The 72,089-nt window shown below is 35.3% G+C and overlaps 1 protein-coding gene and 1 non-coding gene across 2 annotated transcripts; both read right to left on the bottom strand.

Moving 5' to 3' along the window:
• Positions 1-9,498: 9,498 nt before the first annotated feature.
• Positions 9,499-9,605, bottom strand: LOC125499169 (small nucleolar RNA R71). Its single transcript, XR_007275887.2, has one exon. It is a non-coding gene; the product is annotated as a small nucleolar RNA R71 (small nucleolar RNA).
• Positions 9,606-36,385: 26,780 nt separating this feature from the next.
• On the bottom strand, positions 36,386-63,403 carry LOC104896709 (ATP phosphoribosyltransferase 2, chloroplastic). The gene is made up of 11 exons (XM_010683478.4): positions 63,010-63,403; positions 62,861-62,920; positions 48,482-48,595; positions 43,018-43,083; positions 42,827-42,934; positions 42,528-42,611; positions 41,231-41,332; positions 41,022-41,135; positions 40,871-40,951; positions 40,393-40,512; positions 36,386-36,849 (listed from the first exon to the last, which is right to left on the bottom strand). Exons 1-11 carry the CDS (start codon positions 63,286-63,288, stop codon positions 36,754-36,756), a joined length of 1,224 nt encoding a protein of 407 aa, XP_010681780.2. The 5' UTR covers positions 63,289-63,403; the 3' UTR covers positions 36,386-36,753.
• Positions 63,404-72,089: the final 8,686 nt, after the last annotated feature.

Here is a 72,089-nt window from a genome sequence, read left to right as displayed (position 1 = left end):
TTTGATTATTGAAAAAGAAAACCTATTATCTTTATATGTATTAAGTTTAGTTTAACTATCTAGTGTTAGAATTTTCTCACTAAAAGCTACCTACATCATATAATATATAATTTTGTGGGTTTAGTAGTTAAGAAGTTGCACTAAGTGTTGGTCAGACGTTGGTCAACCCTTGTTAAATCCGTTTGTCAGCCGTTAAGAGGAGAAAAGGTGGTCCCGGTAAGGGTGGTCCCGTTGGTCACATTTATATGCATTTACTTATCTGCTACATGTACTAAATTTTATTACTATATAATCAGGGATACTTTTTGCAGAAAATTATTTTCACATGATAGTGATAAGTCAAACATGGTACATAGTAATAAAATATTTTTCCCGATTAATTTTCAACACTGGACTATACCTAAAAAATATGTTGACATTATCCCCACTCCTTCCATCAATGTTATTACAAAAGATAATAATGAAAACGAATTTTTATTTGAACTTATAGACAAAATTAACGATACAGATATAAAAAAGGAATACCTTTTAAAGTTAAAAGATATTGTTTGTTAAGAAGAAAATCCTACTAGAACTAAACCAGTTACTTTATCAAAAATATTTGATCATTATCCAACTCCTAATATTTTTAACAAATTACAACTAAAGACTTACAAACTGAAGTTAGCACTCTTAAAACTCAAGTAAAAGAGATTAAAGAACAATTGTTAGAATTCAAAACTAAAGACTTAGAACTTCAAACTAGAATAGATTATTAGAATAAAATAATAGTCTAAAGGATCAACCTTCTACTTCAAACTCACCTCCTATTCAAATTTCATCTCTAGACTCTAAAGAAGATCAAATAAATATTATAGATAGAATAAATTTTCAAAAATGATATATTCTCATTTCACTTAAATATAGGTAATGACTTTCACTTAAATACTATAGCATTACTAGACAGTGGAGCTGATCAAAATTGTATAAGGGAAGGACTAATTTCCAGTATTTTCTATGAAAAAACAACAGAAAAGTTACATAGTGCTAATGGTGAACCTTTAAAAATAAAGTACAAGCTCCCTAATGCATATATTTGTAATCACGGTTATTGCTTTAAGAATACATTCATTTTGGTAAAGGATATAAATAATGAAATAATACTTGGTACTACTTTTATTACTCAAATTTATCCTTTTTCAGTCGATCGTACGGGTGTTCATACTAATATTATTTGAAAGAAAATATCTTTTCAATTTCTTGCACTAGTTTACCAAAAAGATTTGGCTATATTACAATCTTCATCTATATTTCAACAAGTAAATACAATAACTAATAAAGAATCTCAAATTTCTCTTTTACAAAAAGTAATATCATACTTAAAAATAGAAGAAAGATTAAAAAATCCTTATATTCAAAAGAAAATATGTGATTTAGAACAAAAATTTAAAGAAGAAGTTTGTGCAGATATTACTAATGCTTTTTGGGAAAGAAAAAAACATATGGTTTCACTCCCCTATGAAAAAGAATTTTTGTAAAAAGCTATTCCTACCAAAGCAAGACCTATTCATATGAATCAAGAAATATTAGAATTTTTTAAAAAAGAAATTCAAACCTTATTAGATAAAAAATTAATTAGACCATCTAAATCTCCTTGGAGTTGTGCTGCCTTTTATGTTATGAATCAAGCATAAAAAGAAAGAGGGGTTCCTAGATTAGTAATTAATTATAAACCTCTTAATAAAGTCTTACAATGGATTAGGTACCCAATCCCTAATAAAAAAGATTTATTGAGTCGTCTTTTTTTAATGCAAAAATCTTCTCAAAATTTGATATGAAAAGTGAATTTTGGCAAATTCAAATAGAGGAAGAAGATAGATACAAAACCGCTTTTAATGTTCCTTTTGGACATTATGAATGGAATGTAATGCCTTTTGGATTAAAAAATGCTCCATCTGAGTTTCAAAATATTATGAACAATATTTTCAATCCTTATACTCAAAATATCATAGTCTATATTGATGATGTTCTAATATTTTCAGATTCCTTAGAAGAATATTTCAAACACCTTAATACTTTCTTACATGTTATTAGAAAGAATGGTTTAGTTGTCTCTTTTCCTAAGATGAAAATATTTCAAACTAAAATACGTTTTTTACGACATGATATTTTCCAAGGTACTATAAAACCGATTAATAGAGCTATAGAATTTGCCGATAAATTTCCAAATGAAATTAAAGACAAAAATCAATTACAAAGATTTTTAGGATGTCTTAATTATATTTCAGACTTTTTTCCTAATTTAAGACAATATTGTTCATGTCTTTACCAAAGATTACGAAAAAATCCTCCAGCTTGGTCACCTAAACATACACATATAATACAAACATTAAAAGAAAAGGTTAAGTCCCTTCCTTGTTTAGGTCCACCAAATCCCAATGCATTCATGATAGTAGAAACAGATGCATCCGACATAGGTTATGGAGGCATTCTTAAACAAAAATTACATGAAAATAAAAATAACAAATAATTAGATTTCATTCCGGCCAATGGTTAGGTCCTCAAAAAAATTATTCGACCATTAAAAAGGAAATTTTATCTATTGTTCTTTGTATTTCAAAATTTCAAGATGATCTCTATAATAAATCTTTCTTACTACTAATAGATTGTAAATCTGCAAAAGAAATGCTACAAAAAGATGTTCAAAATATTGTTTCAAAACAAATTTTCACCAGGTGGCAAGTTATATTATCAGTTTTTCATTTTCAAATAGAATTCATAAAAGGAGAAAATAATTCTCTTCCTGATTTTTTAACTAGAGAAACTTTTACAAGGAAAAGGCAATGGTAGTAATAATTAAAGTTCAATTATTACAGGAGGCAAAATGAATCAAGATTTTAATAAAGGCAAAGGTATTCAAAAACCAGAAGATTATGTGATGAGATTTCATAAGCTCCGCCCATCAAGTGAAGAAACATCTGCATCAGATAAACTCGACGCATTTTCCGATTTTCCACCTTTATCTTATTCCCAAGCAGTCAAATATCCTACTCAAACTTCAAATTCAAAATCAACTACTCAAAAATCCCAATCTACAAATTCCGAAACCCACAAATACATCACCAAATTTCATAAAGAACACCTACTCCTTACACGTTTCAAAGAAACTCCTCAAATTCCCGAACTTATCAAATTTACTAATTCTCTTTTCCCAGTGTATTGTCAATACCGACCCGAAACATCTTATAAAATACAAAGGTTTTATAAATTCATACTTGTTGATACCAAGTCCGTCGAAATTGAGCATAGTGAAAAAGGAAATTATATAACCTATTCAAAATGCAAAATCAAGAAGATCATTCCACATACTGAATGGGTATCTGTTTATATTCTGAAAGAATTCCGGCCCTTTTCCAACCACAAGAATATAATTACATCGATTATCAGATGGCATGGTTTCGAGCATTCTTACTCAGAGCATTTAATCATTCATGGTTCTTCACCATTTGTCCTCAATGTCCAAAAAATTTCCCCATATGGTTTTATGAATGGTGGCTCCACTTTGGATGTTCTCAACAAATATGGCCGATGGAAGTACAAAAATCTTATGATTTCTTCTCCACCCATGTACAAACCAACACTCCATATTCCATAGAGCTCTTATTTCATCGAGAATTTAATATTCTATGGATAATGTGCTGGTCTTATAACATTATTCAATGGTATCCAACACCACTCCCCATGTCTTTAGTACGTAAATCAAATGGTGGGAAAAATTTGCCATTAACAAATTTTGCTCATTAAAGACTATCCAAGATCAAATGGTTGCAGATAATCAACTTATCAAAGCAATCAAAGAAATTCCTAATCCTCCTACTCTACAAAAGGAGAAAGAAATAAGGAAGCCAGAAATTCAAGAATCTGAAATTGAATTACTCAAAAAGGAAATCAAGCTTCTCAAAAGACAAAGTGAACTCTTAATCCGAAATTCAGACGATTCATCCGGCTCATCTGTCCATTCCTCACCGGACGACCCATTCGAAGGACCTTGTGCTCAAGATCCTTATTTACAATAAAGGAAAAAATTTCTCTTAAAAAGCCCGCAGGATCATCCTGGCAAAAGTTAGGGCATTAAAAATAAAAAGATCCCGCTAAGTGAATATCACTTAGGCAAAAATAAGGGACATATTTTACTAACATTTTCAATGCAGGTATTCCTATGATGACTCATCAAAATCCGGTATACCACGTGACTATCTGATGAATTGTACATTCATCATCCAAAGGCACAAAAGGACAATATCACAAGAAGACAAATGGATCATTCTCCAAAATATACAAAAGAAGCCACGAGCATGCAAAATATATCACTCCACATGAGGTCACCTGAATCCAAGGCTCCATCTAAGCAAAACCCAAAAATCAAAGTTATCAGCAAAGGAATAGTTACAAAGTTCAAGTTATCAGAACAACTCAAATGGAAAATTGCTTCTGTTTACAAGCGGCAAAACACTACAAAAAAACCTACATATAGAGGCAAGCCAAAATTGCATCTAAATGTATATTTGTAGCCTCTAATGGTGTTTAGAAGCAATTTTCTTGCTGCCTCTAATTAGTCTGTCGCTAATTATAGGTTGCCCCTAATGCCACCTTTTAGAGACAAACAAGTTATGGTGTTGCTAAAGACACTTATGTTTAGAGGCAACCATATGCTTGTCGCTAATTGTTGGTTCCCCTAATGCCACCTTTTAGAGACAGACAAGTTATGGTGTTGCTAAAGACACTTATGTTTAGAGGAAACCATATGCTTGTCGCTAATTGTTGGTTGCCCCTAATGCCACCTTTTTCAGGTACAAAACTTGAAGTGTTGCTAAAGCCACTTACATTTAGAGGCGACCATCAGTCAGTCGCTAATTATAGGTTACCCCTAATCATTAGTACATAAATAGTCATTTGTGTCACACCTTAGTACCTTATTTACGTCGGTTCTAATAGGGGCACAACTGGCAACGACGCAATAAGTCCATCAACTATTTGCTTCGGTTCTACCTACGACGCCAATAATGATCCAATTAAATTGAAATTTTAAAATTGAAATTTGTGGCTGACAAATGTTTTGGCTATCAATTTTTCTGAATCATGTCAGACAAATATAAAGTAAAGAAAGGAGGCAATTGAAAATAAAAAAAAATAGTATTATTTCAACTTTGACCAAATGTACAATGATTATTTCTAACAGACTATTAAAAAACAAATATATAAATAAAACTCCCTAACAAAAAAAGTTACAATAACTTATCAGTTAATCGATGATAAACCATAAAAAAAAATATACAGAAGGGCCATTCTTAAAATTCTTTATTCTTCCGATGTTTCGAGTGCACTTGGAACTCTCTTATGATTGCTATAAGCCTGTAACTTCTTTGAATCATCCACCATCTGTAAAACAAAAAACAACAATTAAATCAAGATAATCAAAACCCATAAAACAACAATTAAAAAACAACAATTAAATCAACATAATCAAAACCCATAAAACAACAATTAAACAACAATGCAAAATTGGAATGAAACAATCAACATAATCAAAACCCATGAATGAGATTAAAGATTCGAATTAATCAATATGATAATGGTAATAATAAAAAAGATTGTTTTGATCATTATACTTTTACTGTGGATTGTGTTGATTGTTTTACAGAGCATATTATATCAATCAACAAGCAATTACAAACTCAATTCTCAAGCAATTATTGTTGTTGATATATAATATTAAAACATCAATTCTCAAGAACTTGTATTCTTTAGAGCGTAACGAGCTTTTAGCCATATGAGAAAATGGCTTGACAGTCAAAGCTATACCTTCCTGCAACCAGCAAGCCCACACAATTTTAAAAGATAAATCAAAGATTTACAGTCATCTATAATTTTTTTTTGAGGGGCATTCATCTATAATTTTAAGAAATAAGAAGAGAGAAAGAATTTTAAAAAGCTACACGAAAAGAACCAACAAACATATAATGAGAGCTGAAACAAGAGGTTCATAGAACTGAGTAAAGGGATCCATGAGATAACATCTTCACTCGATTCTTCATGCGAGTAGAAATATGTTCCTTGTTATGCAAAATACTCCATGGTTATGTAGTATATCTGTGCTTCTGCACATTATTTTTTCTTTTCTTCTTAATTTCTAAGTAGTCTTACTTCATTCATACTTTCTCTGTTCATACTTCATTCATACGACATTCATACGAAAAAAACGCAAATCAATTGAAATAAGAAATCGAAAAAATTGAAAAACCCAAAAAAAATCGAAAATCAATTTAAAGATCGAAAAGGCCAAAAAAAAATTTGAAAAACCAGAAAAATATAAAAAATAAATCGAAATAATTGAAAAAAAAACTCAAAAACCAATCGAAACAATTGAAAAAAAGAAAAAATCAGTGAAATAATTGAAAAACCCAGAAAAAAAATCGTAAATCAATCAAAAGATCGAAAGTGCCAAAATATTTATTGAAATAATATCAATCGAAAAACCACCCAGGCAAATATATCAAAATAACCAAGAAAAAATAATTAAAGAACTGTAAAAACTCCAAACCGAAAAGAACACGGAAATACCCTATATAATGAATCTAAAAACCCAAGAAATCATATATTTCAACCGAAAAATCAAATAATTGAACCCTAAAAACCAATGAAACCGAAACTAAAAACCTAAAAACATATATAATCGCACCTAAAAAACCAGAAACATACCAGATCTGAAGAGAGTGATGAGAAGCGCATCGGCGGTGGTTGCGCAAGTCGTCTGGTGGTCCGGGATTGTTGCTAGTGTGCAGTGGGGTTTTGCTTGTCGAGAGGAAGAAAATCGAAGAGAGAGGGAGAGTGAAGAGGGGAAGAATCGGAGAGAGAAAGACAATAAAGAGGAGAACCGAAGAGACAGAGAGAGATAGAACGAAAAATGGCGATATGAGAGAGAAAAGAGATGAGTGATGTCGGCTGTAAAGATGAGAGAGAAATGAGAGGTAGGGTTTTTGTTGGAAAATGATTAACTCTTAGGGTTGCCAACCCTCTTAGACACATAAGAATAAAATATTAATATGTATTCCCTAAAAGAAAATATTAATATGTATATAATAAATGAGGATTGTGCTGCTAAAGTGAATTTAGAAAGTATGATCTGCAAATATGTATTCCCTAAAATAAAATATTAATATGTATTCCCTAAAAGAAAATATTAATATGTATTCCCTAAAAGAAAATATTAATATGTATTCCCTAAAAGAAAATATTAATATGTATTCCCTAAAAGAAAATATTAATATGTAAAACTTATGTGAATCATAAAATTCGAATAATCAACAGCTTAAAACCACTCTAATGAGTAAAAAAAGTGGAACGATGATGAGTCATATTAATATAGGTATTTCATGATGCATTTAGGTTGCATTTTAGGATCATTTAGTTGCATTCTTAGTCCATAATTGCATATTAGTTACTTAAGTTGAGAAGATATCACTCTTGTGTGTGATTTCGGTGTTTTTGATAGTTTTCAGGTATTGAGAACACAATTGGAGTATCATTGGACAAGCTTAAGAATGAGAAGCATCTAGGAAGGAGCTAAGTCAAATGAGGTGTCCAAAGGGCATCTTCGAGTCGGATTGCAACTCAAACATAGCGGAAACATATTAAAAGAAGTATGGAAATTGAGTCATGTGCACTCTTTTGATCATAACTCATTATTCAGAGATCGGAATTTAGTGATTCCAGTGGGGTTGGAAACTAGACTTGAAGAGATTTCCAACGGTATATTACACGCCCGGATACGACTTCTAGTTTGGGAGATATAGTCTTTGCAAGTTGACGCTGTTTTGCAGCCCGAAAACCCGCGGCCGCGGGTTATTCCGGGTTTCCTAGTCGAATAAGGCTTTATCTTTTGACGAATTAGACTCTATTTTTCTAGTTGTTTTAGGAAATAGAAAGGTATAAAGACTCAAGGGAATATTATTATTTCCTATCTTATTTTCTATTTTGTTTTTCCATCATTAATTCATAAAGATTAAACTCTTTTTCTCTCAATTATTGAAGAACCCTAGTTTTGCTTTTTCCCCAATTACATTGAATTTTCAATAGAAGCTTTGATTTTTGCAAGCTTGGTTCTATAATTGGTATTATTTCTTTTCTCTTCTTATTCCTATTCAATCCTTTATTATTAATTCATGTTTGCTTATTTAATTATGAATATGTTTCTCCCAATTATGATTGAGTAGTTTATTTCTAGGGTTTAGGGGATCCATGATCAATTAGGAAGGGATGTTTATTAAAGTATTGATTTTTATTGATGCATGTTGATTCCTATTAATGTTTTTATGTCTATTCAATCCAATTTGGCCAGATTTGATTGTTATAGTGTTGCAATATTAGGTTATGCGCCGAGAGGTATAAACTTGATATTAAGGCTAGTTTCAATAGGTAGAATTGGTATTAATAAATTGCGAGAGCCTGTTAATATCTTCTATGTTGATTTAGACTTGAGAGAGCGAATCAATCTATTTAACTGCATTATTAATTGTTGATTTTTGTGTTTCATCCCGAAATATTGATCATTGGTGAACCTATCCCTAGACTTTTTTTATTGATAATTCTTGATATAGTTATAGTCTAGTTTAGTATAATTACTCACAAACACTCGTTCCTATACTCTAGATTTGACTGACAATTAGGAAAAGAACACTGTTTCTCTGTGGATTCGACCCTACTTCCCTGACTACTATTTGTTAGAGGACTTTAGGATTACTTTTGATAAGGTGATACGACTTTAGCCTGTCAAAATTTGGCGCCGTTGCCGGGGAAACGGTTTTGTTCCATTTTCTTTAATTGTTTTAGAGTCTAGATTATATACTCTCGTCTCAGAGAACACTTGTTCTTTGGGACAAAATCTCTTAATTGTTTGTTCTTTAGTTCTTCTATGCGCAGGAGTTTGAGTTCAAATTTCCTACAATTTGATCCTGAAATCGAAAGATCCTTTCATAGACAGAAGAACTTTTCCAGACAGTTGCGAGATAATCCAAGGGAAGATAATCCTTTGGATTCTGACTCTGATTCTACCAGCATTGTCTCTATTGCTCCACCAGAATCAGAGATGGCTCGGAGGCTTACTGACTTTTCCCAACCCTCTTTGGCTGAACTTCCCAAGAGCAATCAAATGCCTGAAATCGAAGCTGTAAATTTCGAGATCAAACCTGCATTGCTAAACATGATCGAAAGAAAACAATTTGGTGGTGGACCTAATGAAGACCCTAATCTTCATTATCAGAATTTCTGCCAATATTGCTCTACCATTAAGCAGCAGGGAGTGACACAAGATCAGATTCGGGAGATTCTTTTCCCATTTTCACTTCGAGATAAGGCAAAATGTGGTACAATGGGATTAATCGAGCCACTCTTGGGATCACTGATTGGAATACCTTGGCTCTAGCTTTCTACAGAAAGTACTACCCTCCAGAGAAGACTGCTAGGTTGCGTAGTCAGATTACAAACTTCACCCAAGGGACTGATGAGTCTTTACATGAGGCATGGGAAAGATTTAAAGATCTTCAGAGAGAATGTCCCCATCATGGTCTACAAAAATGGTTCCTAGTTCAGGGATTCTACAATGGTTTGGGGAACAACTCGAGACTTATCCTTGACTCTGCAGCAAATGGGAGATTCATGAAACTAGAAATTGATGCTGCACATGATTTGATCGAGGAGATGGCTATCCACAACTCTCAATATGGTAATCCTCGAGGACTAGCTAACAAGGGTGGAAAGCATGAGATAGATTCTATATCCCTATTAGCTGCACAGATGAATGCATCAGCAATAAACTTGACAATATGCAGCTCTCCTCTCCTGCAAGTGTTGCTGCTTTGGGTACTACCTCCGAGATTATGTGTGATAATTGTGGCATAGTTGGACATTGGGCACAAGAGTGTCGGAGTTCTCTCGAACAAGTTAATGCTTTTCAAGCATATCGGCCGAACAACCCATACTCCAACACATACAATCCAAGGTTGAGAAATCATCCTAACTTGTCTTACAAGAGCACTAATGTCCTAATCCTCCTGCACCACAACCACAAGCACAACAATTGAACCAGAGGTACTACCAACAACCTTCCCAACACCCTCCTGGTTTCTCTAGACCACCTTTCAATCCATCTCAACAAGCACCTCCTGCCGATCCAATGATGGTTGAGATGAGAAACATGATGCTACAAATGCAAAAGGATCGACAAGCTGACAAGCACAAATTGAGTCCATTCTTGCTCACAATAAGATGTTGGAGAATCAGTTGGCACAATTGGCTACTTCGAACTCTACTCGACAACAAGGTGCTCTTCCAGCACAACCTGTTCAGCCTACAGATTCGGCAAATGCCATCACTCTCCGAAGTGGTTCTCACTACAATGGACCACCCATGCCTATTGATGATATTTGAGTGTGAAAATGATGAGGAACAGGTCCCAGCTGAAGCTAAAAATGACAAGGAGAACTCTAAGCAGCCACTGAACATGAAGAGACCAATGAAGCCAAAAAGCCTGCTATTGAGTTCCTCCTATCAAACTTCCTTTCCCCAATCGTCACCTCAAGAGTAAGCTGGACAAGCAATTTGGTAAGTTTTTGGAAGTCGTCAAGAATCTTCAGGTAACAGTTCCTTTCACGGAATTAATTACTCAAGTGCCTGCTTATGCAAATTTATGAAAGATATCTTGACTAGGAAAAGGGCTTTTAACGAGGTGGAGACAGTTGCTTTTACTGAAGAATGTAGTGCCATTTTACAAAATAAATCTCCACCAAAATTAAAAGACCCTGGTAGTTTCTCTATACCTTGTCACATTGGTAGTTTGTTCATTGATAAAGCTTTATGTGATTTGGGGGCTAGTGTGAGTGTTATGCCATTGTCTGTTTCCTAAAATTGAATATGGGAAGTTTGAAAGTTACCAATATTACTCTACAAATGGCCGACCGTTCTGTTAAATACCCCCTAGGTATTTTAGAGGATGTACCTGTTAGAGTAGGTAAATTTTTTATTCCCGTGGACTTTGTTGTACTTGATATGGAGGAAGATAGGCAAATTCCAATCATTTTGGGTAGGCCATTCCTTCATACTGCTGGTGCGTCATTGATGTGAAAAATGGTAAGCTTACACTATCTGTTGGAGATGATGAGGTCACTTTTAATCTGAGCACTGCTTTGAAAAGTCCTATGCTAGAGGAAAAGTGCTATAGTATTGATGTGGTTGATGTAATTTGCCATGATAACATGCCCCAAGCTCTCTATGGAGATCCCTTGGAGGCGGTACTTTGTCTTGATTCTTCCACAGGTGATGGCAGTATATGGAGCATGAAGTAGATGCTATTGAGAGGATGCTAGCAAGTGAAGAATCTGACCTTGATGGATGCCAACAGGTAAAGAGGTTCGATCGATCTGTGTGTAATGTTGAGGTAAAGAAACCCGACTTAAACCTCTCCCCTCTCACTTGAAGTATGTTTTTTAGATGAGCAAGAGTTAGATCCTGTAATTGTCAGTGCTGCACTCGATGATAGCCAACTTTCCAAACTTCTAGTTGTTCTGAAAAATCACAAGAAGGCTATAGGGTAAGTATTGATGATTTGAAGGGTATTAGCCCCGATTTTTGTATGCACAGGATACACCTCGAGGATGACCATAAGCCGCTGCATTCAACCACAAAGGAGATTGAACCCAAACATGCAGGAAGTGGTCAAGAAAGAGGTGATGAAACTACTCGATGCAGGTATTATCTACCCTATTGCTGACTCTAAGTGGGTAAGTCCTGTCCAAGTAGTACCGAAAAAAGGTGGCATGACTGTTGTGAAAAATGAAAAGAATGAGTAATCCCTACTAGAACTGTGACTGGATGGCGTATGTGTATAGACTATAGGAGACTCAACATGGCCACTAAAAAGGACCACTTCCCTCTACCTTTTATTGACCAAATGCTTGAACGGTTGGCTTGTCATAAATACTTTTGCTATTTGGATGGGTATTCAGGTTTCTTCCAAATTCCCATTCATCCTGATGATCAAGAAAAGACCACATTCACATGCCCTTATGGCACTTTTGCATATCGTAGAATGCCCTTTGGTTTGTGTAATGCCCCTGCCACCTTTCAACGCTGCATGATGAGTATCTTTTCTGAGTTCATCGAGTCTATCATGGAAGTTTTTATGGATGATTTTAGTGTGTATGGTTCCACGTTCGATACATGCTTAGTCTATCTCACTAAAGTCCTAAAAGATGTGAAGAGTGTCATTTGGTCTTAAACTGGGAAAAGTGTCATTTCATGGTGACTGAAGGAGTTGTCTTAGGCCATATTGTTTCTGATAGGGGCATCCAAGTTGATCGAGCTAAGGTCCAAGTGATTGAGCAATTACCCCCACCAGCTAATGTTAAAGGGGTACGAAGCTTCCTTGGTCATGGGGATTTTATCGCCGTTTTATCAAGGATTTTTCGAAAATTGCTAAACCACTGACCCAACTCCTTCTTAAGGATGCTCCATTTGTTTTTACTGATGAGTGTCTTGAGTCTTTTGACAGGATCAAGCAAGCTTTAATAACTGCACCTATTATCCGCTCTCCCGATTGGGAACTCCCTTTCGAGATAATGTGTGACGCCAGTGATTATGCGGTTGGAGTCGTACTTGGTCAGCGTAAGGATAAGGTCTTGCATGCAATCTACTATGCTAGCAAGACATTGGACGAGGCTCAAGTCAACTATGCTACTACAGAAAAGGAGCTTTTGGCTATTGTCTATGCTTTAGAGAAGTTCAGATCTTATCTGATTGGCTCTAAAGTTATTATCACACTGATCATGCTGCTTTGAAGTACCTTCTCTCTAAGAAGGAAGCTAAGCCTAGGCTCATTCGATGGATTCTCTTACTCCAAGAGTTCGACATAGAAATTCGTGATAAGAAGGGCGCAGAGAACGTAGTTGCAGACCACCTGTCAAGGATCAGGCATGAAGATGGTATGAACTCAACTCCTATAGATGATTCTTTTCCTGACGATCATTTATATGCAGTCACAGCACAGATTCCTTGGTTTGCCGACTACGCCAATTACTTGGTAGGCGGTGTGATACCTCCTGATATGTCCTACCAACAGAAGAAAAGGTTCCTCCATGATGTAAATTCTACTTTTGGGATGATCCTCACTTTCGTGAATGTTCAGATGGTCTTTTTCGAAAATGTGTACCTGAATGGGAGGTCAATGGAGTCCTGAATCGTTGCCATAACTCACCTTATGGAGGGCATCATGGCCCTTCCAGGACTGTTGCAAAGCTCCATGAGTCGGGTTTCTTTTGGCCGACAATGTTCAAGGATGCACAGTCTTTCATCATGTCATGTGACGCTTGCCAGAGACCGACAATATTTCGAGAAGGCATGAGATGCCCCAAACCGGTATTCTAGAAGTTGAAATCTTCGATGTTTGGGGTATTGACTTTATGGGACCGTTCCCCTCCTCCAATGGAAATTGCTACATATTGGTTGTTGTGGATTATGTCTCTAAGTGGGTTGAAGCCGTGGCATCTCCTACTAATGATTCTAAGGTAGTCATAGCTTTGTTCAAGAAGATCATATTTCCGAGGTTTGGGGTCCCACGAGCTGTGATTAGTGATGGAGGCTCCCATTTTCATGAACGACATTTAGACACCCTTTTGAAGAAATATGGAGTCTACCTTCGTACTGGATTAGCATACCATCCTCAAACAAGTGGGCAAGTAGAGGTTTCAAACCGCGAAATTAAGTCCATTCTTGAGAAGGTAGTTGCAAAGTCTAGGAAGGATTGGAGCACGAAATTAGATGACACACTCAGAGGCTTACAGAACTGCATTCAAGACGCCTATTGGTACTTCACCGTATAGGCTTGTGTATGGAAAAGTGTGTCACCTCCCCGTTGAATTAGAATATAAAGCTTTTTGGGCGATCAAGGAGCTTAATATGGATCAAAAGCTTGCAGGGGAGAAACGTCTTCTCCAACTCAATGAGCTTGATGAGTTTCGGTTGCTAGCTTATAATAGTGCACGAGTATACAAGGAGAAAACCAAGAAGTGGCATGACAAAAAGATCCTCCCTCGGGAGTTCACGATTGGAGATAAGGTTTTACTCTATAACTCTAGGCTAAAAATTTTCCTGGAAAGTTAAAGTCTAGATGGTCAGGCCCTTTCACCGTTACCAGAGTGAACATGTTCGGATCTGTCGAGATTATGAACGAAAAAGGTGAAAGTTTCAAGGTGAATGGTCAACGTCTGAAGTTGTACTATGAAGACGCTCATGTTGGTCTAGTTGAGGTACTCTACCTCCAAACACCTACCTCTACTAGTCATTTAAAAGAAGTAAACGGTCGTGCGGGACCTGCATAAATCAGCGCTATTCGGGAGGCAACCCGAATCTCTAACTCTTCTTTTTCCTTATACTCTTCATTTATCTAAACAAAAAGAAAAGAACAAAAATATTTGCATATTGAATTCACTTGAATTCAATTTATTTTTATTTTTTTGTGTGTTTTTGAATTCACTTGAATTCGTTTCTTAATTTTTAGTTCAGTTAGTTTCTTTTAGTTTTTGAATTCACTTGAATTCCATCTTCATTTCTATTTTTATTAAACTAACCATGCTAACAAGTGTTGTTTAGTGGCTTTGGTGTGCTAATTTTGACCCTAGGTGAAAACACGAGCTCCAACATGCACCCGCGGGAATTCGGCTCCACTCTCATCCATTTTCCTCCAGCTCGCGGGTATAGCCCGCGCCCGCGGCCAAAAACTCCCCAACACCACAAAACTTTTGTCCGCCCGCGGGATTTCAGACTACCCATACCCCGCGCCCCCACCCGCAATCCCGCGCCCGCAGCACAAATCCCCACCCCACTCGACCTCCGACCACCCTCGTCCGCCAGGCGCCGCGACTCCGTCCGACCCGCCGGCGACGCGACCCAGCTCCCCCACCCTCCTTCCGACCCGCCGGCGACGAGACACCCTCGACATCCACACCACCATCTTCCCCTTTTTTCCATTCACATCAGCTACAAACCCTAACTTTTCTCATTGAATTGGGGTTTCTTCTTGGATGTGCTTTGCAATTTCAATTGGGACTCTTGGACACATAATTGGATTTCCTCAATCAAGTCTCCTCCATCAATCCATCGTGTACTTCACGTGGTAATTACTGGACGTTCTGATTGGGCATCAGGCTCTAGCAAGTCCTCATCTATTGGTTGTCCTGCTCTCCGCCTGCTTCACCTCTTTCTACTTCAACTTTTCCGTCCCAAATCGGAATCAGGGCAAGTCACTCTACAAGATTTAAAACTTCTGTGGTTTCTTTCTATGTCTCCGCGACTGTGCACGGCAAACTGAACTTTGCCAAGTTTCTTATGGGTGGATTTCTTTGGGAGCGGGATGTTAAAAAAGGTGATATCTCCATGGGTGGGTTTGTTTCTGTGTTTGCTCTGGATAGAGGCATCGATTTAGCCTCTAAAGTGACTTCTGCCTCCACCAACCTCCTTAACACCACCGCTATGGATCGATATGGATGGCTCGTCCACCAAGCTAAGAACAGGTATCTATGGTTCGTTAAGCCTTGTTATTCCACAGAAAAGCGCATCATCTACGATATTCTACCTAGTGCTCATCCTCAGGATTCTAGTCTTTGGTTGTGGAATCCCCGTGCTATCTCTGAAACTATAGAGGTAGGCGGCAAGGTTCAGGGGACATTCCCCTGCCCTCAGTGTGTTGCATTATCAGCCCCAGCAGCTGTCATCTCTCCCACACTCGAAGCACCCCCACCTCCAGTCTTCGAGGACCCCTCGTCCAGCACTATTGTGTCTCCTGAGAGCATGGAAGCCCGCTTCAGTCGCTTCATGAGTTCTTTGGCATCATTTCAGACGACGATGTTATCTCGTCTTGAGACTATTGAGCGTCATATGGAGGACCTTCGTGCCGAGGTCCGTGATCTACGTCGGCCGCTAGACGCTTCTGGCCCCATCGCTTCTGGCGTCGACACTACTCCTGAGCCATCCTCGATGGACGAAGCTCCCGTTGCGTGAGCTTTCCTTTTTCCCTTTCCTTACTTTCTACACAGTGAGACACTGTGCTGTATTTAGCTTGGGGGAGGGATATTCTATCCTTTATTGCTTTCTAGTGTAGATTTTATTGCTTTGTAGTTACACGCTTTTGCCTGTTCATTAGGAATAGGATTTTACATGTAACCAAAAAATGTACTGCTTTCTTAGTTGCATCATAATTGCATTTTAGCTAGCTCATTTCATTATAGTTTTCATCTATGGGACTATTGTTGGCACACCTTCGAGAACTTTGTGGATATCTCTACTACAGCTCTTCAGCTTTGTTGTACAGTGGTTTCATGATTCTTCATAGCATAATTGTGATACGATTGATTGGCGTGGTAAGACTGTTTGATCTCTCTGGCTGGCTTTAACTTTACTGTGCAGGACAAAATTGACCCATGTGAGCTTCTGTGCCTAATAAACTGACGAATTTGTGTCAGTTATGTTCTTTCATGAGTGATTAGTTCCTCAGTTGATGTATTGATCTTGATTTTGACCTGGTACTCCTTGATACTTGATTGTGTACACTATTTGATATGATTGAGGCGTTCATTTCATGATTTTAGCTCCAGAGTTCTACTTGTTTACATATTTCCCGTCTCTAGCCCCGCTGAGCTTTCTTGACCTTTGCTTGCTACTTTCACCCATATTACAACCCTTAACCTCATTTGATTATTGTCCCAAGCCTAGCTTGGGGGAGCAAGTGTTAGTTTTGGTCATACTGTATTACATGGATGTAGTTAATGTGTGGTTTTGTTGAAGGAAAGTGTTATTAATGAGCTTTATCATCGAATTCGAATGTGGTTCAAAGAGATTTTGGCAATATGAAAAAGAATGAAGAAAAAGAAATGAAAGAACAAAGAAAGTGAACATATTTTGAAAGAAAAGTGAAAAGGTTAATAATGGGTTACTATGCATGAAAGATATTGTGGTGATATTTTGGTAATGATGGTGTTATATGAAGTTGTGAATGCCTTGTTAGGCCGTTTTACATTGATATTTGCTCCCCTTCTTGGCTTTTCCACCACATTTCCCAAAATATGATCCATACCCTTAACCCTAGCCTCATTACAACCCTTGAAAGTCCTCTTGATCTTTGTGTGTTACATTTTTGTGTTGAAAGTGAGTCAAAAGGTCAAAGTTAAAGAGTACTGCTTCTTCTGAGTTGATATATATAGGTTGAGATCGTTGAGTGTCATTGATTTTCGCCCTAAACACAAGAGAGTATTAGTTCACATACCTATAGTGAGGTCTGTCAAGTTTTTTAAGTCCAGCTTGGGGGAAAGGGTTTGTGGTAAGATTGTTGAGTTGATTGGTCACATGACGTGCTATGCGGCTTTGTTTCATTGATACTCGATGCTTGGTTCATGTAGTATTGATATCTTTCGTGTTTTGGATTGTGTGCTTGACCCTGTTTTAGTCCCATATTGTAGGTTATCATTTTCTTCCCGTGTCTATTGTTTGATTGCTTGAGGACAAGCAACAGTTTAGCTTGGGGGAGTTTGATGAGTCATATTAATATAGGTATTTCATGATGCATTTAGGTTGCATTTTAGGATCATTTAGTTGCATTCTTAGTCCATAATTGCATATAGTTACTTAAGTTGAGAAGATATCACTCTTGTGTGTGTTTTCGGTGTTTTTGATAGTTTTCAGGTATTGAGAACACAATTGGAGTATTATTGGACAAGCTTAAGCATGAGAAGCATATAGGAAGGAGCTAAGTCAAATGAGAGTCCAAAGGGCATCTTCGAGTCGGATTGCAACTCAAACATAGCGGAAAAGAAGTATGGAAATTGAGTCATGTGCACTCTTTTGATCATAACTCATTATCCAGAGATCGGAATTTAGTGATTCCAGTGGGGTTGGAAACTAGACTTGAAGAGTTTCCAACGGTATATTACACGCCCCAATACGACTTCTAGTTTGGGAGATATGGTCTTTGCAAGTTGACGCTGTTTTGCAGCCCGAAAACCCGCGGCCGCGGTTATTCCGGGTTTCCTAGTCGAATAAGGCTTTATCTTTTGACGAATTAGACTCTATTTTTCTAGTTGTTTTAGGAAATAGAAAGGTATAAAGACTCAAGGGAATATTATTATTTCCTATCTTATTTTCTATTTTGTTTTTTCCATCATTAATTCATAAAAGATTAGAACTCTTTTTCTCTCAATTAGTGAAGAACCCTAGTTTTGCTTTTTCCCCAATTACATTGAATTTTCAATAGAAGCTTTGATTTTTGCAAGCTTGGTTCTATAATTGGTATTATTTCTTTTCTCTTCTTATTCCTATTCAATCCTTTATTATTAATTCATGTTTGCTTATTTAATTATGAATATGTCTTCCCTAATTATGATTGAGTAGTTTATTTCTAGGGTTTAGGGGGATCCATGATCAATTAGGAAGGGATTTTTATTAAAGTTTTGATTTTTATTGATGCATGTTGATTCCTATTGAATGTTTTTATGTCTTTTCAATCCAATTTGGCCAGATTTGATTGTTTAGTGTTGCAATATTAGGTTATGCGCCGAGAGGTATAAACTTGATATTAAGGCTAGTTTCAATAGGTAGAATTCGTATTAATAAATTGCGAGAGCCTGTTAATACCATTCTATGGTTGATTTAGACTTGAGAGAGCGAATTAATCTATTTAACTGCATTATTAATTGTTGATTTTTGTGTTCCATCCCGAATTATTGATCATTGGTGAACCTATGCCCTAGACTTTTTGTTATTGATAATTCTTGATATAGTCATAGTCTAGTTTAGTATAATTACTCACAAACACGTTCCTATACTCTAGATTTGACCGACAATTAGGAAAAGAACATTGTTTCTCTGTGGATTCGACCCTACTTCCCTGACTACTATTTGTTAGAGGACTTTAGGATTACTTTTGATAAGGTGATACGACTTTAGCCTGTCAAACGACGCTTCATATGTTTTAATATTATATATTATAACCAGCTACAATAATAACGAGTAGACGATCAATTCCAAACTTTATATAAATGATTTATTATTATAAGCATTATGATTGATATATAAGTTTGTAAATAGCTATGATGGTAATGAGAATAATAATACTAATAAACATAAAGCGACAACGATAATAGGAAAATACAAATAATAACAGTAATAGTAGCAATAGTAATACAAATAAGAACAGGAATACTAACAATAACAATAACAATATAAATACTAATATGTTGAATCATTTTAATATAAAATTGATATCAAAATAATTGTAAAACCAATCTAATATTATATTGATTATAAATTTTTTATTATTTTATCATCGTCTTCCATAAGAAATAAGTTATCTATCGGGACAGTGCCCCCTTTGTGGATGACCTTCATCGTCATGTAAAAGTAAATAAAACCACCTCATTCGGCTCTATCCATACTCCTAGTGCTGCTACAGTTACAAAACCTCCTATTCCAATTCAAGTGCTTCCCCCGCCTGATCCCAAGAGAACTATGTCCTTGGTGCTTTCTACTGACTTCTGTAATTTTAAGGACAACACTACTTCCATTAAGCCTACCCTTGGTCAAATATTTTTCTTTGTTGATGAATCATACCTACATGGATAAGATCAGATCAGACGTCCTATCATAGAACTTCATAGGTTGAACAGTACATACACTTATTTGGAATCTCCATTAGTGCAATATGATCTGCAAAGGCTGAGTCGGTATAACTACATGGAGCTACCTTCTCCAAAGCTGATGGTACCTCTAGAATTTTAGAAATCATTGTCTAGACATGTGCCAACTCCCTTCTCAGGAGGTCTACATGTCCCAACTGTCCTCAACATCGTTGCGATGTCCCTGCCAAAAAAGGCTTAGAAGCATAATTATAGTATGGATTACTTACATGGTGTTCATCTGCACATGGTTAGTCATCACACGCCATGGAATGTGTTTGCTCCTCTTATCAAGGAGTTCACGACATTGGTCGCCACAGTTGACAAGAGTCGCGAATTGACAAGGAACTCAAACGATGGGACTGGTACTGATACGAGAGAATGACTCCTTGGGAGCACAAACTTTGTCCCTAGCTGGTTGTGTGTTGGCTAAAACGACATTAAGACTGAGGTCACCGACCAGCTAGCCCTCATCCAAGGCGGCAGGCTTAACCATACAGTAGACGAAATTATCTGCATGTGTCTTAGTTGTGTGTTTGGAAAGATGGGTGTTCTCGATGACGCATGGAACGTCATCGGCGTTGACAACTGCGACAAAAAACATCTGACTTGCCCGAGTCCAGTCGTGTAAAATGGTGTCCACGATCTTGATAGTGGTTTTTGTTGAGGATGTTACCCTTTCCTTACTTCAATGAAAAGTTTAACTCCAAGCAGACTTCCTCTATTTGCGCCATCATTGGAGTCGATATTGTACGCATATCGAGTTGTGTTTTGCTAAGATGAATAATCAACTGCGTAAAACCACTCTAATGAGTAAAAAAAAGTAGAACGACTCTTCATATGTTTTAAATACTAATAAGAACAGGAATACTAACAATAACAATCACAATATAAATACTAATATGTTGAATCATTTTAATATAAAATTGATATCAAAATAATTGTAAAACCAATCTAATATTCTATTGATTATAAATTAGTATAGCGACAGTACGATATAATAATATTGGAACCATTCTAGCTAATACGTGAATGATTATTAATGAGTATCGACTCTTCATATGCTATAATAGTATAACAAACGATAATAATAACGAGTATTATATATTAACTACGAGTATACGATCAATTACTGGATTTATATAAAATTTTAATGACTCGATTATGGTAAGTATTATAATTCGAAATAATAATAATAATAATAAAATAACATGATAACAATAACAATTATAATTATAATATAAATGATGATAATAATAATAATAATAATAATAATAATAATAATAATAATAATAATAATAATATATTGTTAATTGGTTATTCAATAATATTTTTTTGTCATAATCCATAAACATTATCATTCTCAAATCTCATTGGTCAAAAGACAAATACATGAATCCTAATTTTTAGCCTTTGATTTGTAAAAGAGCAAAAATTTTATTGATCTAATGGTCCAAAATGATCCAATTTCTCCTTCTTTTTCAGAAATTCTCATCTCTCCTTTCTTTCTATCCTAACCATTAGATCTAATCCAAAATTGAAACCCTAAATTTCTCTCATTTCTCTCATACTAAACCCAAAACCATTCGTCCAGAAATTTTTTTCGGAAATTTCGACCACCACACCACCTTACTTAAGCACCCCCAAAATTCCAGATCTGGGTTCGAATTAGTGTCTAGCACCACCATCCTTCTATCTCCTTTCATTATCTTCATCAAATATTTCTTCAAAGCATTAAGAAACGTTTTTCTCTCTCCTCGAATTAGGGCTTTGCAGTTCGAATTTGAGTTTTGGTGGTTTGTTTTGTTAGGTTAAGGCGGTGTGCGGCGGTGTCTATGGTGGTCGGGTTCATGGTGGTGAGGGCGGTTTTGTGGTGGTGGTGGTGGTAGAAGTGTTGGTGGTTAGTGTTTTACGCGGTTCTGTGGTGTCGGTCGTCTGCCTCCAACATTGATGTTCAGCGCGCCGCCGCGAGGTGTGCAACTACTGGTGGCCTGCTATAGCCATGAAATATGATTTGCAGGGTTCTAATTACCATATTGCTTAGGGTAAGTGTTAACTATTAGGTAATTTTTTTTCATTTCTTTTGCATCTGTTGGGAACATGTATTCAAGTTGTGAAGTAAGTGATAGAACACATTGGCATGTCCTGCAATTATTTTGCTCTTATATTATCTGCCTCTTTTTGTGATCTTTACTCAAGGTTTTTGGTTTGATACTCGATATCTAATTGGTTATGAACTTACACTGATTTTACTCTGTTCTGAAACTATTCTATATTTATCTAGCCTTTTTAGCATTAATTATGTACATATGGAGCTCTTTGTCAAGTAAAATAAACTGTTTGTTACTCTCGGTTGCTGATTGATTGATCAATCTAAGATCACTAAGGAGACTTTCAGACGGTTCATAATGCTTACAGTGTCATTGAGCTGATGCATTTGTTTTCCACCAGGAGTCTTTAATATCTTCCTAGGGTATTGTGCCTGCTGCCACCTGAAGCGGGGTTGTTAGGGTCAGATTTACATAGTCTTGGCTTTGCTTAGGTGACTATTCTGACAGGTGATAAGAAGTGAAGTGAAATCTAAGTGTCTAAGTCATATCAGAGAAAATGAACATTTTTTTTCCTGTGGATGTTGGCATTTAAAATGTAGAAGATACATTTTGGCAAGTGGAGTAAGTTGCAGCTTTGACCTATTTGGTTAGTTAGCTTTGCTAACCAATTTTCTAGAGACAATAGCTACGAAACGGATTGGATATTCTTATAATGGCACAATTTCCTTTTGCCTCTCATTAATGTCCTAATAAGGAATCTCTATATTCTTATATGCGAAGTTGATGTTAGTCTTACGTCGAAATAAACCAAAGAGACTAGCATAGATATATGATCAGAAGCTCTTGTTTAAGTTGTTTCTTCCATCATTGACTAGCTAAGGAGCAAGTTGATCTTGTATAATTGAGGGTGTCTATGTAGATTTTGTTTGCCCCCTTATAATTAGATTTTACGTACATATGAATCATATGTCATCTTCTTCTTTTTTACCTTCATTATATTCTCTTCATACTTTCATTGGATTAGCGTGATCTTATGTGTATATTTTACTTTACAAACCTCGATATCACTCCATGACATATCTCTACCATCTCAATATATCAAAACTACCTTGCCTTCATCTGTTATTCCACCTTAGAAGTCAACATATATTAATATATCAAAACTACCTTGCCTTCATATGAATTCTAACTTGGAACAGTCTAATAGTTTTACTTCTTATTTTTTGGAAGTAACTTTTTTATTTCTGTTTTTTAAGGCAATCATCAACATCTATATACTTTTACTTCTTATTTTTTGGAAGAAACTTTTTTATTTTTGTTTTTTAAGGCAATCATCAACATCTATATCTGCTTTTCATGAGATACTTGGTGAAATTCATGAAGATTTGGGATCTAACCGAGCTGGACAACCTTTGGTTAATTAGTGAAACTCAGGAGAGCAGCAAAACAGAGCAAGTGGAGCGATATTTAGAAGGAAAATGATCTACATGTAAAAAGGAATGTGTGGTACTAAAACAAATATTTATTAGTTGGGTTTGATTAATTACGTTGATTTTCATTAATTAGGATTTGTCATATATACTCTTAGTTTAATTAGTTTTGGAAATTATGATACAGATATATATATGACAATTATTTTTGGCATTTCAAGAGCATTTTTGCTTTTGTTGCATCGTTACTAATATATATCTAGGGCTGTAATATTATAATTTTTCAACAGGTTACATAAATAATCGTTGCAATAGCACCACAAAAATGGAAAACAAAAACCGTTGCACTAGATTAAATGATAGGCATTGCACTAGCCAAGAATGTTGTATAACCTGCCACTAACAAAGCCGTTGCAAAAGATAAATGATCTAAGGCAACGACACATTTATCCGTTGCAATAGGGCTAAAAGTCGTTGCAGTAGGCCTATTGCAACGCCAACAAATGCGACGGTACAAAACCGTTGCAGTAGGCCTACTACAACGACTTTTAGCCTTATTGCAACGATTTTGGTGTGTTGCCTTTGCCTTTTAATGTAGTAGTGAATCCTGTTTATCAATAATTACTATCTTATTTTAGAATTGGAATCAAAGTTATGGATTTGACAATTTCGGAAGGAAGTTGCATTTTTATGTTGATGATAGTAATATGTGTGAACTGTAAGGAAAAAAAATATTTGTATTTTTTGAATTAGAATATAGATGCTATTATTGAAAAATATTAATATTGTGTTTGAATTCCATAAGTTATTCTAATTTAGTTTTCTTTATTCTTTGTTTTTTTATTAAAGGGTTTGGTTAGTTTCAGATTTGGCTTCCAATTAATTAGTATTACTTGAATTTTTGGTAACATTGAAGATTGAAAAGCCTTACAAAATCAGTTTCATGATTTATGGAAAAGGGTTTAATTAGAATATAGATTATATTGTTGAGAAATATTAGCATTGTTTGAAGGAATTGGAGTTAGCTTATAACTTATAAGGAATTGGAGTTAACTCTTAAACTAAATCTAATTTAATTTTTTTATTTAATTAATTATTAAATGTAAGTAATTTAATAAATTTATATATTTAAATGATTTTGTAGATATAAAAAAATAATTAAATTTTAGTAATATCTGGTTGAGTATTGTCGGGTTTGAGTTTGAATGCAGGTCTGTCTGATCAGGTCAACATATAATCTTGCTAGGTGCCGGTCAGGTTTGGGTAATCCCAGGTCAGGTTTCGGTCAGGTTTGAGGACTGACCCTCACAGGTCGAACCAGGTTCAAGTCAGGTCAGAATCACGTTGACCCAGCGGTCAGATCTGTTTCTACCACCACTAACGACAATTCAAGTGACACTAAAAAATATCTTTAGATGCAACCATAATCTATGTGATGCTAAAAAAAATGGCTATCGAGACAACTAAATTCATGTGATGTTAAATACATGGCTTTATAGACAACTAACTACAGTTGATGCTGAAAAAATGGCTTTAGAGACAACTAAATTCATGTGACGCTAAATACATGGCTTTAGAGATAACTAACTACAGTTGATGCTGAAAAAATGGCTTTAGAGACAACTAAATTCATGTGACGCTAAATACATGGTTTTAGAGACAACTAAATTCATGTGACGCTAAATACATGGTTTTAGAGACAACTAACTACAGTTGATGCTGAAAAAAATGGCTTTAGAGACAACTAAAGTCATGTGACGCTAAATACATGGCTTTAGAGCCAACTAACTACAGTTGATGCTAAAAAAAATGGCTTTAGAGACAATTAAATTCATGTGATGCTAAAAATATGGATTTAGAGACAACCAATATTCATGTGATGCTAAAAACATGATTTTAGAGGCAATTAACATTCGTCTGATGCTAAAATGTATCTTTAGAGGCACCAGAATATACTTGACACTAAAAACCATTTAATTAGAGGCAACCATGTTTATGTGATGGTAAAAGGGGGTTTTAGAGGCAAGTCGCCCAAATGATGTGCCTCTATAGCCAATTTTTTTTGTAGTGAAACTTATCAAATGTATTTCACAAACAACCAAAAATCATGTACTATAAATAGCCTATTTGTATCCTCGTAGAAATCAAGTGTGTTTTCTTGAGTACAAAATAGAGAGCAAATATTAGGAATCAGATACAAAAGCCTCTCGCTCAATTAGTTACTCAATCCTTGTGTAAGTTCATTCAAGTTCAATCAAAGTAAGTCATTATTCATATCTGTGTTTCTTTTTAATTGTTTTCAACATCTGTTCGAACTATTCAAAACATCTGTTTAAATTTTTAAAATTGATTTCATTTACTTATTAATCCAATATTAATAAACAATCTTTTCAAAATCAAAAATAAATTTCAACACTTTTATTTTCAAAGTTTTTATAAAATTTTTAATGAGATTGATTACCTACCGGACAATCCCCCTTTTGCTATATAATTAATTTGAACTACAACCGAGACGGTCCTAAACTCGTCCACTCCTGAGGTCAATCTTGAGTTAGAATTGTTTACGTAAAATTTAAGAAGGATGTCAATTAAGTAAACTAAACAAAGGAAAAGGATTAATAAAGTGTTGATAATACCAAGATTGTTAGAAGTAAACTCTATTATGAGGTTTATCTACTAATACATTCGAGTAAATGTTATAAAGAAATACCTTTCAAACAGCTTAATATAATAAAGTGATGTTGATTGATTAGAATTCACCTAACTAAGTTGGTTTATGAGATCACTTAAATGAGTATAAATTCGTAGATTACTTCCATGTAGCCTGGTCATATGGTCGTGCAATTCAACTAGAGTGGGGAAGATTGCTTTATATGGTTATGAGTATATTCTGTGGATTGATTTTGTTATTGAATCTGTTATTTGGAATTCAACAAATGGTATAGTCTAAAACATATCTAATTATTTTCATTCATTAACTTTGTATTAATGAACCTTAAGAGTGATGTTTAAGTTAACTCTCCTTAGTTAATTCTAAGAGAGAGACTTACTGTAATTGTTGTTGGTGCTTAATACCGGTTGTTATCATTGTTGAGTTAAATGTCGATTAATAATCATGAATTATAAAAGTGTATAAACTATTTATATACAAGAATATGAGTTAGTGTGTAAGTGGTTCAGTAACTCTCCTTAGTTAATTCTAAGAGAGAGACATATGTATGTTAAGTGTTGTCAAGACTTGATAGCAAATACTATTATCAAGATGAATATAGATTGATAAGTATGAAAAGAGAAGTAGTATGAACTATCTATATGCAAAGGCAGGTGTTGTGTGGAATTGGCTTGATAACTCTCGTTAGTTAATACGACCTGAGAGACCTAGTGATATTGTTGCGGATATTTTATCGACATGATTAATTGCTACCAGTTGTGGCTCACAAGCATTATGATGGTAATTGGAATTTAGAAGCATAGATGTATCGATTTGAAATACGTATTTATAAGAGTTATCACTACAAGAAAATGTCAAATTAACAACGGCAGACCAGCAACGGCTACAACAACAGACGGTATTATTGTAAATATTGATGGTCTAAAATCGTCGGCAGTACTACCGACCGCTTTTAACTAAACTAACGACGACCTTTACGGACGCTGAAATCAACGATGGCTTAAAGCCATCAGTACTTTAAGTATTTTAAGTTTCATATTTTTAGGGTCTTAGGCGACGGCTTTAAACCGTCGCTGATGTAAAAAGGCGGTCATTGGGTTTTCACGACTTAAAACACACTGTCACTCAAACACAACTGTTTTTTCAAAATTTCTGCCCACAAACTGTTTTACTCGTTTTTGACGAAGTTGGGTTTTTGCGAAACCAGCGAAACTTGGATTGAAGGTAATTCCAACGACCGGGGACCTGTGACCGGCAACACATACCACATTTCTGGCGGTAATTTCTACCCTCTTTGTTTATTAAATTTTTTTTACTTTTTGTTACCCTAAAAATTGGGTTTTTGGATACAGGTGGACAACACACACCACCTTACGCCGGCGCCGCGTAATTTACTACTCCAGCCTCTGCAGCCTCCGTTGCGTAATTAACTAATTCAGCCTCCGCCGCCTCCTCCACGTATTATTCCAGTCCAGTCCGTAGCTTCTCTCTGGTAATTCATCATGTTGTTTAACAATTGTTGTTTGTTGTTTGTTGTTGTTGTTTAATTTGTTGTTGTTGTAATTTTTGGTACTTAGTGTTGTTGTTGTTTAATATGTTGTTGTTTGTTGTTGTTGTTGTTTTTGTTGTTTGTTGTTGTTTTTTGTTGTTGTTGTTGTTGTTGTTGTTGTTGTTGTTGTTGTTGTTGTTGTTGTTTTTAAATGTGAAAGCACTTACAACTGAATTAGTTTTTTGTTGTTGTTGTTGTTTTTTCTGTCATAGGACAAAGACAATAAGGTCTTACATGGTTTCTTTAGTAGGGAAAGATGGTATCAAGATAGAAGCAGTTGTAGCATGTCATAAGGAAACTAATGAATTCTTAGATATTATGGGCTTGTTAATGTTGTGTGTTAGCTGGTTGCTTTACATTCTACATCCCTTTGTTTGATGTATAGAAATAATAGTAGACTTTGGGACCTTTTTTTTTTGTCCTCTTCAATAGTTTATGTAAAATGTCTTAGTTGTGTAACATAAATTTGATGGATCCCTCTTGTATTAGCCTTTTCTTTTTTAGCTATTTTTCTTTTGTTGTTTAATTTTTGAGATTCCTGTTGTTCATCTGTATATTTATGCTTGATGGGTGTTAAGAGTTGATCTGTTAATGGAATGTAGAATGTTGTTGGAATTGTAATATTAGATTAAATTCTTGATTGCGGATTGAGTTTCTGTTTTTTATATATGTGATTAGATGTTGTTAGAGGTGATTAGCACAAATTCACTATCATGTAATGGGTAAAGTTATAAATATAATTTAAGTGTTTAAATAAATATGTTTGCATCATCATGTGCCTAGAATTGTAGAATTGTACGTATATGGGTTGTTAATGAATATGTGATTGAAATGGTTTAGAAATGTAGAATTGGTCACTATGATGGTAGACTAACAATTAATCATATCCACAATGATTTAAAAATTTGTTATTTTTTTTATAGCTAATCCACAATGATTTATAAATTTGTTATTTTTTTATAGCTAATCATGTCTAATCCTACGGGAGGCGAAGGTCAAGATGGCTTAGGTGGAAGCCAAGGTCGTGGACATTTGATTCCCATGGAGCTTTTTGAGTCACCAGGAGCTAGCCAGAAAGCCAGAATCACATCTCAGAGATGCAAGAAGATGATTCACAGGCATGTGACATTGGTGACCACGTACCGCGGACGCCGAACAACCATAGGGAGGAAGGTGAAGGGTCAAATCGTGCATCAAAAAGGGTTTTAAGCCCTACTGGATTGTGGTAAGTTTCTAAGTTAATATATGGTTCATAATATTTATATTAAATGATATTGACAATTCACGTGTTCTTTTCAATTCAGGTTTGATGATAATAAGGTTAGTGGGTCCATCACTGATATTTTCCAGGGCCATTTTCGAAAACTTGGTTCAACTACAGTGAGGTTGACGATGCCACAAAGACGCATTGGTGGAACTCATTAACGGTATGTATGAATCGAATTATGAAGAATGAAATTTATTATATTAGTTTATTAACAACTTGGTTTAATGTTTGATTAAAGGGTTTTTACGCATGGGCTCCTGAGTTAGATGGCCAAGTGAGGAAAGCATACAAGATGAAAGCTGCAAATCGTCTGAGAGACTTGCGGTACTGGGTGCTTAAGATAGCTAAAGAAAGGCCAAAATAGTTTGTTTGGTTTCAGCAACTAGATTACTAACTTATAGAATCTACATACTTAGTCTAATTATATATATGCATTTAGTGTCTATATTTATTGGCATATATCTAGCTTTGATTTTAGATGTGTAGGTATATTTTTTTGGAACTCGACTTTTACTTGATTTCCCGACACCGGGATCTATTTTGCGTACATATAATTAATCTAGGTAATTTGTCTAATTTTAGAAATTTAGTGTCTAAACCCAACTTCAACTTTATTTCCCGACATCGGGATGTATTTTGTGTACATAAATCTAATCTACATCATGTTTAAATTTCATATTTTTTTAGTTTAACATATAGAACACGAAGGAGGGGATGCAGGAACAGGTTTAATGTATTATATTTCGGCGCTGCCGTGCAGCGTGTACAGGTTTAATTATAATATGTAATATTTTAATATTATTTAATGTAATAAAAAATAATAACGAGGGGTAAACATCAAACAACGACGGCTAAACGGTCGTTGTCAAAAGAAAGTAAGGCTGCCATGCAATTTAACAACAACGACGGCTTCAAAATATAGTGACGGTTCGAAGCCATCGCTGAGTTAACGACCGCTATACAACGTCGTTCATTCAACGACGGCTTGAAACCGTCGGTCGGTGATGGAGTGGAAAACGATCGTTGCGTCTTCACCGACGGCTTGACCGTCGTTGATTCCTTAATCAACGACCATATCTACAACGTCCGACGGCCAACGACGGCTGGCCGTCGTTGATCTTTTCACCGACGGCTTTGTTGTTATCAGCGATGGCTTTTAACCGTCGTTGATGACGTACTTTCTTGTAGTGTATATGTTAAATGATTATGGTTATCTACGGGGAAATCACTTGGTTTGGTTCGTATTCAAAGATCGTTATTAAGAATTACTAAATTATTGGATGAGTTATATGAATGATCTGATTGAGTTATGAACGACAATCGAAAGGAATCTAGAAGGGGAAAGTAGCCTCGTCTGAGTCGACGGATGAGGTGACATGAACAGTGCCCCATGGACTGTGAACCTTGGGGGCCCCACAGGGAAACCTGCCCATTGCTCTGTGGGGCGATAATCGGGCGTTATATCAGGTAATGTGAAACCTGTGGATGGCTGATGAAATCAGCGGAAAAATGTACTCCGGACTAGTCGCGGTTATTGGCCAAAAGTAAAGGAATGGTTGGGTGACGACCCCCACTGTCGGAGTGTAAGCTTTGTCTCCTCCGCCGCGTTCTTTTCCCCCTTGTTAAAAGAAAGTTATCTCAAGTTATGAAAGTTATATCAATATCGGATTCCCGATAAGGAATCGTATCGTGGTAAGTTGTTTCGATATTGGATTCCCGATAAGGAATCATATCAGGTAAGTAATGAATGTTTATTCAGTAAATGAATATGAATATCGATATTGGTTTCCTGATAAGGAGGCATATCATGGTAAGTGATACCAATGTTGGATTCCCGATAAGGAATCGTATCTTGTTATGTGGATTTCTGATAAGGAATCGTTATAGTGAAAGTTGTTATGATATGTATTGCCTGATAAGAGGTTGCTTATAAAATATATGAAAGTGATTGAGAGAGTATGAAAGCGTAAGTTTGGATCTCTGATAAGAAATCAATTTAAGGAAGTAAATTATATTGCTTATATCACAGTTGGTGACCTCGAATCCCTATTATGGAATCGTCGTAAGTTGAAAGGTCGACTAAAGAAGAATATAGAAACATGTCAGTGTTGAGAGTCACCTTATTGTGTTTGTTACCATGTGATTGATGATGTATTATGAAACGTGAATTGGAAATGTAATATGTATGTTCAACAAGAATATTACTGCTAAGCATGCTATGATTGGTATGATTGTTGAACTTATGTTGATTGTGTGAGAGTCGTTTTCAAGTAAAAGCCACCAAATCATGTGTTAAGCTTATATACGGGTTAGTACTCAGCTTTGCTGATGTGTGTATCTTGTTTTGTCATTTATGTGGCCTGTCACTTGGTGGGTGGTTGTTTCCCTAAATGTTTCAGGTTGAAGCCGTGAGTTAATCTTTTGCAAGTTGAAGCTGATACGAGACGGTGTGTATTGTAGTTGTTACCAAAGTGAGGACGTTTGACTTTGTAATAGTTAGTTATCAATCTTTTGTTTTAATTCTTTATACTTAAGAGTCGTTAGTGCTCCTGATTCTCTATTGGTTGTTCCGCGAAAGCGTTGAGGTTGATGAGCTTTGGGATTTAAAAATATTTTATAAATTGAAATCGTAACAGTTTTAAATTATTTCTCGCTTTAGCGTTGTCCTGTTTTCAAAGGAAACTCTACAGGATTTTCTATAGAAATTTATCATAATAGAGTTTGAGAATCAGAGTGTTGTGTAATAGTTAATCAATTTGAATAGAATTTGGAAATTGAGTTCCACACTTTCCAATGTAGTTCGGTGAGTGTGATGGTAATAGTTCGGGTTATCGATCTCGACCAGAGTCTCTTTCGCTGTGCTTAACCCTTTGTAAGCTGGTCGGGAAAATTCGGGTTGTTACAACATGATTCAATCATGATCCAAACCAATAAATATATTAATTCCCTCATGTGAATTAATAAATAAAGTTCCCAACCAACATGCTTGCATCTGTTCCATACAAACATGATCCATACAAACATGATATAGATCTCATAATTAGATCTCATACTTAGGGTGCGTTCTGTTCAACTTAAAAAATTAAGTTTCAGGTCCAATAAGTTCAGATAAGTTCATTCAGATAAGTTGCAATAAGGTCTAATAAGTGCAATAAGTTCCAATAAGGTCTAATAAGGTCCAATAAGTTCCAATCAGGTGCAATAAGTTCCAATCAGGTGCAATAAGTTCCAATCAGGTCTAATAAGGTCCAATAAGTTCCAATCAGGTCTAATAAGGTCCAATAAGGTCCAAATAGTCAATGTTTAGTAAACATTTGTATTATTGTCCACTATTTTGTTATTCATTATCATATCACTATTAGCGGATTATGTTATTTTAGAATTTTAATTAAAGTACCACAATGATTATATAGTATTATACTTGTATTAGTGTTATTATTTTATTATTTATTTGTATTATGTCTATTATTTTATTATTTATTTGTATTATGTATTATTTTTTTATTTATTTGTATTATGTCTATTATTTTATTTTTCATATTACTATTAGCTGATTATGTTATTATTAGAATTTTTTATTAAAGTACCACAATGTATAGTATTATACTTGTATTATTGTCTATTATTTGATTATTCATATTGCTATTGAATAATATTATAATCATGGTCAAATAATTAAGGTTAACAAAATAATAAATAATAATAATTACAATATTTTGCAATTCGTCTTTAAATAACTAGAGATAACATGTTTTCGTTACTAATAACTATGAAAGATATAAATGTTATCAATTGATTGCTTCATTATCATCACTGGAGTATCTTTCTTTATCGGAGTATATTTCTTCATCTTCTACATCATCCTCTTCAATCAATACGTTTTCTTCATCAACAGCCAACCATATTTCATCTGCAATTTTCGCAGTTGAAGCTACTGTGACTTTGAACATTTTTTTCTCTTTCTTCTAGTAACATTCAAATAAATGAAAGGTGAAGAAAGCTGAAGAAATGAATGAAGGAGTTGTTGTTAGCAATAAATGTTCAGCTTATTTTCATTGATTAGGAAAAGGAGAATCAGGCCCATAATCAAGCCCTTTACAATGAAAGTTCACTGCCTTTTGCTCAGCTTAAATTAGTAACTACTAGTATTTTATAAAATTAATTTTTTGATTTTCTACTAGTGTTTTATAAAATTAAAACAATATTAGATATATTAGTGATGAAAGTTATGTATAGGCAAATATATAAATAGTAATTTTTTTGTTAAATTAATTATCATAAGAGATAATTAATAATCATTATTTTTTAAAGGACGAATTATAATAATTATTATTCCATAAAAAATTTTGAGGGGTAGTATTTACTTTAGTGGTAATATTTGTTATTCATGGTCAATGTTTTTCTAATAAGGTCAAATAAATTTCAATCAGGTCCAATAAGGTCTAATAAGTTTCAATCAGGTCCAATAAGGTCTAATAAGTTTCAATCAGGGTCAATAAGTTTCAATAAGGTCAATCAGGTTCAATCAGTCCAATAAGTTCCAATCAGGTTCAATCAGGTCCAATAAGTTATTGAATCAGGTCCAATCAGGTTTAATAAGTTCCAATAAGTTCAGTTCAGGTTCAATAAGTTCAGTTCAGATAAGTTCCAATAAGTTCAGGTCCAATAAGTTGAATAGAACGCACCCTTAACATGTTCACACACAGGTGTAAAACATGTAAAATCCAACACAATAACAATCATATATGAACTCACAAAGTTCCTATACATGATACTACATAATTTTCCTTCCTAAAATCATCATAGATTCATCACTAAAATAGTAAATTAAAACTTGTAAACATAATTAGTACTAAAACAAATTATAAAAACATAATCTTTAATTAAAATTTGAGGAGGAAGAAAAGTAACCAAACCAACACAAGAAGGAACAACAAGAAAAGGGGCGCCGACGTGAACTAAGGCAGCAGCGGCAGTCACGGTGGTGGTCGGCGGTGAAGGTGTGAAGTGGAGGAGGATTTCTTGTTGAGGAAGAAATTATTTCTTGAAGGAGAAGAAAAGAAGAGAGGGGAAAAAATCATGAAAGAGGGAGAAAATAGGGGCACTGCCGGTTTCTTTGTGAGAGGGAGGAGAGAGAAAATTTGTATGTGGGTAAAATTTGGATCAGATGTATTTATAGGCATATTTTCCTTTTGGACTTAAAAAAAGACAATTGGGTTTTAAATAGAGTTTAATGATGAATAAGATTGATGATTTAAACTCCTAATATCACTAGAAGTCATTTTCCTAGTCCCATTAGTATTTAGGTTTCTCATACCCATTTAAACTCCTTTTTCAAATCCAAATAGTATTTTAAATATTTTTGAAAGCATGCCTTAACAAAATATTTTAATTTCCTTAAATCCTTAAAATAATTCATTTGACTTTCAAAATAGTCAAACTTTTAAATAAATAAATTATTCAAACTAAATTATATTTAAATATATATATATATATACATACTAAAATATATTTATAAAATCCATAAATTTACGGGGTATTACAGTATTAAATCATTGAGGGTGTGTTTAATAAAGGATTTCAGTTCACTGACTATAGATGGAGTAAAGTAATAAACTAGAATTATCGGAATAGTATTTACTAAATTTTACTAGTGTGTGAGTTTAACTACGTAGTAAATATAAGTTCTGAACTACCTTCAAGGAGCCTTGATTGTGTTTAGGTAGTCCTCTAAGAACACGAGTTGGGCTTGGCCTATGTAATTATGAGTGTAGTATGTCAATGAGTTCATCATTGACATTGTTAATTAATGTTCAGCTTATAATAATTACTTCATATCAACATTATTTTATACATCTGTAAGTTGTGGAGTTTAAATTGACTTTCCTTAGTTAATTCTAAAAGAGAGATTTGTTGCGAGTATTTTTGGTGCTTGATAATTGTTATTATTATGGTTGAGGTGAATTTAGATTGATAATCATGAAGTGCAAGAGAGTATAAATATTTATATGCAAGAGTATGGATTATGTGTAAATGGTTTAGTAACTCTCGCTAGTTAATTCTAGATGAGAGACCTATTGTCATTGTGGTTGGTATTTTACAGAATATGATTGGTTACTTGTTGTGGAAAGTATGTTTTATAATTGTAATTGAGTTGAACCGAAATGCATAACTATATTGGCGTCGAAATACTTAACCGACTATAGCTCTCTAAGAAGAAGTCTCCTGATTGGGTTGTTGTTCCGTGATTGTCAAGAATTATTATAATAATGGATGGGTTTCAATAATGATCTAATTGTACTATGAACAAAAATGGAAAGAAATCTAAAAGGGAAAAGTAGTCTCGTTTGAGTCGACGGATGAGGTGACACGAACAATGCCCCATGGACTATAAACAGGGAAACACGCCCATTGCTCTGTGGGGCGATAATCGAGGGATATATCAAGTAATGCGAAACCGTGATACATTTGAAAGACTAATTAAATAAATATATATATGAAATATTTTCTGCTATGATTATTACTTGGTAGTCGCCTTGTTATGTTGGCTTTCATGTGACCAACAGTGTATTATGATGGAAGTAAATTGAATAGTGGTATTTCATGTATGTGTGCGACATGACTAATGCTATATATTGTTATGACAAGTGTGATTAATCTAAGCATGAAGATTGTTGAGAGTCGTTTACGAGTAAAAGCCAAGCATGTGTTAAATTATATACAACTTAAGTACTCAGCTTTGCTAATGTGTGGATGTTATTTTGTCAATTATGTGGTCTGTCACTCGGTGAGTGACAGTTTCCCTAAATGTTTCAGGTTGAAGTCGTAAGTTAATATTTTGCAAGTTGAAGCTAATACGAGCTGAAGCGATGTTACATTTGTTTTCAAAGTGAGGACACTTGACATTATAATAGTTAGCTATTAGTTAATTTACTTATAACATATTTTCACATTTAAAAGTTGATAGTGCTCTTGATTCTCTCTTGGGTTGCTCCACGAAGGCATTGATTTTTTTATATTTTGGAAATTAAAAATGTTTTATTTATTGAAGTTGTAACAGGTTCATACTATTTTCTTATTTTAAGATTATCCTATTTTTAAAGAAAACTCTGCCATATTATGTATAGAAATTTATAAGGATAAAGCTTGAGAATCAGAGGGTTGTTGCAGTAATTAATTAATTTTGAATAGAGTTGAGAATGGAATTCCACACTCTCAGATGTAATTCGGTGAATATGATGGTAATAGTCCGGGTTATATCAACTAGAGTCTCTTTCACTGTACTTGATCCTTTGTAAGCTGGTCGGAAGAATCCAGACTGTTACAAATTATCAATAAGAAAAATTTACAAAAAGTTAATAATTAAAAAGAATATATTAAGGCTAATCTAATAAGAGCATACATAAGTACAACTTCCTTTAAGTACAAATTTACAAGAGATAAACAATCATATATGTGAATAATAACAAAGCCAAAATGAATCATCTAATATAAAAAAAACGATGAAATATTCAAGTCGTAGCGAGTATATCTCATTTCAGACAAATAAATAATCATGTAGCTGCAAACAGAAGATAATGAAGGGAATAATACCTAGAAATTCAAAGTTAGAGTGGGTTACCCTAGTATTTATTCACATTGTTCTTTTCATATGGCACACATGATATTCGAGGAAGAAGTCATCTGAAATTTGATATCAAACAAGCTCTGAGCAAACCGTAGAATATTCATTCAACACTCAACTCTACAACATTGGAAGTACATTGAGCAGACTTTCGTACTACTCCCTGTGCAATCTTGCTCTTCTATCAAATATTAATTGAGATATACCACTCACTACAACCAAGTAGTTCAAATTCAAACTATCCTTTCATCTACTTCATCAAAGATTGGATAGGGCTTACTGAGAGTAGATAATTGATTAATTTCTAACAAATATGACAAACAAAATTTAGTAATCGCTTCCAAATACTTTTTCTAAATACACTCCACCTCTAGAGCACACAAGAGAACACCGAAGAATGATGTTGATCATCATAGGCCGAGATTGGCAAGCAACTCGCTCCATCTCGGAGTTTCTTCATCAAATATATAGGTGAGAGGTGAAATGAGGACTCCACTGCCACCAATCTGCATTAGAAAATTGCTGAGTCATTCAATAGTTAAATAACAGGTTGGAAGACTAGAAGTTGAAGAAAGAAAACAGTGGCAAACTTATATGCTTTAGGAAAGAAAGAGAGCAGCAGAACTCTAAATGAACCATGAGAAAATAATTGTTTCTTTCTAACAGAATCCAAAATCAATGTGCAAACAAACTGCGGCTTTCATGATTAATATTGTGGGAACTTGCAAGGTATTTTCAAAGCACTACATTTTCCATTCACAAGTTACATATGGAAGTTATCTTGCCAATGTATGCATAGAAAGTTGGCCATAGGAATTTGAACTTAGTTCCATGTATATGTAAGTATCACAAGACTCGTTTAATGAATCAAGCTTGATTTGAATGAGCAAGCTTAAGCGGAGCACAAGCTAGCCAAATGCTTGATGAGCCAAGCTTGAATACGGAATCTAAAATATTGTTCAAACTTGAGCCATTCTCTAACAATAAAATTTCTTATCAAGGTTAGCTCAGACATGCTAAAACTCAACATTAACATATACATTACTAGGGTGATGGTTGTATTGCATGTACAAAAATTTGTTAAGACTACTTCTACAAGTCATTCACTTCTTTATTTCCACAATTGAATAAAAGACAATGTGTTACCAGACATGCAGGGTATAGTTTACGTGTATAATGTGTTACCTTGTGCCAGAAAGGCTGTTCCATTAATGTGTTAATTTCTCTTCAGCTCTTTAAAAAAAAAAAATCAAAGAGATAAAAATGACGATTTAATTCTTGCCCAAGAATTCATTAGCAACAGGTTTATGATAAAGGACAAAGAAACTGAAGGACCAATGAATTTCATTTTTGGTATAATTGGAGGAAGAACAATCATCTTGAACAACATATGGAATATATATTACCCAAATTTGAGGAGCTAAGGGAAAAAAATAAAAGAAAAATCTAACAGTAGAAGTTAGATGGAATACTGAATGGTTTTGCTAAGACTGCAACTAATTTCAATATATTTAGAAGTATGTCAGGGAGAAGCATTTTATAGAGAACCACAATAAGAAGTCACTAAAAATCTAAAATCACTTCAGGAAACCCCAATAATATAGAAATTCTGGGAATAATCCGACCTTTAAGATATGTCTCCTCGAAATAGGCCTTTACCTGTTGGTAACCTACAAATTACTAGTTAAAAACCCTAACCCTAACCATGTAATTAAGAAATAATTTAGTATGTTTTCAAACTAATATCTCTATTATATAAGCCAAGGGAGGAGGTGTGGTGTCCTTTTTTGAAGAGACTAGAATGCCCTCTAATAATTTAAAACAATGTTTTTCTTTTTATAAAAAATTGAAAAATGAGAATCAATGAAACTTGCCATATGGGTAGGTCAAAATAGAATATGCAATACCATTAATAAGTTAACAAACTAGATTGACACAATCAATTCACGAAATTAATTATCAATTATAATCTTCAACCAAAAAAATATATCTTGATAACATAATATTTCATATTTATAAAGTTCAAACAATATGGTTTATTAATATTTATAATTGTTAAAGAACTATATTAAAGTCGGAGGAAAGAAATTATTAAATCATCGAACAAATTTTTTAGTGACGGTATTGAACAGTTAAAAATCATTCACCTTTAATTTAAAAATATAATAAACATCTACAAAAGAACATCAATCATTTACATCACTACCAAAATAATTTTAGATGAAAAAACATGTCAATTTATATATACCTACACAAGATTGTCGGCGCACGCATCGCGTGCATATACAACTAGTCTTAATTAAACACCTAATTTTAATTATTTAATTATACATTTACTAAACCACCCTCCACCACCTGTACACCACCGCTCTACCTTCCTTAGAAAAAACCACCCCCTTCCTCCTCCACCGCTGCCACCCCATCCCCGCCACCCCCTTCTCTACCCCAGAAAGGCCGAAACCCTCTCCCTTCGCCAGCTCTACACCACCGCTCTCCCTTCCTTAGAGAGCACCACCCCCTTCCTCCTCCACCGCTGCCACCCCCTCCCCGCCACCCCCTTCCCTAACCCAGAAAGGCCGAAACCCTCTCCCTTCGCCAGCTTCCTCGCAACATTTGTCACTCTTTTTCTCTCTCCTCCATCTTCCTCACCCTTAAACCCCCAAATTCCAAACCCAAATTCAACCATTTCAAGCATCAAAATAAACAACAACATCATCTCCAACATAATATATCTACCAAAAACCTTGTTTCCATTTTTTCCCTAAACCCGCATGATCAATCTTTTTTCTTTTTGAAACCTCTGACCTCCATTTCCTCCCAACATCTCCCCATCTTTCTCTCTCTGTAATTCATTCTGATCGTGATTCACATCTCGAATATTCATGAATTTACGGAAACAATCATAAAATTACCTCATACCCTAGCTTAAACTCGCGATAATCAGCAACAATTTAGGGGAAATGACGAAATGCAGAGGATTTTGGAGAAGTATCATAGAATGGTGACTCCTTTAGTTCGAATTATTGTAGGGAGGAAAGCGGGTCTGTGAGAATGGAAGTATCGAGGAAAGGGGGGTTGTGAGGGTATGGGTTGGCGGGGAGGTGGTGGGTGGGGGGTTGTGCACGGGGCTGGAAAGAGGGAGGATAGGCTTTTTATTTTCTAATTCAACAGGTTTTTGGGTGGAAAAAAAAGTCAACAAGATTTGTACCAGTCAAACAGATTACAAGTTAAAATGACCCATTTTGAGTAGACATATTTCAAAGTTGGGATTATTTCCAGAATTTCAAAAGGTGGGACTATTTTAATCAGATCGGCCAAAAGTTGGATTATTCCCATCAATTTTTCCTAAAAAAAATTCAAAGATCTCCAGATCTCCAATGATTGGTTGGACACTTTTCTTTAAGCAAAGAGATCCAAAAGATATCAAAGCTACATTGTTCTCTTTATCTAATTCTTCTCCATTTTGCACTTTTGCTTAACATCTTAGCCAATTCATCCACAAGCCATTAGTAGTTTCGTCTTCACGAAATCTTCATGAATCATTTCAAACCATAGGAAAGAAGATTCATGCAATAAATGTCTTTCCACAATTACTTGATGAAGCAAGTCCCAATTGCATGTCAATTTTCCAGCTCCCCATAGGTCAGGACACAAGCAAGAGATGGTCAGAGTAGTTCGGACATGGGAGTATCATCCTCAACAAGTGATTGAAGGATTGGCCACTGCGCTCTCCCTTCAAACCCAAAAGAAAACAGCACAAAAGAGGGGGGGTGGGGGGGTGGGGGGGAAGGCATGAAACACTGGCCAAGCTCAATAAATATAAGAACGTCAAGTCGTCAACCATCCCCACAGCTTTCAAAGTGAACTTTAAGCATATCTCCTGGTAGCTAGAGACATCAACATGAAATCATCCACCAAAAACCACGAAAATGTTAACCAACAATATGGTAACACCTGCCTAAACATAACATCACTATGCTTCCATGAGGAATAAATGAGAGTTCAACAAAGTAACAGAAATAAAAAAGTGCTTGAAAAGAGAGTCTTACAGCTCTTAGCTGCTTAACGGACTTATAGAGGTCCTTTTTAGGTACGCATATAACTATAGCAAAATAATCTGCTGACACCCTTCCATCTCTTTTACAGAAAACAGGACTAATAGTGGGCCCCTGCACAAAAGTACAAACAACATTGAGAAAGTTGGTAGTACAAGTTACTGTTAGAGCTGCTAAATTTATAGCTTCCTACATAGTTTGCTCCTGCTTTCCGGAAATAACAGCCACAGATAATATTTTCGAATGTCTAGACAAGTTGCCACCCTTCCTAAAATAAGAATGGTCTATTGTTTTTATTGAACGATGGAGGGAGTAGGCATGGCCAATTCTTTTACAAAAATCATGTCATATCCTAAGATACGTGTTGTAAGAAAGGGACAACTATATATGGAGAGAGGGTATATAGATTCTCAATTTTGAGCCACATTACAGAATCAAGGAAAGTGGCACTTAGTGAAAAGTAACACATCACCTGCAGTCCAGACAGAGATGATTGGCTAAGGATTCTCCCAGCAACTTCCTCTGCACTACTGCCCCTCATGTTTGCCGTTACCTAATATGATGAACGATGAGCAAAGAGAAGATGACTATATCAGACAGGGGAAAAGAGAAAAATTACTCACCGTAAACTGATCAACTGCTCTGAGGTGTGCCTCAAATCTTTCTAATATCTCATGGGTTGTGTCAAGAACACCTTTACGATGAATCAAGGATTTCCTGCTTGCAACAAGCACAGCCTTGAAAATATGTTGTATCAGAATGGATTGTCCAGAGGTGGGGAAGGGAGAAAGGCATTGAAAAGAGGGCATAACTTCAGAGCACAAGAAAGTACCTGACTCTGCAACACAATACCACCTTCAATTTCTTTCAAATTGTTCTCTTTTAAAGTTGTCCCACTACTTACAAGGTCCAAAATTGCATCAGCTATCCCCATCTGATGGTCAAGGAATGATGTTACGTGTTGAGGCAATCACAAAAGTCAAGCAGCTTCATGAAGATTAAAATTAAATATCGTTCAGTCTACAGCCCATCACCAGAAGGCATTCTCAATCGTAGTCTTACATGTTTAAGACTTCAACTTTTAACATTAAACAAATAAATTAATACTATCCAAATACAATTGCCTCTAAGGAGGCTCCCATATTAAGAGGGCTATGTTCAAACACCCGTACCCATACTTGTGATATAATGTAGGTTGTTTCAAATTGATCCTTGATCTATGTTACTCAGACGGCGACAGACAGCGGTATGTGTGCAAGTGTAAGACACAGCTAATTTGATGGAGATACTTTTACGTTTCTAATCTAAATTGAAGTGTCAAACGTCCACACCCATGTTGGAATGTCGAGGATCCAACACTGATAGTTTGAATTGAACCAAAAAGTCTGAGTAGCATAGCCCTTAATCCACTATTCCAATATTTAATAATTGTTCTCTTTTGTAAGATAAAAAGCATATACTAAATGAGCTATTTCTGTAAGGTCCACTATGATAGGCTTAGCTCTACAATGAGCATGATATTTACTGAAGAGATTTCAAGTCAAGTAAATAACTATAGTCATGTACGAATTAATTTTTCTATGACACGCACAATATCTTAAGACAGAACATAACATACTGATATGACCTCGAAATGATGAAGATCCTCTTAATAAACTGACATCCTCGCAGTTATATATTATAATGGTGCTGGACACAGAGATGCCATCTAGCATATATTCTAGAATACACGAAACTTCACTACGGCAGAGGACTCCAATACCCATGATATATATGTATCCATGTTTATATTCGCTAGATGTTTTGTGAAAACTGAGATGTAGAGCAGAAAACTACAGCAAACATAATATCCGTGCACACTACTTGGTACACCGTACACCTTTAGAAAGTAAAGGTTTCTGGCTTTTCCATATTTACATATTGAGCTTACCCATGTCTATATTAGCTAGATCTTTCGTAAAAACTGAGACGTAGAGCAGTAAACTACAGCAATGATAATATCTGTGCACATTACTAGGTACACCGTACACCTTTAGAAAGTAAAGGTTTCTGGCTTTTCCATATATACATATTAAGCTCAAGTGTTCCCAATCTATGCAAATGAATCATATAATATATAACAATCTTACAGCAGGGGCAGCCTCAAGTGCTCCATCCGCAGTTGAAAAAGCAACATGCTCTAGCCCGTTATCTTTCATGAACTTCGGACCCAGCTGTATGTTAAACATCAAAGTTAACCATTCAACCCCATGAAAAAAAATTGAATTTACACAGAAAGCAAACAGTAGAACCTCTATTGCATGAAAATCCCCAGAAATATTCTCAAGCCAAACAACCCCCCCCCCCCTAACCAATACAATCAGACCTAATCTCTCTAGCAGAATCATAACTAATCAACGAAGATGGCAAACAGCTAAGATTTTGTTACATAAGTAAAACCAGTTGCGACTCGCAGAGGTTTGTCAGCTGTCCATTGCGGCATTTCCGCAAGCTCCTTCACGGAATTTATATTCTCAAATATGCCATATTTGGGAATCTGTAAACAATAGATAGGCAACTATAAATTAATATTATAGTACATTTGACCATCTGGTCAGAAATGAGAAAAACGAGACCTACTGCAAGTGATAAGTGGCACTCCCCATACTCCAGAGCATTATGAACAATAATGAGATCTTCGCTGCCCTACAGCAAACAATTTGTGTGCTAAGTCATACAAAATGCTTTTGTCGTTGTTTGAACAGAAACATTAAACAAATAACGCGTCTAAGAAAATATGACCACAAGTTATTAGACCACAAAAGGGCAGACATAGCATGTACATACGCATATGTACAGATAAACAAGCCTCTCTCTCGATTACTACACTGTTTTGACCAGAAAAGTCATAAAAAAAGTGCTTCAACAATCTAAGACAACAAGCGGTTTGTAGAGAAACACACAGACGTAACAGACAAATATACAGCGGTCGCCTAGGATCAGAAATGGGAAAACTAAAAAACAAAATATATAATCTAACATGGATGTCGTTTTCGTAACACAGAAAAATGGAGGGATTTTGAAATATGTTATATATATATATATATATATATATATATAATATATATATATATATATATATATATATATATATATATATATATATAGGGTCAGGATCCGGTGAGAACGGATCCTTATGTGAGAACATATATCACATGTGAGAACGGATTTATGTTTAGAACATACGCCAACACTTTTTAGAACATATGCTATACATTTTTTAGCATACGTAAATTTTTGTTTTTAGGACATATGCTATGATTTTTAGAACATGATCACATCTTTTTACATAAGAACCTAATCAATACATATACAAATATTGATATATACATGTTCTAAATTTTCAAGCTTATGCCCTAAATTACTTCAAGTATGTTCTAAAATATTTTAAGTGTGTCCCAAATTATTTACAGTATGTTCTAAATTATTTTTAACATGTTTCAAAGAAGAAAGCAAGTAATTTTCAAATAATCCCAAGAAATTTCGGTGTGTTTTACATAAATTTCAGTTGATTTTTGTCTTTTTTTAATTCCAAAAATGCAGAAATAGAGGATACAATACAATTCATATTTAATTTTTTCATAAATTTATAAATTAGGAACATCAAAACTCTAGTGCGACTATTTAGAGCATGACAAGAACTATATAGAACACAGCAAGAACTATTTAGAACTTTGGAACATAGTAAGAACTATTTAAAACAAAACAAAGATTATTTAGAACACTAGAAGAACTATTTAGAACATATGTTTTACTATATTGAGAGCATAAGAACAACCACGAAAAACATCCTTTTTTATTAGGGTTTTTTGATGGGAAAATCCCACCTTTTTGGGCGATATTCCCAAAACAGTCCCACCTTTCATAAATTTGGGAATAATCCCAACTATAACCCATATCTTCCCAAACTAGACCATTTTAACCAATGACCTCTTTAATCGGTTAAAAACACTTGTTGACTTTTTTCAAGAGGAATTAACAATTTAATTTTAAAAAATAAAAAACCTAACCCTAACTCCACCAGCCCCACCCCAAAAACCACCCCCTCCCCTTCCACCATCCCCAGACCCCACCCCAACCCTGCAGGGCTGCAGGCTGCAACAGCTCCCCCTCCCTCCCCAGTCTTCTCGCTCCAACCCCTCATCTTCTCTCTCCTTTGACCCATATTTTCCGTTGACAAACCCAACTCTGGTCTTGCATTCTTGTCACTTGCGAAGTTTTTTTTTCTCATCTGTTTCAAACCATCACTTTCTCTCACTCCTACCTTCAGTACTCACGACTATGGCGTCAAATTGTATTTCTATCCCCATGACAAATGGAAGCACTGAAATATGGAAAGAGTGAAATTGGAGCTCAAACTTTTTCCCCTTGAATCTCAGGTACCCCACTCTCTGCTCGCACTCTCTATCCCTCTTTTCTTGCTCTCTCTCTTCGCGCACTCCAAAATCGGCCACGTAGCGCGGATGATTCGACGCGTGACAGGAAGGAGGTTTGAGAGATGGGGGAGATGGTGGGCGTCAGTGGGCTACGGTTTGGGTCGGTGGTGGTTGGGTTATAACATCGTGGTGAATGGGGGGCTTTTGCTGGTAGTTTGGGTGAGGGTGGGGTTGGGTTTGGGGGGCTTTTGCTGGTAGTTTGGGTGAGGGTGGGGCTGGGTTTGGGCGACTGGTGGTGGTTGTGGGGTTTTCGACGTTCGAGAGATGGTACGGTGGTGGCTAGGCGAGTGTAGAGGGGGGTGTAGTTTTTGTTCTAGTGGGTGGTGGTGGTGGGGGCTAGGGTGATTGGGTGAAAACAATAGGTTGTAGGGGTGGGGATTAGTGGGAAGGAGGTGGTGGGAGGAGGGGAGATGGCGGGTTGGTGTGTTAAATTTTTTTTTTTTATTTTACAAATTCAAATAATTAGATTTAGGTGTTTATTTAAGAATTTTTTTTAAAACAAATTAAATAAGTTCTTAATCACCTAATTAGGGTATAAAACCTGCATTTGGAGGTTACCAGGTAACGGCCTATTTTGGGCAAACACACCTCAAAGGTTAAATTATTCCCAAATTTTGAAAAGGTGGGACTGTTTTGGGAATATCTCCCAAAGGTGGGATTATTCCCGTCAAAGAATCTTTTTTATTATCAACAAAATAATCACAACATTAACATGGGAGAAAAATATGTTATGAAACATATGCTCTAAAATTCTAAGTATATACTTCCTCAAAAAAAAACTTAAGTATATATCCTCAAAAATAAATATGTTGTTTTAAAAAGTGTTGCGCATGTTCTAAAAATTTAAGTTTAAGTATATACTTACTCAAAAAAAAACTTAAGTATATATCCTCAAAAATAAATATGTTGTTTTAAAAAGTGTTGCGCATGTTCTAAAAATTTAAGTTTGTTTCCATAAAAAAATTTTAGTACCCTAAAAAAATTATGTTGTTATTAAAAAGTGTTGCATATGTTCTAAAAAATAAAAGTACAATTCATAAAAAACTGGGTTAAGTATGTTGTTCTAAAACGAGTTTGCATATGTTCTACAAAAATGTTACATATGTTTTAAACCTAAATTTGTACTCACATAAAAAATTGTTCGTTATATATATATAGGGACAAGAACACATGAGAATGCTCCTTACATGAAAAATGATAATGAATCTCAACCACACGATTGGATTAGAGTTACAACACTTGTTCATTAGAGTTATACCCACTAAAAAAATTTGAGCCCAAAAAAAAATTCTTTTTTTTTTCTAATATTCTTTTTTTTTGGAGTTAAACCACTTTTTCATTAGAGTTACACCACTTATTCATAAGAGTTATAGCGTGTAAAATACATTCTCATTTCTCATGTACGTATGCATTTACATATGAACTCACATCTATATGTATATATGTGTATATATGTGCATATATGTATATATATGTGTGTATGTATATATGTGTGTGTGTATGTATGCAAGAGACTCTTCAAGAACTTAGGGAAAGAAATGTGCCAATCATGCTATACATTAGAGAGATTCATGCCAAAAATAAGTCAACACATTCAAACAGAGAGAAGCTGAGAAGACAACTATATCACATGAACAGAGCTGTTAATGGCCTCACTCTATAGAAACCTATCTTTTCACTCCAGCCACAATAGCGACAAGAAGGTGAAACACGAGAAATGTTAAATCGTAACAGACTTTGGAAATGCATCAAGATATTAAGCGAATCCAACTGCCTTCACTACTTCAACGAGCTAAGTCACAGGAATCATGAAAGCTTACAATGCACAATATAAGTATAATCAACAAGTGTGCTACTGACAAGAAGGTAAAAAGACGAGAAACCAAAAATATGTCGGCATCCCCTCTCAACAAATACAGTGTAAAAAACGTATCGCGGTGCATCAAGATATTGAAAAAAATCCATACTGCCTTGACAACTCCAACAAGCAAAGTCGCAAGAATCATGCAAACTTACAATGCAAAATATAAGTATATTCAACAAGTGTGCTCAGATGTGAACACAAAAGATGCACATTAGGGAACAAGAGTTTTATGTGGTCAGTGGTCACCATATGTACAGTCCATTCTAGTATGGAGTTTATCCAAACAAAAGCCATCATCTTTATGAAATTTCCGAACTCCAATGGTAATTCGAAAGAGGAAACAAGTGCATTTTGTATAGATATATCCTGTGAGATGTAAGCTTATAAGAAAAGGCGCGAAAGAGTCCTCCAATTAAACACTTGATTTCGGACACCTTAGAGAAAATTTAATTCATGAATTCTAAACACCACAATAAATTCACCGAAAGGTTCCTTCTAAAGTGGAAGCTCCAAGAAATTGATACACCCATTCTTAACAATAGGGACTAGCATTGGGAGCAACTTGTACAAAAGATGATGATAAATGAGAAGAGTTCAGCATAGTGCTCCAGCTTCGTCCCAAAAAGTAAGCCCACCTCCCCTAACGGGCTAACCCTTTCTTACCATAAAACTAGCATTACATGTAACAAGCATTAAGTGAACAACAGCATTATGGGTAAAAAGCTCCCTGGCCCAAGCGATGCCGTTCCCCCCTCCCCAAAAAAAACGAAACCCTTACCTCCCCTCATTTTACTAAATAAAAAAAGATTTACATTATGAACCAGTCAGAACTTAACATTAAAAAGACCAGAAGGAGTCTGCCAAAGACAATAAAAATGCACATCACTTGCATGACCCCCCCCCCCCAAAAAAAAAAAAAAAACCCAGCAAAGATCTGCATCATAATGTAAAATAACAGCTGTTACTGTTCGCTTCGCCCAACTTGTAACGGATTTCAACTTTGGCGAACCGAAATTGACCGTTCAGGCTGGTGTTTCATAGAACTTCGTGAAACTCCATTCAAACAATAGGTGTGTTGCTATGCTACAAGCCCAATAACAAACGTTCTCACAGCCGAAAACAAATAATTTGTGTCGATAGATCAAAACTCCACTCCATAAACGGGTAAATTCGCCAGTATACATAACAAAATTAAAATCTTCAGACCAACAATCAAATTCAAAAAAATACCACATTATCACCCATATGCCTAAAATGACCATAGAACAAGCACAATCTTTGAAAACATCAAAATTGAAATCATTTTTAATCGATAAAATATAGTTCTAACAGCTTTACTGCTTATCATGTAAAAACTGGCATGGCAATAACGGTATTTGGCCAAGAATTTATCTGCGAAAAACTTAGTATGAACTCAATATGCTTAAAAACTACTCTTAGTAGATCGAAATGTAAAGTGCACTTCTTGGACAAAAAAAAATCTCACGGAAGAGAGAATGGATACATGCATGGCCATAATGCAATGCATCATCAAATCTGCTACAAACCTGAAGTCTGCTTAAGCAATCCCATGAACTGACGAAACTAATGATCAAAGGTGCAATTCTTTTACGAACAATCAAGGTTATCAAGAACAAGAAAGCAACTTCACTGTCTTTTCACAAACAGATACATGATCATCCTGCATTGATCCTCAATGGAGCTTGAAATTGAACAAGGAATTTCAAAGTATAGAGAAAATCACCTTTCCATACTCACTAAGAGTATCAAATCCTACAATACCGAGATCCAGATCTCCAGATAGCAGCTTCCTTACAATATCTTTTGGTCGCTGAAACCAGACTTCCAAATTTGAAAGCTATCACAACAAAGATAATACTGAGCTTAGGAAACTGGAACTGTGATAAGCCAACAGAAAACTGCACTCATATCCATCAGATATTCAGTGAAAATAATCAAAATTTTACGTATAGAAAGAGAGAATTGTGACAAGGCTCATTAATAGCAGAAGACACCAAAAGGCAGTGTCAGATACAGATATTAAAATTGCAAGAGGACAACAGCAAGTATATGTAGGATTTCCCCCCTTTCACCGTGATTGACGCAGAAAATGGAAGGGATCAATTTCCCAAAGCATAACAATATGAGCAGTTTGTTCTCGAAGCAAAAACAAAAAGGGGAGTATGACAAGTGAGAAGTTGAAACCCACTTCCAAGATCAGTAAAGGATATAGTAGATTACTAATTAGTAGTTTCTCTGTCCCGCAAAGCCTTTCTCATTTCTTCCAGGCAGAAGTATTAAGGAAATTTTATTTTGGTGGACCTTTGCTGAGTAAATATAAATAAATTTTATGTAAGTAGCTTTTCAAAATAATGGTGAAGAGAGAAAGAAATGATGAAAAAATTCAATGAAAGGAAAGGACAGTATTATTTCAATTGGTGGACCCTGGTCCATAAACAAGCAATGTAAAGGCTTTGGGGGATTGAGGGATTACTTAAGATCAGAAAAATCTGATTCTCTCTAAGAACTACTACTTTTGTCCAGTACAAATATTTCCCAAATGTTCCCACTTACTTTTCTAAAATGTCTCACCTAACATTCTTAAGCACCAATTAACGTTAGAATTCTCTATTGTTTTGCCTACAATGACTTTCTTTTAAAATAACAGAACCTCAAAATCCACGTATTTTTATAGGAGTATATATATTGGACAGCTTCAATTGATAGGAATAATTAATGTTAGAAGTCTCTACTTTTTTGTCAAATCAACTTCATTTGATAGGAAAAATATACATTGGACAGAGGGAGTACAATATGCTTTGCGTACACCGCATATGCCGGATATTCTCAAGGCAGAAACAGTTGAACTTATCCACTCATTACTGTCTTCCTAGAGAGTATATAAGTTCCATCTTTTGGTAAAAACATTAATCAAGAAAGGGTCTTAAACATTTTCCTAAGATGATGTGCCAGACAAATGCAAGGCAATGTCAGTGTGGCACACTGACAATGGCAAGGCATCTTTTTGGTAGTGACGGTTAATTACTCAAGCAGATAGTAGTGGCTTGTGAAATTTTTATAATGCATAAAATTGTTGTGTTGTTTTAGCTACATGTGCCAGATGGACATATTTCCTCGTCAGGACAGGTAACTGAGTGATTAAATAAGAATGTATTTATATGATTTTCAGTTTTCAGTTTTATGCTTTGCGGAAACTGCAACTGATTTCCGCTTTTGAAAACTGAAAGCTGATATCAGATTTTCTTTTCAGTTTATCCAGAACTACTACAAAAGTCCTAGTCTAAATCTGTTGTGTCTAAAGGTTCATAGTATCAATTGGACTTCAAAAATTCAGCAATTGATTGTTCTTTTTGGAAATTAGAATTCTGAAATTCTTTAATTCCACATGGTAATCAACATTCTAATTTAGAGGAGTATCTACAACGAAATTGATCTTACAATGCAAAACCCTAATTCATAGAAGCCGACAACAGCGACAAGCAAAGACACCAAAAGAACATATGTTCAATTTCAAACAGCTGCAGGCGCACCCCTAAACCTTCAAAAACTGAACATTCAGTCTCCAGTCAAAACACCAACGAGAACTGATCAAGCTACAGCAACACCAACACTAGCACTGAACCTTCAGTAATTTGCTAAATAACCCGAGCACATAGTGAAACTTACTGGTAATTGCCAATTATAAAAGCATCTGCATTAGAATAGCACACCTTAACAAAGCAAGCACCCGATAGAGGTCACAGCCACCAGCACAACCCAAAATGAAAAGACAGTAACACAATCCAGCAAACAGCAAACTAAGGGCCCGTTTGGTATTACTGTGGTTTTCTGTTTTTTGGTTTTTTGATTTTCAAAGTCATATGATATACGTCCTATAATGAATAACAAATTAGTCAAATTTATTGGGAACATGATTTTGAAAACTGACAACTAAAAAGTGAACCACTTTTTCTGGTTTCATGTTTTTGGTTTTTAGTTTTCAAAAAAACTGAAAACTGAAAACAAAAAACGATAACGAACGGGCCCTAAATGATATCCAGAGATTTACATGAGGATATAAGAACCCTCAGTCCTAATGCTGTTAGTAGGGATCAAAGACCCAATAAATATCGATGGAGGAACAAAAATCACCATTGTATCAGCAACACGGCTCAAAACCCACTGCACAAATATACTGCCTCACTGATAGCAGCACCAAAGCAATATCAACAAAAGGCACAGTGGCTACCGTAAAGCTAATATCTGCTGGTGGCATTGGCATTAGGTTAAAAACACCCTCCAAAAGAGAGGTTGATGATTTTTCACTCAAGAGAACAAGAACACTCACACAAACACTCAAAATCACTCGAAACAATGGTTAGAACCAAAACTCAAGAACTAACTCAAAGTTTTGGGGTTTTAGGCCACAAGTAAGACCCACTCAACCTCTCCTAAGCTTATTACTCAATAGCACACTTAAAGTAATAACGGAACCCTTGAACTTGAGATACTCTCAAAGTTTAAGTGCTTAAGACACTCGGGTTTTTTTATCAATCACACCGAAACTGATTTCTCTTCTCATTGGCTCTCCTTTATATAGTGAATAGGAGCAACAAGAATAGCAAAAAATACAAGACAAATCTCTCCAAGAAACCGTCCAAAGTGAATAGCCAAGGAGCTCATAAGCCTCCTTTATTCACTCCCCCTCATTACTCCAAATCAATGGACAGTTACAAACATCCAAATGATGAACTAAACACACTCCTAATCATGCTCTAACAGCCGGCCTTGAGTGAGTAACTTTAAGAGTAAGCTCAAGGCTTTATTACAAGCATAATAAAACAACAAAAGCAAAAAAACTAAGTGTTGCCCAAAACAGAACTTTGGGCTTGCTCATCCACACCACCTTGTGGTTGTTGCTTGAATTTAGGCTTCAATCATCAACCCACGTAATGCATGTTACAAATCCAGGTTTATAAGCAAATGGTGAGAATCCAAGAGCCTCTAAAATGAGTGCAACTAGTTCATGAACTAGAGAGACTTAGTGGACTTGACTTTGGATAATTTCCTCCTTTTGAAGAGTTTGACCTCAAACTTGAATCACCCAAGTATGGTCACAAATCCGCTACATTGAAAGTAGCACTAACACCAATCAACTCATCTGGAAGCTCAAATTTGTAAGCACTATCATCCACCCTCTCAAGCACTCTATATGAACCACCATAATGTGGAATGAGTTTGTTTTTGAGAAGCTAAGCGAAATTGTCCTTCCTCATGTAATTAAACCATATCCCTAGGTGAAAGATGGGTTTTTTGCAATTCTTGTTTGCTCTCTTGGTATTTCTTATTCATCAATTGCTCACAATTTTTTTTTAAGGTTTCCACCCTCTTTTTAGCATCGTTCTCAACGACAATAGGCATAAATGGATTCACTCCATAAACCACTTCAAATGAAGAGCAAAAAGTAGTTAGGGAATGAGCTCTATTGTAAGCAAGGTCCCCATGGGCTAGTTTCATGTCCCAATCTTTTTGCGTTTTGCTTAGAAAGTCCACGCAACAATGTACCCAAAGTTCTATTTGTCACCTCGATTTCCCCCATCAGTTTGGGGATGATGAGAGGTGCTAAATAGCAACTTGGTACCAAGAAGCTTCAACAAAGTCCTCCAAAAGTGACTAAGAAACTTGAGTCCCTATTAGTAACTATACTTCGAGGAATACCATGAAATTTGACAACTTACTTGAAGTATAGCTCGGCTACTTTAACGGCATCATCCGTCTTATTACCATCTATGAAGTCAGCTATTTTAGAGAATCTATCTACAACAACCATAATGTTATCTCTTTCCCTTTCAGTTCTTGGTAACCCCATAATGAAATACATGCTAACACTCTCCCATGGAGCATTCGAAACTGACCACGGATTGTAAAGACCCTTTGTGAAGGAACCCTTGGCCTTTAGAGTATGTTGGATCACAAAATGACCCGCTAAACCTCCTCTATGCACTTCTCTCACTAACTCCCTAACACCACTCTTAGAAACACACAACTTGTTACCCTTGAAAAGGTAACCATATTGCTGCACATATTGTTTTGTGGGACTCTCAAACTCACTAGCAAAGCCAGTATCATCTTTGTAAACTCTTTGAGTTGTTCAAAACCTAAATCTTAGCATGCACCATAGAGCAAGTAGTTTCGCAAGACAAAAATCAGCCACCATATTACTCTTCCCATCTTTGTACTTTGAACTAAAGGTAAACAATTGAAGGAACTCCACCCATTTTGCATACCTTTTGTTTTGACCATGCATAAATTTAAGCGCCTCACTATCTCAATGAAGGACAAAGGACTTTGGTCTTAAGCAACAAGACTAATGATCACGTGTTCTCACAATTGCATAGAACTCACAGTCATAAGTGGAATAGTTTAGTTTAACCCGTTTAGCTTCACACTAAAATAACTCACGGGCATTCTCTCTTGGATAAAAACAACACCTATCGCAATCCCGCTTGCATCACACTCCACTTCAAACACCTTATTGAAATCAGGTAGCAAAAGTATGGGAGCATTGCAAAGCATATCCTTAGCTTCTCAAAGGCCCTTTGAGCATTTTCACCCCACTCAAACTCAAACTCACCTTTTACTAGGACACACACTAGCAATATGACCCCTACCATGACTTGAAAGCATTTTCTCCTAGTTGCATGCTCACTAAGTGAAACCAAGGCCTTTTCCTTCCCTTTATCATACTTAGAACCATATTAAAAGGCTTCGCTTTGAAAGTTACCCCCCTTAGAGTAGGAAGGAGTAAGTTTTGAAGTGCCTTCGTAAGAAGAAGAAGTTTTGGGCTTCTCCTTCTCCTTTTCTTCCTTAGCTTGAGCCTCATACTCAAGGCAAGCTTACACACAGCATTAAAAGTGACATAATGAGTCACTTCCACTTTCTTACTTATTTCTTTGACAAACCTTTAACAAAACGAGGAATTTTGGAGGTTTCTTTCTCTTAGAAATCATAAATCAAACATAGTTTCTCAAACTCTATCATGTACTCTTCCACACTCAAGTCATTCTCTTGCGAAAGGTGGGTAAATTTTAAGTAGTGCTCCCGCTCAAACTCCTTACGAACCAGTTTATCCCTCATTTTCTTTTTCAATCGAGCCAATGAGTTAATTTTATCTTTCTCATATCTCCTTCTATTTGATTTGAGGTTTTCATACCACAAAGCAGCAAGTTTAGAGAGTTTTAGGACAAGTTTTCATAACTTTTATAATAAAAAAATGGTTTCTATTTGCCTCATCCAATATAGAAAATCCTCACTATCATGCCCCCATCAATTTCAAGTAGCTCAATTTTTAAACCCCCCATCTTCATCAAATTGTCCAAGTGGAATCACATCATCCTCTTCATTCTCAAGGAAATTCAGTTTTCTATTGGTTTGCAACAATATATCAGCCAAAGCATCATATCTAGTTTTTTGTTGAACCTTTTCGGTCTCCCTCTCTTCTGAATTTTTCTTCAAGTTCTCTAATTTTTGAGTGATAACTTGTAACATTCTAGCAAGTTCCCCATCAGCCATGTTTTCCACTATTTTGCTAGACTATTACAATTACAAATGATGAAAACTGACGAGACTTCAAGCAACTGAACAAAACTGTAACAGGCCTTCAGACTCTCAAAGGCTTACGGATTATGAGAATTCAAGAAAATGTTAAGCAAAATCAATAAAAGAAACTCCTTAAAAGCTTTCTAGATGAAGGAGATATCTTCATTTGTAGTTTACGTGCTGGATTGGCTTCTTTCTGTAGCAATTCAGTTTAATATCTCAAAAAATTCACAAAAATATGAAAAACATTCCGAGTATTCTACACATAAAAATATCCAGATTCAAAAAAAAAAAGAGTCAACCAATTTGGACACTTGAAGGCTTAGAAATCACCCTCCAAAGTCAACTGAAAAACTTATCGAATTCCAGCAGTTTTGTTTCTCCGCCAAAATGCGACTTTTCCTCCAAAAGATAGGTTCATGATTTTAACTATAGAGAAGAAGAACACTCACCCATGTTATAAATTCATTATATAAGCAAATGGTGAGGATCCAAGAGCTTCTATAACAAGTGGAACTAGTTCATGAATTAAAAAGCCTTTAAGGGGGCGTTTGGTTTGGAACTTGATACCTAATACCATGTGTTTGGTTTTATTTGGGATTTAAACTTTTCTTTTATTTAATACCTAAAGGAGTTGGTATAAGCCAAACCCACCTCTCCCCCCTTGGTTTTTTAAACCCCATATCTTATGGGTTTGAGGTATGGGTTTGAAATCTATCAAATTATAAAACAAACACTAGGTATGGGTTTTGCTCATTCTAAACCCATACATGATACCATGATCATATGAACCAAATGCTCCGTAAGTGGGCTTGACTTTGGATCAGGCATGAACGTAAGAGATGCCTGTGATGGTGCGACCGTAGAGTAGGAGAGCTACACCAAGTGAAAATTTTGGCAACAGCAGGCCCCTAAAACGAGGAAAGAGACGGGGTGAGAAACTAAAAGAGGTGATAGGCACTTTGAGGATCAAGGGATTATGTTTCAAGATTGCGATATATTAGTGGAATATTAGAACTTGGGAGGCATCAAGCTAGTGGGAAGACTCGAGGAGAGAAACTGAAAGAGGTGATAGGCACTTTTCCTTAAATAACTAAATATGCAATGCCTACACTACCCCTCCCAAATAGGCTAGTTCATTACCGTAAGTGTTTAATCTTGCAAATTACTAAAGTTAATCTAGCAAATCAAGAAGGTTGGAGAACCAGAGAGCACAAGTGGGGAGGATTGCTTATGGGGGATTCGGTGTCGGTGTGCTTCCGAGAATGATAAAATATATAACTAAAAGTGGACATCTTCAAGTCATATGATATAGGTTGTATATGTTAGTTAAACTCAAATCTATGACATGGTTTTATAAATTCATATGAGAATAAAATTGAATTGATTAAGGGAACTTAATATTAGTTATAAGAGAAATTATCTAGATGACCCCGACATTATCCCATTTTCCCACATAACCCTAACTTTTACACATCTATCTGTGATAACCCTTAACTTGTGTTTTCTCATTGTAGATGATTTTTTTTAGGTAATTACTATAAGTTGGATGGAGTATTTGATAGTTTTGGGGTCTATTTGTAATACAGAGATGTAATTTGCAAACAAAGAGATGTGGTTTAAAGGTAGAATGATGCCAACACAAGAAATAACAGAAATGATGGCAACTATAATTAGATACAATTTGTTCTTAGATTCCTATAAGCTTCACTAGCTTATGTTCACCTAAGGGTTCTAAACCAAGCTAAAGGTTTCAGTCACCTAAATCTAATTAATCTAACTCTCTCGTAAATTAAGCTTCACTCACTTTACACAAGGATTTAAGTTTAAGTTCACTCCTTAAACACAAGAAGAAATATGGACAAGTACTTCAAATTTCAAAGAAGCTCAATGCTCAATTCAACAAAGTATGGTTTTGCAAGTAGCTTACATGAGCTTACATAGGGAGTGCTTACATAGTTACATCATAGAAGAAATAAGGAGAGAAGGAGAAATATAAAGCTAAGTCACAAAGAATTCTCGATGGACACACATCTCCAAAAATGGAGGCCTTCTTGCAATAGATTGCTTCCAAAGCCACTTGCAACTAGTTTCCCACACACGAAGATTGCTCCAACCAATGCAAAATCTTTGCAATTGGCTCAAGGAAAGGTGCTTTCCTAGAAGTAAAGAAACTTGACTCGCCATTTCTAGTGACACCAATGAGGAGGTTTCCTCCTAGAGTGAGTAACCTCCAAAAGCTAAAGCACACACCATATAGGTGTCTACCCCCTTGCGTCACCTGCTTACCAACATAAAATCTTAGCACTAATTAAGCTCTTTCAGCTTACAAAATTTAATTACAAGTGAATTATGGCTAAACAGAATAAAACCGAGTTAACTAAACTATCTAATCTAAGAGTTTAAGCTTAAGTTAATTTATACATCATAAATGAAACTAATCCTCTTAATAAACTTAAAAAAATTAAGATTACGCTAGTAAAGAAAACGAGCCAAAAACCAAAATGAGATGTGAATCCAATACACATCACAATCCCTAACAACTACATAAATCTGAATATGGCACATTAGTGAGAAACATTCCTTACGGTTCCAACAAATATAAAAATGATAGATTCAACCTATTCATTATATAAGCAATGCATAAAAGTCATATGAACACTGCAAATTCCAGAAGTCGGTTCCTTGCTATCAAGCATCAAGATCACCTAATGGTCACTGTCGTCTGATTTGTCACATATATTTTCTCGGGGTAGATAAATTATGTAGAAGTAAACTTTTATGAGGCTCCAGCTTGTTGAGTTTAATCAACTCTCTCATGAAGCAAATGATGTGGCATGCCAAACTTTTTCTCCTGTGCCAATCGATAGTTGCATGAAACCATTCATATTACTTTGAGCATGTAATAGAGAGCCTAGCGAATAAATTGTCAATACTCTGTCCCGAATTCATCTAAATGTTCCTCTGTCTTACTCTGTCGTTCTCCACTTATAGGTTCTTAGAAGTACATCCTTATTGGTGCATAGTAGGCTTTAAGTTTGTAGAAGCTTCAGTTTCAAAAGACTTGGAACACTTTTCGGGGATTTACAAAGATGGTGATGACATTGTTCTCTATTCGAAAATGGGCAAAATATTTGTCAAACAAAATATTTCCAATTATAAAAAACTTTGATAGATTGCAACAATCCGAACATTTTTTTGACAAACATTTTCTCCCATTTGCTAACACAGAACAATGATATCACCACCTTTGAAAAGCCTAAGAACGAGTTATGAGTCTTTTGACAATGAAGAATCTTTTGTAAGTGAAACTTCTCGAGACTCAAAGCCTAGGGATGCACCAATAAGGATGTACTTCAGAGACCCTATAAGTGAAAAACGACAAAGAAAGGCAAAGGAACATTTAGATGAAATCGGGACACAATATTCACAATTTGTTCATTAGGCTTTATTCATGTAGAAGATAACATGAATACTTACAAGCAACTTTTGCGATCGGCAAAGGAGAAAAAGTTGGCATGCCACATCTTCTGCTTCATGAAAAAGTTGATAAAGCTCTATAAGCTGGAGCCTCATAAGAGTTTGCTTCCACATAATTTATCTACTCCAGAAAATATGTGACAAATAGCCAAGTGATGGCCATTGGGTGATCTTGATGCCCGGTAGCACAAAACCGACTTGTGGAACTTGCATTGTTCATATCACTTTTATGCATTGCTTATTGATCCATCATTTTTTCTTTGTTGGAACTGTAAGGAAGTTTCTCACTAATCTACCAAATTTAGATTTATGTAATTGTTAGGGATTGTGATGCGTATTGGATTTGCATCTCATTTTGGTTTTTGGCTCATTTTTTTACTAGCTTAATCTTAATTTTGTTAAGTTTATGAAGAGGAATAGATTCATTTAATAAAATAATTAGCACTAATCTCCATTATGTATAAATTAACTTCACCTTAAACTCTTAGATTAGTTAGTTCAGTTAACTGGCTCTTTTTCCTCTTTAAGCATAGTTCACTTTAATCCAATTTTTGTAAGCTAAAAGACCTTAATTAGTGCTAAAGATTATGTAGGTAAGTCGATGATGCAAGGGGGGTAGAAGCCTATATGCTTGACAGCTGTTGTGGAGTTCCACCGGAATGGGCGAGTTAGCGGCTTTCCTGGAGCCAATTGCAGCGTTTTTGCATTGGTCGGAGCAAGCTCCATGTGTGGGAAACCCTCCTAATAGTTGAGAGTGGCTTTAGAAGCAACTAAAGGCAAGAAAGCCTTCAATTTTGGAGATGTGTGTCTCGAGGCGTTTCTTTCTGATTTAGTTGTATATTTCTTTTGTTCTCTTTATTTCCTCTACGAATTAACTATGTAAGCATTCTCTATATAAGCTCTTAAAAGCCACTTGTAAAACCAGACTTTGTTGAGTTAGCTTTTAGCTTGTTTATAATTTATATTATTTGTTTATATTCCTTCTTGTGTTTAAGGATTGCATTTAAACTCAAAACCCTTTAAGTGAGTGAAGCTTAATTTACGAGAGAGTTATATTAATTAGTTTTAAGTGACTAAAGCCCTTAACTTGGTTTGGATACCTTAGGTGGACATAAGCATGTGAAGCTTATAGGAATTCAAGAGCAAAGTGTATCCGATTATGGTTCAGATAGAAAACAAACTAAAATTGTGTGTTACTTCTTTTGTTGCCATCATTCTACCACCAAATCACATCTCTTCATTAATCATTACAAATAGACCTCAAATCTATCAAATACTCCATCCAACTTTATAGTAGATAACTTAGCAAAAGCCATATATTAACACAAAACACATGCTAAAGGTTATATAACAGGTGTAAAAGGGTTGTTTGGGAAAATGAGCTAAAGTCAGGGTTATTTGCAAAAATGGGCTAAAGTTATGGTCATTTGGATAATTTCCCTAATAACTAGTATTATTTTCACTTAATCAATTAAATTTTTACTCTCATATCAATGCATAAAACCATGTCATTCCACATCAAAGGGAATCCTATCCATCTCCTACTAAGTCTAGAGCATAATCTCCTTATTCATATTTTACACTTTTCCAAAGCACTCGTTTACCAATAATATAGTTAATTATGTAATAATAAATTATAAGAAGATTAATATTTTAGAAATATACTTAAAAGGAATCTCATAAAATCCAAGAAGAAAATATTTAATATACATATATCACTAAATGTGATCAAATTTTTTAAAAAATTGACTTCACAAATAATAAATGGAAAGATCTTTAAAGCATAAATGGAAAGATTTATAGAGCACAGAGTAATTACTAAATTAAAAACCAAATAAATTGTTTTAGTAAAATGAAGATCTTAGAGAAGATTACAAGTGGATTCTCTTCACCTTTAAAAACATGAGTTTCAAGCCTAATAAGTTATAACATCTTAGAAAATAAACTTCAATAAGAATTCATGTGAATAGAATGCACCTTATATTAAAAAGAGGTAAAATGACACTAAAATTAATTTATCACACTAGACATATAACACAATTTCGATCATGTGAAAGTAATTGTGAGATTTATTATTAGAACATACTCCGTGTGTATCTTTTTATCTTTATCACTTGGAATCTTTGACATTATTCACACTAGCCTTACATGTATGCAATATGTGCGAAAGCAAATAGAATGGTTTTTGTAGGCTTTGGACGTCTTTAATTCTCAACCCATCCCGTCCTTTCTTGTTAAATAGCTTATATTTTCTTTTCATCCATTGAAAAACTAAAATTACCGATTTTAGCACAATTATTATAACTCATTCATATCATTTCACCTAATTATGTAGTGATTTATTTGCAATTTTCAAAAGATTCTACTTCATTTCATAGTTTGATTGTGACGTATCATATCATGATCTTGGTGGGACTTGTTATTGAGTTTGTTTCACAATTTCGATTTATTCTTGTTTATTTGTTTTTTGGTGAAAATTTGGTTTCTATGATGCGAAAAAATTGATTTTTGGTGACAATTTGATTTATGTTATGCAAAAATTTGGTCAAAGGGACGCGTCTTCATTATGCAAAGTGGCAGGAGTGTCGGAGTGTCGGAGTGTCGGAGTGTTGGAGTGTCCAACGGGCACCTTTTAACTAGTCAGAACACATTAGGAAGTTGGGTCATTCCAATATCCTAACAGCCTATAGCTTATCAAACAAGAGAAAGGAAAAGTGGATCCACACAGTTAGTACACACAACCAACATGGCAGCAGTGGCTGTGTGCCAGAACTGCTGCGGTGCCAGCCTGGAAGAGCAACTGGTGCCAGCTGTTACTCTATGGCTCCTCGCAGCATATGTGCATTACGCGCTGGCCACTTCCCTCATCAAACAAGCAAAAGGAAAAGTGGATCCACATATTTGTACGTAGCTAACCTTTGTACGGTTGGGGTAGGGAGCGTTGGGTTTACTCTGCTACCAGTCCAACGGTGCAGGAGTTCATAATTTTACCCCCCCCCCCCAAGGGAGTCTTAGTTGGTGGATCAAACCTCGGTCTCAGTTTATCTTTTCCTCTTCCAGTTCCGCTTCGAATAACCACCATTTTTGTTCTTATAAGAGAGGGAAAGAACTGGTCTAAATGTAATCCGCATTATTAGTGCGCCAAATGTTGTGCTCTAATACGTGCAAGTCCATAGGTTTAATAGTCACAATGAAAACATAGGGTTAAGTCCATAGGTTCCGGAATTACCATAGGTGCAAGTCAATAGGCTAAGTAGTATGACCATAGGCTTAGGTCCATAGGTTTCGGAATTACCCCCATAGGTTTAAGACCATAGGCTAAGATACTACCCCTTAGGTTCAGGTCCATATCTATATCTAGTTCATAAACATTTGCATTAATTGTTTTAATAGGCATTTGATTTCAAATAATTAGTTTATGATTCCAATTTATTTTGAATTCATTGTACCTATTTTAGGAGTTTGAATTCCTTTTTACAAAAATCAGAAGTTTATTTTGAAATATTTATTTAATTATTTGTTTATTTTTTCCATGTTCTTTTAACGTAGTTATTAATATCCCAAAATCATAATTCTTTGTACTCTAATCTTAGGAGCATCAAAGTATAACATCTACCAGAATCTCATCCATCCCCTCATATCTTTTTTATTCAGAACTTTTCCGATTATCAATCTACTGAATTTTCTGATCCACAAAGTTTATCATAACTCCCTTGTCATTAAAACCCTTTGTTCATTGATTCAAAGAATTCTGTGTTTTTTACAAAGTTGATCGACAAGAAAAGTATAATGGCCAATAAAAAGCAACTACATAAGTTAGTCAATTTCTTTGGACCACCGTAAAGATAACTCAGCAGTTTACTACTCTTCAAAGTTTCAAACGCCAAGGAAAGACACAACCTTTCCAGAAATCGTCTACCCATTGTTCCAAGTGAATGCAATAATTCCTCGCCAACTAAACAAGTGACAAAAGACCATAATGCGATAACATACGCAAGAGAAAGAAGCCTGAGACCAAACATGGGACACCGAAAGGTTACTAAAAAGCTTGTCCGAGTCCTCCTTGAATAAGTTGTGGTCCTACTGAATGGCTTCGTCCTGATGCCAGTGATAGCCAACATCACAATGAGATGACTGGTGTTAAAATCCATGTGAACAGGAACTCGAAATTATTTCCCGTAAATTTTTTACAGCATATACTAACTTCATTTTCTGACTCCCATGCCTGCATTTATTTGTTGTTTTGGGAGATTTTCAAAACACTCCAAAGATAATCTCTAGAACAAGCAAAGAAGTGTATTCCCATAGAAGCACCTTTCCACATACAGCAAATACTAAGAATAGATCCAGTTCTTGCCCTTATTGTCCCAGCTTTATACGACATATTTGGATTGTTCGCTTTTTGCAACCTTAGATCCCATAAACAAGCTAGCGAGAACCCTTCTAACAGATGGATTTCTTATTCAAAGATATGTGCTCCACTAAGTCCTTCCATGTTTTTGTTTTGCTAGCATGAGTATCAACCAAAATCCAAACACCATGCATAGGAATGTACTCCTCTAACTCCCACCTTGGTTTTCCTTTATGAGCGAAGAAGCCAAAAAAAAAAAAAAACATTCCCACAGATACCAAAAGTACAGTACTTTTGTTCCAGCAGCTCAACATCATCAACTCAATAAAGTAAACACTTCATCGAAATTCCAAACACAATGCTAGCTACTAGCTAGTACCTCAAAGTAAAAGCAATCAGTAGTTACAATGGCACTTCCAATGAAAGTTCAGCAGTTTAACCAGTGTTTCTTAATTCAATAATTCTGAAGAAAGGCACAGTAAAAGAATCCCAATAGTGAAACAGCCATTTGGTACAAGGTATGCAGAAGCTTTCAATTTTATCAATCTTTCTTTTGTTCGAAAAAGAGCACATTTATGCTTTAGTAGTCTCTTATTCCTTTAAATATAATATTTACGGTAGATTAAACAAAGGAAGCACTAAGAAACAGAACACCCTAAATACAGAAAAAGGCAGGTGCACACACACACACACCTGAGGAATTTGAGCAACGTATTGCCGTGGATTCGCTTGCTTCACCGACAACTGACAATCCTGAAAATCAGACACCAAACTCAGAATTAACATTACAAAATCAAGGATATAAAAAAAAATGAAAACAAATCAGAGCAAAAATTGAAGACCTTAAGCAGGTCAAGCGTGTCGGATGCCATGCGACCTTTACTAGGAAGTCCAAAGCGAATTTCAGCGCGCTCAATAGCGCTAAAATCAGCGTTTCCATTTACCACATTCATTGGAGAAGGAGATGTCTGAATACATGCATACACTCTTAATTTCACAGACAAACGAGAATATGAAGAAGACGACAAGGAGATTGATGGTGAAGAAAGCGAGGAATGCGGAAATGCGGAGAGAGACGAACATTGATGAAGAAAAGGTGATAATTGTAGCATCGTCGCCATTTTTGAGCTGCGGAGTTTTCTCTGTTAGTGTTTGTTGTTACAGTGAGAATAAGGGGGTGGCTTGAGAGAGTCTGGAAAGAGATGGATTGTAAACTATATTTGTCACCAAGTAACTCCCTGTGAATTCGAAGGGCCAATTGGAATATGCTTTTGGTGATTTAGTCAAATAAAAAAGTAGGTGTAAGGCACCCTTACACTTTTTTTGGACGAAAACTAGTTATTAGGCCCGGGCTATGCCCCAGGTAAGAAAAAATTTCATTTATTAATATAATACTTTACGATAATAACAATAAATACAACTTAGCCTAGTGGTTAAGACTTTAGTATATGTACTTGAGGTCTTGGGATCAAACCCTATACTACATAATTTCTAAATTTTTTAATTGTACATAGATTACATGAACTAAAACCATGCATACATAATTAATTTTAATGAACATGCAAATTTATTTATTTTTAAAGATGCAATGGATATGTTTAATAGCATTAACTAATTACAACACATATTTTTAATTTTGTGGAAACATGGATCACTAAGAGATGTTAGATGAGATGGTGATTATTTGAAAACCCTACATAAGGTCAGGGGTTCGAGCCTAGGCTCCAGCATATTTATTTTTTAAATAATGACCACTTGACTTTGTTGGTTAACAGACACGTGGCGAAATTATGGTGGCAGGGGGAGGAGAGTACCACGTGGCGCATCAACGTTGTTACGCACGCCTATTAATATATATGTATAGATATACTCATTTGCTAAACGACGCCTACAATTTCCTACTAACGCCCTAAATACAGTATTTTTATACTGTATTTGTATACTTCCCTAAACACTCCTCCAATTTCAAAAGTTCACTCCCCGCTACACCACCACCACCACCTTCTTCTCCACGGCACCACCAACATCACCACCACCACACCTTCTTTTACACGGCACCACCACCACCACCATCTTCTTTTCCATGGCACCACCATAGTCATACCCCGACACACCACCCCCTTGTTTTCTTCTCTGTTTTTTCGTTTAAAAAAAATCAGAAAATAAGGGTGTGCCCACCAAGGACGCCCCACCACCGGTGGAGGCGTCCTTGGCAGGCGCTCCACCACATGGTGAGGCGCCTGCCAAGGACGCCTCCACCGGTGGTGGGGCGTCCTTGGTGGACGTCTCCCTTTTTTATAAAAAAAAATCAGAAAAAAGGGAGAAAAAACATAGAGAAGAAGGTTGCCTATTGCGCGACGTAAGTCTCTATCTTATGAGCCACATGGAAACCTTGATTGAATGTGCACTTTAAAAGAAAAAATAAGTCGGCAAGTCCATCTTAGTTAGATTTTTCTAGATTAGGTAAAAGCATGTATATACCCTATCTGAAGTGTCTTGCTGGCTCCAGTGATCTTGCTATGAACAGACATGGCTAGTTCAGGATTGAGATGATATTTAAGGACATAAATATTAATAAGATGGAACGTGGTCTGTCGGGGGTAAGATGGTGGAGGTGGTCTGTCAGTGGTGGTGGTGGTGCTGCTGCTGCTGCTGGTGGTGGTGGTGGTGGTGTGGCGGGAAGTAAACTTTTGAAATTGGAGGAGGGGTTAGGGAAGTGAGTTAAGGGGAGGAGAGAGAAAAGAAATGCAAAGTATGTAAATACAGTAGAAAAATACTGTATTTAGGGCGTTAGTAGGAAATTATAGGGCGTCGTTTAGAGAGACATTTGGTTTTTACTTTTTAGTTGTCAGTTTTCCAAATCATCATGTTTCTAATATATAAATTTAACTATTTTTTATTTATTATAGGACAAATATCATATGATTTTGATAATAAAAAAAACAAAAAACTGAAAACCACAATAATACCGAACTAGCCCTAGGTTGTTTGTTTCAGAATAACTATGGGAAATCCTAGTAAGCAGATGAAAACTCATTTTAGAAGACTTATATCGAATAATTGTTTGATAGCTTACGAGATCCTCAATTAGGTCAAAAAGAGAAAGAAAGGCACTCTTTTATACAAGAATCAAAAAAGTTGACTTAAGTAAAACCTACGGTAGAATCAGATGGGATTTTATGGAAACCTTACTAGCTAAAATGCAATTTAAAGGTACTTGGATAAAGTGGGTTATGGCTTGTATTTTCACTATCTCCTACTCCATTCTAATCAACGCGAGACTACTACCTTCTTCAACCCTTTAGCTAGATTGAGGCACGGAGATCCTCTTTCCTCCTACATCTTCATCTTATGTATGAAAGTGTTATTCATTAACGACCTTGCAGCCCATAGTAGCAAATTCATCCATGGTCACCTTCTCTCTCCTATCTCTTTCTTGCTGATGATGTATTATTCTTTTTCAAGGGTATCCCAAGAGTTTGCTGGAATCTTAAGGGAATTCTTGATGATATATTCAAGAAATCGGGTGAAGCTATCAATTTTGAAAAACCTCATATTTTATTTATCCCGAATACTCCCAGAAGATTTATACAATCATGAGAAGGCCTCTAGGAATGAAGAGCACTCTCAAAAGTCCAATGCAAAATCCTCTCTTGGAAGTTTATTCACTTTCCCCCCACCGCTAGACTTATCCTCATTAATTCAGTCATTTGCTCTCTAGCCTTGCACATCCTCTCCATTTCCTTTTACCAAAGAAAGTGGTAAAAAAAATTCCATCAATTTGAAGTGCTGCTGGACCTACTTCTCTTCAAAGCAGACGATTAATTAGAGGAAACGAAGCCTCTTGGAGCTTCACAAAAAAGATGGAGGTTTGGTTTTAAAGAACATGATGAGCAGGAACAAAGCTCTATCTTTTAAGACAGGCATGGAAAATTCACAATTCCAATTCTTCTCTTATTAAAAGACTCTTCATAGCTAAATATAAAAGAGACCCACTCTCAGCTTGTTATACATGGCAAAATCTCGAAGCTTCGTTTGCATACAAGAGCCTTTATAAAGCCTCTTTGTCTCTTAGAGTTAAAACATTCTATAGGGGATGGAAGGATACCCAGATTACTAATGATTGGTGAGTAGGAGACAAAAGAATTAGCCTACACCCAAGACATATTAGTTCAGCTACTGAAATCTCTAAGGTATATGAACTTATTTATAATGGAGCTTGGAACTCTTCTCTTATTTGGAAGCTTTTTAAGAGAAAGGACGTGAAGGCTATTCAGTCTACTCATTTCCCTCTAGTCCAAAAACAAGATTCCTACTTTTGGAGCCATAATAAAAGGGATTCTTACAGGGTTAAATTTGGGTATTGGGCGCTTCAAAGAATTAACAATGGTCACACCATATGCTCTGACACATTATGGGGTTACATTACTTTGCAAGATGGATATTTTCCTAAAATGTAAGATCTTCTTGTCGAAGATTTTGAATAGAGTGTTGCCTGTTATCAATAACTTAAAAAAGAAATATTCAGGTTGATAATAACTGCATCTTTTGTCAAGATGATAGACAAAAAATGGAGCATCTCTTCCGAGATTATAATTTCTCAACTAGAATTTGGATGACTACAATGGGTACCCGACCAAATATTGGCAACAACATTCCCCTTGGACATTGGATAAAGAACTTCCTAAACCTTCTTCGTACAAAAAAGAGAGACATTGATCTCCCTCATAACAAGACTGAAATCGATACATTCCCTTCTACACTTTGGCCCATCTGGCTTCATCAAAATGAAATTGTCTTCAAGAATACTATGTCAAGCCCTTTACGAGTTATGGCCATTTTTGAAGATCATATGAGAAGACAAATAAACACGCGTAATGCCAAGCACAAATCTACAGACACTTATCATTATCCATATCAGGCTACTGAGCTCCTAGAGACAACAGACAAAATAAATCAAAATCTAGCTTGGAGAAAAGGTAATATACAAGGACATTTCCTATGTAGTATTCAAGTGGATGGTTTATGGAAGCAAGTTAAATTACTTGGAAGCAGTTTTTTGCTTGCCTGAATGACAGAGATAACAATCATTGGGAATCAAACAAAGTTTTCGCCACCTCCCCCGGCCCTTGAGTTTTCAAAAAAATTCACGTGGTACCCTTCAACTTTTCAAAATACACGGGGTACCCCTAAGTTTAATAATAATTCACTTGTGTACCCTCTAATACCCTTAATGACTAACGGTATTAATCGTCATTAGTCATCTAATCCTAATTTTCTATTTAAATCCTAATTAACCCCTACCTCTAACCTTAACCCACCACCCTACCACCCCCCCCCCACCCATGCCATCCCCCCCACCCCAGGAACCTCCCCCTCCCATCCACCCCAGCCATCCCCCTCTTCCCCACCCTCCCACCACCCTTGTCATCCCCCACCCTAGCAACCTCCTTGTAATCCACCGTAATTTTATGGATTTTATAAATATATTTTAGTATTTATATATTCATATTTAAGCATAATTTAGTTTTAAATTAATTATTTAAAGAAGGTTGACTATTTAAAGAAGGGGGGTGGGGAGGGGGAGGTTGCTGGGATGGGGGATTGCAAGGGTGGTGGAAGGGTGGGGGAGGGGCTGCAAGGGTGGTGGGTTAGGGTTGGGGTTTGGGTTTGGGTTAGAGGTAGGGGTTAGGGTTACAGGGTTAATTAGGATTTAAAATAGAAAATTAGGGTTAATGACTTACGACGGTTAATGTTGTTAGTCATTAAGGGTATTTGAGGGTACCACGTGAATTATTATTTAACTTAGGGGTACCCCGTGCATTTGAAAAGTTGGGGGGTACCATGTGAATTTTTTGAAAACTCGGGGGTACTTGGTGAAAAAAATCATTTATTTTATCTTTTACGTTTTTGATTTTCTTTGCCAATAAATAACTCATTTCTTTGAATGACTTTTCACAAGGATTTCCTACGACTTCTAGACATACTCTCCTATGCTCAAACTCACATTCAAACTCATTTAAATACATTCAAACACAATCATACCTTCAGATTTCCTATTTCAAGCTTCAAGATTGCTCATCCTGAAGATTGTTGCATGAGACCCAGGCGATAAAGGTATACTTTTTGAAGGTCAATTACAATTTAATTCCTTTTATTAACAATTTACTTGTCACGATGCAGATCTTGAAGGAATTAGCACTATACTATAAATCTTTCTCTAAATCTTCCTTTTTTACATTGCATTGATATTATTCATATGCATGATGTATGATTTAATTCTTTCATCACCTCACATGATTATTATATTGCTAATCAAAGACCTAAAGAACTGTTTTAACATTAAAGTCAAATACTTAGATGTTAGGTTCTTTGGAATTTGATTGCGTAATAACATGTATGTCACCAAAAAAATTAGTCTTTTGTTTGTTTAATGGACATACATAGATTAATCATAGATTGTATTAAGATATTATGTGGTTGTTTATTTGCATAAAACATGACATGAATCGATATTAAGTAGAGGTCATGAATGTAACGCCCCCACTCCTAAACATCATTATTAGGTTAATTAATTACATGGATAAGTAGCAGAAGACCTTCCTAGTTTAGTCGGTGCGTCATTGCCATACTTTATGTTCGAGAAAGTACAAGGCAAATATTCTTTCATGAAACTAAACCTTTTTATAATAATTATAATAATTCTAGAAACACATAGTTAACTTAAGCATAACTAAATTGGCGTAATTTAAAGTCCATAAATTTGGATTACGTAACTAACATACTCACATGAATTAAAGTAAATTATTCCTCACTGCTACGCCATCCCATCTTCATATACATAACTAAAACAGAAAAAACAAAACGTCATGAGCCGAGGCTCGGTAACATACTACACTAACAACGTAAATTCATTTCAATTCATTTTTTTGCAAACAAGGAGAAAAGAATATAGTAAAACCATTTCATAAACCTACACTACGAATCAGGAATTTAAAAGTCATTCTTTAATATAATCTTAGCTATTACATTTTATAATCAGAAAACTTTCTTTGGTTACTTAACAAGTACAACAGAAGGCATAGCTACCGAGGACATATGTCCCCCATCATAAGGTGACATATAATGCCATATATGGTAATAGAAGGCAAAGCCACCGAAGATAGTCATCCCCCATCAAAAGGTGGCATATAATGCCATAATGCGGGTGCGACCGAGGACATTGACCCCCATCGGAAGGTGGTGTTGCCGTCAGATAACAGATCGACATGTGCATGGCCCAGAGAACATATCATTGCCATTTACCATCTTTCACTTTCCTTTATCACGTTTCGTGTCTTTTAAGTACTTTTTAGAAATCATATATGAGTCATTGCATAATCGTTATATCAAATCATTCACATAATCATACATCTTATAAACATCATTTGCATAGTAAAACATTTCATATCCCGCATACCATAAATAGCATAGTATAAACATTGTATAAAAGCATAATAAAATATAGTTGGAAGGGGAGTGCGGGTTTTATCTGTAGACGTTACCTGAAATCCTGATTAACAACCTTGATAGTCATGGGAGCTTGTAATATCTCTTCCTTTTTAATCTAATCAATTCATGGATTAATAAAAGACTTATCAATATTATATTCTAAATTTTGAATTTATTGATTTGTTATCTCCCACAATTTTATGAATTTTATAAATATATTTTAATATATACTTGTATATATTTTTAGTATTTAAATAATTAAGTTCTTAAAGTGTTGACTATTTCAAAGTCAAAGGGGTTATTTAATATTTTAAGTAATCAAATATTTTCTTTAGTGATACTTTGAAAGTTATTTTATATTTAATTAGTTGAGTGGAAGTACAAAAGATTTTAATTATTGAGAAGAGGAGCCCAAAACTTTTATTATATTTTCATGAGTATCTTCATTAAACCAACCCATCAAATCCCAAACCACTATTGGACCCCTAACGGGGGAACCTATAAATATCCCTTCATTAAACAATTTTGCCACACTAAAAACACACCCTGATTTTCTATTCTCTCTCTCCCCCACGCCTCTCCTCTTTCTCTTTCCCTCTCAATTTTCTCTCTCTCCTCCTCGGGTGTTCTCTCGGCTGACCACCACTACACAACCATGGACGACAGCTGTAGCCCCCGTTGGCAGCCGTCCTCCTCCCACGTGCTATGTGTCTTCCTCCCTCTCTTCTTCCTCTATTTTATTTAATATTATGTTTATGTTATAAAGATTGATTTAATGTTTTCATGATTAATGTTTGTAGCTTTGATGATTTAAATATAAATTTCAGATTATATAATTTGTATAGTAATGTAATTAAATTTTAGATTTATTAATTTTTTTAAGTAAATGTTTGAAGCATTCAAGCATGGATTTTTAGGCTTTTATGAGTTGGAAATTGTAGTACTATATTATAGTTTATGAAATTCAAGTACTCTAATATTTATAATTATGTTTAAGTATGTTTTAAAGGGGTTTAAACATATTATAAGTTGCTGAAATTTTCATTAGTATGCTTATGATGGAGTTTTAATTGTCGACGTACATATTTTTGAGGGTTTTTAATGACTAGTATGGTAGTACTATACTAGGAGACATTAATAGTTGAAGTTATAATGATTAAAAAGGATTTTAAACACTTTTAAAGAGGGTTTAACATAAATTAAAGTTGCTGGAATTTTATTTGAGTATTGATTAGTGGTTGTATTGATATTTGGTAGGCGGAGAATTCTCCTTAGGCGATTTCTAATGTTGATAAAGTGGCCTTTCATATTGCTTACACAAGGTACGTGCATACCTATGTGTTGATAGACTAGTATCATATCTTAAGATTAGGATTGATGTAGTATCATGTATAGGAAACTATTTATAGTTCATATGTGATTTATGTTCAAATAGAGTTACATATTTATGCCATTGTGTGAAGCATGTCGCCTATGTGGTTGTATTATGTTTGTATGGATGAGTGATAGCATATATGATTGGGAAATTTATTTTATTAATTCACATGAGGGATTAATAATTATGTTGTTATTGGATCATGTTGTCCCCTTTTATATTATTGGTTTATTTACTTTATGAGGACCGAAGGCCTTATTTGGTAAATTGGTTATTCATCTATGAAAGGTTGGTTGATTGTGGACTTAGATCAACAAACAAATAATGGTTATGAGACTAATAATGGATTATGTTTGGATTGTTGAGTTGTTGATTTCCTTATCTAATCCTAAGATAAAAATGGAAGTTTCATGTATCCTTGATGATTATGTTGGTTGTCTTACTTTGTGAGTCACAACAAGTAAATAATTTATTAGTCACTTAAAGTGGAAAGTGAATAGCAATAAGTTTTAGACTTGTGCACGTCTGAAGTGTTGGACTAGAATGAGTTGTAGTACATGGGTGGTAGCCCATGGATTTTCTTGGGACCGTACTGATAATCGTGTCCTATTTTATTTAAATTAGTACCTCTAAATCGTTGGTCATGGGAGTACGAAGATGTCCCGGTACTTCGTCTTCTAAATTGAAGACTAGTTTGGTTTGGACAATTCTTTCCATTGCCTATTTAATCTAAAGTTTAATTAACTTTTGTTGTGGAGTCAAGTTCAGTATAGTTAGTCTGTCATGTTATTATATTATTATTTAACTCTACTTTAACGCTTACTAATATCATGTTAGGATATTTAATTGTTGATTATGTAGTACTCAGTTTTTATGATTACATGCTTTTGTGTGTATATCGATCATGTTTGTGCGTGTCTTATTGATTCTGTGATGACCCATTTGGTGAGTTGTCTCTCAGGATCGATAGTGCATCGACCATTCCGGGTTTAAAGATGATGTATCATGGGTTCGGGATTCGTGGAGAGCTTGTGTTTAGCTTAAGACTTTTATAGT

Source organism: Beta vulgaris, chromosome 6 (assembly GCF_026745355.1).
Source record: "Beta vulgaris subsp. vulgaris cultivar EL10 chromosome 6, EL10.2, whole genome shotgun sequence".
NCBI classification, from domain to species: Eukaryota; Viridiplantae; Streptophyta; class Magnoliopsida; order Caryophyllales; family Amaranthaceae; genus Beta; species Beta vulgaris.
The sequence above is the reverse complement of the archived record's forward strand: the minus strand, read 5'-3'. Positions and strand labels throughout refer to the sequence as shown.

Bases quoted from the DNA above. Each gene is read 5' to 3' on its own strand.
- LOC104896709 (XM_010683478.4), bottom strand. From the start codon at position 63,288: ATGGCGACGATGCTACAATTATCACCTTTTCTTCATCAATGTTCGTCT. The intron at 43,084-48,481 runs GTGATTTTCTCT...TGTTTGCTGTAG, and splicing joins CTCTTAGTGAGTATGGAAAG to GGCAGCGAAGATCTCATTAT. The intron at 41,333-42,527 runs GTAAGATTGTTA...CTTGACCATCAG, and splicing joins CACTTGAGGCTGCCCCTGCT to ATGGGGATAGCTGATGCAAT.